This window comes from Hyaloscypha bicolor (assembly GCF_002865645.1).
Source record: "Hyaloscypha bicolor E unplaced genomic scaffold K444scaffold_113, whole genome shotgun sequence".
NCBI classification, from domain to species: Eukaryota; Fungi; Ascomycota; class Leotiomycetes; order Helotiales; family Hyaloscyphaceae; genus Hyaloscypha; species Hyaloscypha bicolor.
In genome coordinates, this window is record NW_020194615.1 from 842,313 (window position 1) to 914,401 (window position 72,089).

Consider the following 72,089-nt stretch of genomic DNA (forward strand, 5'->3'; position numbering starts at 1 on the left):
TTAGTAAGATTCTTATAAAGTCTATTTATATAGAAAATTAACCAAATCCTATATAATAGGAAAAGATCTAATTAATATAAATAACTAACTATTTTATTAATCTTAAATAGTCTAATAAGAAAGTAGTCTAATTTATTAGATAAATAGTCCGTTTTCTATATCTTTTTAATTATATAAACTATATTTCCTGGACTAAAGTCTAGTTCTTACTATTTCTTATTAGCTTATTTAGCTTAATATTCCTAAGCTACTACTATATATTCTCGGGTATAATTAATAATAGTATTAATTCTCTTAGCTTATTATTATATTTCTTCCTAATTAAGTTTCTTTCTCGGTATTTTAAATTCTATTATTAGTAATATCTAGTTAAAGTTTAGCCTGAGTTTATATCTATAGTTAATTATTAAGGGAAATAAGCTAATTAATTTATATGAGCAAGTAATGCCTATAATATTAAATACTAGAAGTAAATCTACCTAATTATTCTAGAAATAATTAATAAAGAAATAAAGTCAAATATTAATAATCTAGTTAATAATTTCTATTTATCTATTAGTTTAAATATATTCTATAGTTAAGAGCTTTAGTTTAGTTCTAGTTAATCTTAATAATTTATTTATAAAGTCTAAAATAAATTAGGGTCCTTAATTACTTATAATAGTAAGAAAAAATCCTCGGAATTACCAGATATAATAGTAAAATAGGCTAGTAGTAATTCTAGCTATAGTATTCTTAATTATTAATAGGCTTATATATTATTTAGATAATTAATTAACTATAATAAATATATTATTATATCCCTTATTTATAGAACCAGGAATATAAAAGTCTATAAATAAATTATCTCATATTTTTAGGGGAACTAGTAATAAATATAATAGACCTAGTATTTTATCTCTTAGCTTATAAAACCTTTAATATTTATAATAGTTTACTATAAAGTAGTTAATATTTATAAAAAGAATAAGTTACTAGTAAAGTCTCTAAACTAGGATTTTTGTCTTATTTTAACCGGGATATATAATAGTTATTATATTATGAATTTATTATAGGAGCCTAGTTTATAGATTATTATATTTATCTAATATAATAAGTCTTTTATTATAAAGTATATAGCTATTTAATATTTCCTATAAATTTATATTCTTCTGGGCTTTCTTATATTTATTTTCTAGAACTAGGTTCGTCTAATTAGCTTATAAGACTTTAATTATAACTAATAGCTTATTTATTTCTTTTATCTTAGTAAGAATATAAGCTATATCTTTTATTTTAGTAGAAATAAGAATTAGATCTAATAGAATAACTTATCTAGTTCTCTTAGCCTCCTTAGCCTATTTCTAGGTTAGTATAAGCTTATTTTTTCGGGATAAAATATTAGTAATAATATTATTTTTACCTAGCTAATAAGTAATCTAGTAATAGAATTATAATAAGAAACTTATCTATTAGATTTATTATTTATTTAAGGGCCTCTTAGTACCGAAATACTTAAAAGCTTTATAGTTAGTAATAATTAGAAAATTAGGCAAGCTAATTAGTTCTGCCTACTATTCCCGAAATTCTTAAATAATAATAAGGAGTTTCTTATTATGAATTTTATAGTAGCTCTTGGCTTTTTAAAAAGCTTTAAAGTAAAATAAAACTAGGTACTATTATTTATTCTCTGAACTTTTTTAAGAGAGTATATTTATAATAGCTAGGTCCAAATAATTAGTTTCTAGGCAGGTTTCCCTATTATATTTAAAATAAAGAAGTATAGGAATAAAGAAAAGCAGATTCTTAAGCTAATTAAAGGTATCTAGCTAGGTTTTATTAAGTATAAACTTTAGTAAAGTATTTCTTTTAGTTAGATAATTTAGAAAACAGGAAATATATCTATAAGCTTAGATAAACCTATAATAGAAGTTATAAAAGCCCAAAAATAACTATATCTTTCTTTTTATTATAAATTAATACTAGTTTTAGATAATAGAGGTTTTAGTAAAATCTACTTATATATCCTAATTCGAGATAATAAATTCTAAAAATATTATTTTAGAGACTTTAAATTCGAATTTACGAATATTAACTTATAATTCGGTATTCTAGAGCTTTTATAGAACTATTCTAATATACTATTAATACTTCTTCTTATTCTTAAAGAAAATTAGTATATTATTAATATAGGCCAAATAAAAGTTATCTAAATAATTTATTAAAATAGTATTAATATATTACTAGAAAGTTACTAGATTATTATAAAATTCAAATAATAAAACTACTAGTTTAAAAGATTTATATCTCGTCCTAAAAACTACCTATATTATAGAAGCTAGTTTTATATAAATTTGGTTAAAAGTATATTAAATATCTAATTTAGTAAATACTAATAATTTAGCTAATTAGTTAAGAGTCTTAATAATAAGTAATAGGAAATAATAGTTCTTTTTTATTATAGTATTTAGCTATTAATAATTAATATAAAATTATAGGCTATTATTTTTCTTTTTAATAAATAAGACTAGTAATAAAAAAAGGGATTTAAATAACTTAATAAAATTCTTTTTTAGGTTCTTAATAAAATATTTTCTTATTTTTTCGAGTTTACTAAAGCTTATTTTATAGAAATAGGCTATTCTTATTAAGGGATCTGGTTTATTAAAGTAAAGCTTATAGTTAAAGAATTAAGACTAGAGAAGCTTATTTACTACTTTCTTAGAGAATATTCTAGCCATATTATATAGCTATATAGAAAGGGATATCCGGAGCTCTTAAAGTTTTTTGGAATTAAAAAATAATATATTACTAAGGATATTAGGTTTATTTATATCTAGGGAATATATTAGGTTACTAGTTTAAGTATAATACCTAGCAAGCTATAATATTAGTTATCTAATTACTACGAGTAATAATAGATATTTCTTTGGTTTATAACCCTATTTCTTAAGTATATAGTTAATCTTATTAATAGTAACTAATCTAATTAAGTTACCGGAATCTTTAGTACTTAATTAGAAAATAGCTACTCTAATAAAATCACGGGAATAATCTAATAACTTAACTATTTCGAGAGTATTAAGGTCTAGCTCTTTTTTTCTTACCTAATATTTGGCTTTCCTTATAAGAAGGTCTTATAAAAAAATAAGAAGTATATTCTTTTACTTTTCGGGTCTAGTTTTACTAGTTCTTTTTAGGATTCTAGTTAGAATATTTTCGGAGTAATTATCTTTTTAATATTTCTTATTAAAATATTAGATTTTCTAAATAAGGTCTAGCTAATTTGTCTTATAATTCTCTAGCTAATAGAGTTAATTCTATTAATAGTCTAGTAGAATATTATATTTTACTAGCTATTTCCTTCCCAGAATTATATTATAAAAGCCGAGGTTAGTAATAAGTAAATATTATTGAGTTTGGAAATACTAATTAATAGCTAGATCTATAATAGCTAGATATTAAATAGTTTTACTAGATTATTTATTAAAATTTTGTAAGAAAACAGGAGTTTTGAATTTATATAAGGGCATTTATAATACTTTTATTAAGAAGCAAATATGCTTTTAGTTAATTAGAATATATATATTTATTCCGGTATTTACTAAATACTAGAAGATTATAGTTTTACTTTTCTAATATACTTAATAATTAATAAGGAACTAGTTTCTATTAATTAGCTAAATAAGATCTACGGGTTCTTAGTAAAGTTCTTACTCTAGAAAAGCTATCTTTATATCTAGAGCTAGACTTTTCTCGACTTATTAATATTATACTTTTTATTAGATAGTAAATAAGAGTTAGTATTCTTATTATCTATTTCTAAATTATTAGCTTTCTCTAAATAATCTTCTTTAATAAGTATAATTTTATTAAAGTTAGAACAAGTACTTTTTATATATTTAGGCTTTCTATAACTATAATAATAAAGGCCCTTTAGCCGGTCTAGTCTCTTCTTAAATTCTTAGTAAACTACTTTCTTTAGCTATAAGAATACCGGCTACTAAGATTAATCTATTAGATATAGGGTTACTATAGCTTCTTGAATTCCGGTAGGCTTTCTAGCTTAAGATAATATTTAGTAGCAAGTAGTTTCTACTAGTTATTCTTTCTAGAATTACTAATTTTTAATTAAGAGAAGTCTATTCTCTTATTCTATATATTACTTAGTAAGGTTCCTAGAAATATTAAACTTCTTATTACTCAAGTTCTTAAGTAGCTCGAGATTTATTTTATTTATTAAATTATTATATTAGTTATCTAGTAACTTCCCTAGTTTTATTATTAAGTAAGTAAACTTTATCTAGAATACCAGGAATAGCTTATTTCCTTATTTTAGGTACTAGTATATCTCTTTTATTTCCTAGTACTTTATCTCTTTGCTTTTATTATAAGCTTACTAGAGAATCTTAAAAATCTATTTAGTAATTAAGATCTATCTAACTAATTCAGGTTCTAGTTAATTATAAATAAAGTTATAGGCATTTCCGGTAACTAGTTATATTATATAAGTAATCTTTAGTAATTTACTATTAAATTTAGAAAAGTTCTATATTAGTTTATTTCTTATATTAAATATCTAGTTATTAATCTAGTAATTATTCTTACCCGTAAATAGGGTAGGATCCTTAATTCTAATGAGCTATAGTTAATTACTATAGATAGAAAGCGAGAGGAAGCCTTAGTATTAGCCCCTAAATAGTTCTCCTAACAGGAATCTATAGTATTTCTAAATATTTACTTATTTAAATCTCTATTTTATTACTTCTTCTTATACTAGTCTTTCCCTTATATAAAGTCGACTAGTAATTACTTCTAGCTTATTAACTTTCTTAGTAAGTTAATTAATATATAAGTGAAATTTCTAATAGTATTTTACTTATTTATTAGCTATAAGATAGTATTTATTAATAAGATTATCCCGTATAAGTAATCTTTACTAGGCCTTATTTATTTTCGGAGTATTTATACTAATTTTAAGTTCTAAATTAGCTAGTTACTTCTTAATATCTTTTTCCGAAATAGTATTATAATAGCTTTCCCGGTAATATAGGTTTATAATATTAAAGTCCGGCTTTTTCATTTTATTATACTAGGGCCTCTTATCTAATATACCTATAATAATAATACTTGGCCCCGGGCTATCTATAGTAGCTTTAGAAAGAATATTAGCTATAGAAATAAGTACTAAATAAGTTTTTCTTATTTAATATTAGTAAACTATAACTAATTATTATCTTATTTAGTTTTAAGTTAGTAAACTAAAACTAACTATTATCTTTTCTTATTTTAAATTAGTAAATTACTACTAATTCTTCCTATATTAGGAAAGGAGGCCAGTTCTTTTATTCTCATTAGTATTAAGGAAATATTATCTATTCTAGTTAAGAGTTAGGCTTTAAGGTTAATCGGGTTATAAAAAATAATATCTTTCTTCTTTTATATTAGTAAAGAACTAATTACTAGAAAGGAAATATTATCTGTTATAATTAAGAGTTAGGCTCTGAGATTAACTAGGTTATAAAGGATATTATATTTCTAGTTAAGCTCTCTAGTTCTTTATAGTTTGAGGAGGTTATTAAATATTAAAAGTAGTATTCTGTTTTTACTTTCCAAGAATAAATATGAGTTCTTTACTAGTAATATTATATTGCCTCTATAGGCCGAGTCAAGTAAGCTTAGTATTATATAATAGCGGGATTAATATAATAGTTAAAGGCTTAAAATTTAAAGAATCTTATATATTAGAAAATACTAAGCTATAAAATAAAATAGGGAGAATGCCTTAACCTTTAGTATTATTCCGTTTAAGTAATTCTGGCTTAGTTTCGTTTTATACCTGTTTCTAATATCTTATTCTTAGTAAATTATACCCTTATACTAGCCATTATAAATAAGGCAAAATAGAACTAATTTAATTATATAATATAAGTTAAATAACTATATTATCTAGCTAATTATTATACCTCTTCTAACTAGTACCTAATTAGGCTAGTATAGGTTATATAATGCTCCTAGCGGCCCTAATAGAGATAGATCTTAATTAGAGCCTAGTAATATTTCGAGAAATATATTATATTAATTATATTTTACTTATATATTAATTAAATTAATTATAATTAATCTAATTAATCTAATTAATATATATATAATCCTATATATAACTATACTAGCCTAATCTGGTAATACTTATACTCGCTCTAAATCTAGTATTATACTAATTAGAAGTAGTAATACTTAATAAATAACCTGAAGCTAAATTAAAAAAGAAAGAATATAAGAAAATAACTAGTTTATTATTATTAAAAGCTAGTATATAGCTACTATTATATAAGCCTAACTAGGGCTATCTAATAAGTGCTTTAATTATTTAATACTTATTAAATAAATAGTAATTTATTATAATTATATAATAAATTAATCTAATTAATTATTATTAATCTAATTAATTATTATTAATCTAATTAATTATTATTATTAATCTAATTAATTATTATTAATCTAATTAATTATTATTAATCTAATTAATTATTCTAATCTAATTAAAAAAAATCTAAATTATATTAATTATAATTAATTCTTTAATATACTAATAAAGCCTAATAAAATGCTTTTTAAGAAAGATTTGGCTTTATATATTTATATTATTTTTATTTTTATTACTAAAATAAAGCCAGAAAAGTAATAAGAAATTAAAGGAGATTTATTATTTAAATAATATTATGAATTGATTTAATATAAAGAAGATTTTAATATTTTTATTTTGAATTCTTTATTACTTTAATTAATAAATATGTTTTTATAATAAATAAAATTAAAAGAATATTAGATTTATATAAGCTTTTATTAATATTATTTAGCTTATTATTAATAATAATAATAATAACATATAAACTATTATATATAAAGCTCTAATATAGAACCTCTCGAAATATAAGCTATATAAAGTTTTAATATAGTAAAAAATAAAAGTAAATAAAGCCTTATAAGAACTTGAATTAAGTAACTTTAAAAACTAGCTTTAAAAAAACTGAAACTAAAAGCTCTAAAATAACTAGCAAATTTATAAAGCTATATAATTTTTCCCGAATTTATTAATTTCTTAGATAAGAATAATATTAATCCGGAGTGCTCTTCTTGGAGCAGGTGAGCTTGTCGACTTTTCTATGCGCCGAGCCCTCGCCTGGTTCACGGACAACATCCCGCCTTCCCATTTCTGCGACCTGGTGGACCAGACGCCCGAACATCGGGGGGTGTATTGAGCCCGCGCCTACCAGGACAAATACGGTTATACTAGCCGCAAGTGTGGTGCGGAAGCTCAATGTACGGTTATAATAACCGTACAAGGCTGAGATGCTGCTGAAGTGGCAAAGTCGACTCAATGCTTTGGAGAGGTGGCCGAGGGCTCCTCAGTGACCTCGCCGAGAGTCTCCTCGGCGATATCTTCACCAGAAGCCTCTTGCTCAACAGGCCGGCCGACCAGATTGGCTATGGGATCAGTCGTGCTAGGCGTGGCGGCAATGTCAATGATATTAGCAGCCGATTGCTGATGAAGCTGTTGGACGTGGAGGTCGAGCTTGTTACGATTGTTGATAAGTGCGACGAGGGCTCCCATCTTATCATTTATGGTTCTTATAGCCATACTTGTTCTTCCCTGGTTACTCTTGTGTGCTGATCGGTGTTCTGGGTATTAGAAGGAGGGTCTTCTCAGCTCCATAGCCATTGTAATAATAGCAATGTACAAGTAGCTGAATCACAACACCCTGTGCCAAATCGTGAATGTTGCGCCGAGCTTCGTGAAGTCGTGATCAAGAAGTCCCCATTCTCTAAGGCCAGTCATAAACGCTTTGAAGCAGGACTCTTCAAATTTACGAATTATACCATCAAATTTATTTTTTGCAAGAGAATCGCTTCAGGCAATTAGACATGTAGTCGCAGTTCACGCTTGCTGCTTTTAGATCTCATCATTGTCGGTTCTACATTATAGATAGGTGAACCTAATTAAAGTACGCGTTTTTCTCAAAGAGCCCAACAACTCGAAACCATTGAATATCATCTCGACTCAACGTGTACAAGGGAAACTTTTCAGCTTTTGATATCCACGTTCCTGGATCCAGGAAATCCTTACAAACTACCCTGTCTTCCAACGCGTTGTCGCCCTTTGGAGACACAGAATCGTATCGAGTCCATAGATCAGAATGAATACCTATGAGAGCATCTCCGACAACACTCTGCACCTTAACAAGGATCAAACCTCCTTCTATGAGGGTGGAAGTGTGTAGTGGGACATCAATAGCGAATCCTTCTGCTCCACGCTTGGAGAACACAGCATTAAAAGGCCCTCGCTTGATCAAACTCATCTTAGGCTCGAGCCTGAGCAAAATTGCTAGGATAATCTGCGTATCCATCCCAGTAACGGAGTGTACCTCACTCACTGATTTGCATACCACCTGACCGCGGAAGAAACGGCTCCAAGGCCAGTTTTCGACACGGAGAGATTTCGCAACAAGTAACACGAATCCAGCAAACAGCCAGCAGTAGCTAGCGAGCCCTAAAGGATCAACTCCGGTGATTCGATCGCCTACAGTCAGTCCCATGGCTAGGCCGCCGAAGACAACCACCGCAGATCCGCCCAAGAATCCCCAGGCGTACAGCTTATGGGGAATGATAATTGATGTCTCATCGATCATCCAGGTCTGGAACTCCTTCATAGCCTTAGCCATTCTCCTCCGCTCCGCATCCCGAGTAAGGCGTATACTCTCACTGGTTGCTGTCTGCTGATCATCAACATACATTATCGGTAGACCTGTCGTCGCTGACCTGGCCAGAGCCTTCCCACGGGCAAGCACTGAATGCGAGATATCGCAAACGTCATCATCGCTGAAGATATCAAACCGCTTGGCCATATATGCGCTTGTCCGAGATGTAAACACTGCCAAGAAAGGTTTTTGGTTGACAGGCTTTACTGGTGCTGTTGGATCTGTGATTAAGGAGACTTTGTTGGACAAGTCCTGGAGCAGGCTAGGAAAGCTGCCGCAAACCATGAAATATGGGACGAGACTAGTGATGGCTCTCTTCATCGTCGACAACTTCACAGACGAAGTGAAGTTGCCAGGTAGCCGTTCAAAAGTTTTAGGGTCGAGCTCTGTCCACTTCCACGACAGTAGAGTCCAGTCCTGGGATAGGATGTTCTTGTCGGCTGGCAGGTCTGCCAAAGGTTTCCAGGCGTCCAGGCACACTTGGAATGCCGCACCCGCAGACGCAATGACTCTCGAATCAGTAGCGCTACCAATGGTACCATCGCGTTGAGAGCAGAGGAACAACCGCCGGTTAATGATGTAGTCCTCGTACATCATAACACTGGTATTGAAGACATCCGTCGACATCTCTGTGTCTTCATTCGATCTGAGATTTGAAAGCGTCGATACAAGAAGACGGGAGATGCCAAGATGAAAGGTCTTCATAAGAATGAAATATCGCATCTCGGCATCGACCGAGCCTCGCTCCAATTGAGGCTGCTGGCTGTTCGGGATCTTCTCCGGCGGCACTAATCCATCGTTATCCAATGTTGAATTGCCGTATTCCATTCTGCTGTCCACTTTCGCTTGGTGAAAGGTACGAAACTGGACTTCCTCTGTCCTTGTGAGGCAAGTTGCCGCAAACATTGGCAAGTCGTTCACCAAGATCTTCAGCTTTGCGGCAAACTTTGCAACTGTGACGACGCACTGCTCCTCCCACAAAGCCCCACGCATCACGCGCAAAAGGACGCGCACCATCATGCCAGTAAGGTAGTTGACGATGGCATGGTAGTATCTGTCATTGCTGTTGTCGAGACGGAGATGACGCTGGAATCTTTCCTTTCCTTCATCGGGGTCGTAATACCGCAGTAATCTGTTATGTGCGGTGTTGTAGGTCTGTCGATCTGCCTGCTCAGACATGTGTTCGATCAACAGCAGCTCATTGTCATGGTTACAGATATCAAGCGCGTCTTGTAGCTGTATTGCAATCTTGTGTAATCTGGTATAACCATCTCGATCCGCTTTTCCAAACCAGTCTTCTTCTCCGTGGAGATGAAGTGCTGCTGGAGAGTTTGCAATTTTGACAAGACGTGCCACTTCCTTCTCCCAAAGCCCGGTCTCGTCCTCCGCAGTTGTGCCATAGGGTAAGAGGTCATCGAATTTTGGAAGATCACTCATGACATAACCGCTCTTAACCACAAAGTGTTCATGGCTCCTCAATGTTGATTTGGTGGTTTCCACGTCGAGGCTTGGTAAGGACCACTCTACATGAGCTTGCTGCTGGTCCGATTCTGGAGTTGATTTCTTAGACCTCTCGATGTCGCTTGAATCAGCAGGATTAATTTTCCCTCTGCTTAACGTGGCCATCGTGATTACTTGATTTGGTGCTTGACGTCAAAATGCCAAAGGTTTGCTTTCGAGTAAGGAGACTGCTTTCGTGATCGGTGGGGGAGCGTCAGCCGATTCATCCTTGAATATCAGCAGGTATGCATGTTAGGGGTGAAAAACCTGAAAGAAAGCCTGAAAGAAAGCCTCACGCAAATTTTTCAATGACTGCGCCCTGACACAGGTTACCTCACAGATGTTGGGCCGCAAATGACGAGCCACTAGTCGTTATAAGTAATTATCTAGCGGCACGCCATGCACAGCCCCGAGCTGCCACAGGGTTCACCGATCCCGGCCCCACATGAGCGCTGCATATCTACTCGGTCACAATAAACATTACCTTGACAAAAAAAAGCCCCCAAAGAGATGGGCAGGCAGTGGCTGTGTACTGATCGTCATTGAGGCCTTCTGCTTTGGTTCGACCTTTTCCTCCTGTTTCAGTGATTTCATTTCTGAATGGATCATCTCGGATTTCATGCTATCTATCGCTCGATCACGTCCGATTGTAAACCGGCAGGAACAACATCTTCAAGGCAATATGGAAGATGATTTCATGGAAGACAACTTCGAGGAATCATACGAAGACTACACGAAGTTCCGCAAGGCCCCAGAAAAATCCGATGAGAAGCCACCATACAATTCTGGCTTTGAAGATGTCACCCAGCTCTCCAACTCATACGGGAACACTGGTGATGTTTTCAAAACGTCTGAAAAGCAAAGTAGAAGTAGCGATGGAAGGAAGAGGTCATCGAAGGGTAAATTCAGTGATGTCTCTCTCCTCTTCAGACGCATCTATCACTATGATCCCAATAAGGGTGATACATGGACCTTGAGGTTGGAGATCCAGTCCACAATTCTTCGTCAAGCATTCAAAGAGATCGTTCAAGGGTTCACGTCGATCAGTCTGGAACAAGATCCTATCATGATTACCGAGCCTTTCTCTGACCTATACTTCAATCGAGACCGAATCCAGAAAGCAATCAAAGAGGCAACAGACGACGGACTCAAGAGAGAGCTTGAGCTGTTGGAAGTATTCCAAAAATCTTATATGGGGAAGACAATCACCGCAATCGAGGCTTCCCTGACGGAGGGCCGGATTAGTGCCGCAGATCTCTGGTCTCTCTTTCCGGTTGGATCCGAGATCATCTTGCAGAGTAGGGAAGCTCCAGAGAAGACAATGATCTGGTGCGTCGTCGTCAAGAGTTGCTTTCAACAGAGCAGAGATAATCAACAAGACAATCTGCTGCCTGTGTGGTTGATCACCGCCGAATTTACTAGCTTCGATGGTAAGCAGTTTTTAAAAGTTGAAAGGCCATTCGGGATTGGAGGATTCCAAGGCGCCAAAGCAATTCGCGCATTGCCCGCCTATCCTCTCGACCTACATCCATTGAAAGAAGAGTTGAGACAAAGTCTCATCGAGCGCGGAAAGAAATACGTTGAGCTCTGCACTGGCGATTCCTTACAAACAACCCGTGCAACACAAGGGTCCCACCGCACTTGCTCTGGTCCTTTCTGGGAGATCTCCGGGGGTGAGAGCCATCCCATGGTTACAAACACCACTACTGGCGTCGACTTCTTTAGCAAACCTACTCGTGAGGTAATAAATCCCATTCGCAGCAAGGTGCACAGCTGACATTTGTGCAGCATGAAGGAAGACTCATCGTTGATCCCGCGGGCAAGTATCTTGAGGACCCTCGATTTCGGGAAACTATTGTTGGTGGATATGCTGGCCCCCGGGAGGGGCCGGTCGTCTTGCAGGATAACCAGCGAAACATTAAGTCTGTTCTCGGTGCTGATGACATGGGTGGGCTAACTGGAACCAATCTTCAACCCGAAGACTTCCTCACAGCGCCAGCAACTATTGTAGCCTATTCCTTGAAGTTCAAGAGATGGGGTCTCGTTATGGTTGACTCTGTGAGGCCTATTGTCTGGAAGCAAGGAACATACGATATGCTGCAAATGGACAAGAAACAGAAAGAGGTTGTGAGCGGCCTCATTGAGAGCCATCATGCTTCTTCTCCTGACTTTGACGACTACATTCCGGGTAAGGGACGCGGACTTGTGTTCCTCCTCCACGGGCCCCCAGGATGCGGGAAAACCATGACAGCTGGTAAGCTCCTTTCAAAAGCTTTTGTTAGACTCTATATCTGAGATCAAGACAGAAAGTGCGGCTGAAACCCTTCGATGTCCCCTTTACTACATTAGTGGGGCCGAACTAGGCTTGTTAGATATGGCCTATAGTTACAATAACTCGATCTCGATCGAAGACAAATTGGAACGCATATTCAAAAGGATCGCTCGATGGGAAGCTATTCTTCTTTTTGACGAGGCTGACACTTTCGTTGCCTCCCGCGGAGGCCATTATTCAGATGGGAAGAAGAATGCATTGACTTCAAGTATGTATTTTTAGCCTTGTGTGCTCCTTTAAGTACGATTATCGTTGGAAGGGGCTACTAATTTGAATCTAGTTTTGCTGCGTATGATTGAGTATCAGTCTGGCATTATCTTTCTTACCACCAACAGAATTACCGATTTCGACAAAGCATTATTTTCAAGAGTACACATCACTCTCAGATACGAGCCACTCGTTCCGAAGCAGCGGAGTTTCATTTGGGAAACAATGGCTAAACAGACAGACTGCGACTTCGATGAGTCCGACTTCGAGAGACTAAGCCGAATTCCGCTAGATGGGCGAACCATTAAGAACATCCTGCGAGTTGCCTCGTTGCACGTCAAGATAAGAGAGCGTAATGCAAAGAGCTCGGGTTTGAAGATGGGGATTGCTGATGTAAAGGCAGTCTTGCCTTTTGCTATGGGTGATATCGAGAACAAAATCACTGCTCAGAAGGTTGAGGAGTTTTACAATGAGTCGAGCTTGGGCATAGAGGATATAACACTATGAGAAGCGTGGTTAGATCTTTTTGCTTAACTACAAGTGCTATTCTCTTACTCACTTCCGGTGAAAGGGATTTCTGCACTGCTAATTGTCTTCCGCTGAGCTTTCGCGCAAAATTCCTATTTTAGAGCGGATGCTTGTGGGTCATTAGAGCAAGTTGACATTGATGGACTTGTCTTCCCAATCCTGTACAGGTATATCTCACTGCTGTAGAAATCTATCAATGATTCTAAAATCAGAGATTGACTCCGTTATCTTCCTGCCGTTAACCACTCTTTCGACATTAACACCATGTTCGGCCAGATCGGTGTATTGACCTAGGCAATCAATGCTCAAGACGACTGCCTTGGAGTTATCAACAATCTCAACAGCCCTTTTTTCAATCCACATTCAGGCCACCTCATCGTCAACATCGACTTGGGTGAGGTGCTACGCCCCAGAACAGAAAATCATTGGTCCAGTTTATTCCACTCCAATTACCACTGGATTCCGGGGCAGTATCTCCTGAAAGTGGCTCATCTGTACCTGTAGCATGGAGTGTTGGAAGTTCAGAGTCGGAGCGGATTTGGTATACATCACGCCTTCTGTAGTAGGCAAAAGCATAGAAGTGTAGCCAAATTCAATCTCGTGAAAATGACCTATTTGCACTGGTCGGGATTCAAGGATATTAGAGTTAAACCGAACACATTCCCGGGAACTGAATATTCTTTTCAACTCGCCTGAGGTGCCATGATTTGAGCAAAATTAGGGACAAAGACTTCATTGTGGAACCTAGTTCAGAACTCATGGGTGGTAATCTCCGGTTTGCCATAGAATTATCTCTGTTACTTAGTCTCTCGGCAGGTGTTAGAAGAGTGCTTATGGTATCTGCACATGGGCCAGCTAATCCATTTGACGCTGAAAAAAGAAAGAAAGCGTGAAAACTTGTACTGATGCGGGGGCAGGTGATGAAAGAGATGCTGCTGGGCAGAAAGCTTTCCAATGCTTGCCTTCACGATTGCTATGCGGCTTTCGGCAATAGAGAATAAATACGGTCGATGGATCAAAAGAATATAGAGCCAAGTAACCGTGTGGAGCTATTCTCGCTGTACAGGAAGCCAATGACATTCGAGTCAACTGGCCTAGCCGGATTCTCGAACTAAAAAATTACCGAGAGGGACTCAACGTAATCAAGCGCCTCCTAATAAAGTTTCTTGACCTTTGGATAGTCTCTCGGGAAGGGCCCTTCAGCTCCTAATGCTATAATTTTAGGTCAGTTAACGTGAAGTTAATACTCTATCAACAGGGCCGCTTCGCTAAAATTCAAGCCTGGCGGCCCTGTGCAAGCTCCGGGGCCAGTCTTTAATTTTGCCCTAATCTCGATTCGAGAAGAGAGAGTAACTTTAGCTTTAATATAGAGCTCTTTCTCTTTTTTAATAAATTATTATATTTCTAATTATATTTATAGAGCTCTTTCTTTTATTTTATAGGCTATTTTAAGCTTTATTTTTAATTATTAAATTCTTTATTATTTATAAAATCTTTTATTTAAATATAATTATATTAATATAATATATAAATTAAAAAAAATTATATTATATTTATAAATTTTTATAAAACTTATTTCTATTTATATAACTTTTTTTTTATAAATTCTTTTAAGCTTTATTTACTCTTATAAGTTTTTTATTATTTATATTTTTATTTATAAAACTATTTTATTTTTATATTTTAAATTCTTTTTTAGGCTTTTTTTTTAAAAAAATTAGCTTTTATATATAATTATTTACTATTTTTTATTTTATTAATTATTATTATAAATATAGTATTTAGGATTTAGAAAATATAATAAAAGATTTCTTATAAAAATAATTTAAAGCTAAAAAAGAAAAAACTAAAATATAAGAAATTATAAAAAAAAATATATATTTTATAATATATTAGTTTTAAAAGAACTTTAGTTTTTTAAATATTTCTAATATATTTTAAATATATTTTTCTAATAAAATAATTATATTATATATATCTAAAAAATATTTTAAATATTAGATATCTAGAAATTATAATATTATTTTCTTTTTTAAAATAAGCTTGTTTTTAAACTTTATAAAAGCTATTAATTCTTCTAATTTTATATTATTTTTCTTTTTATAATAAACTAATATTTTAAATATAAATATTATATATAAAAAATAAATATTTTTAATATATAATTTAGGAAAATTAATTATTATTTTTATATAAATTTAAATAAATATAATTTTCTTATATAATTTAGCTAATATTATAAGTTTTATAAAATTTTTAGTATATTAATATTATTATTATAAAAGCTTTATAAAATTAGAGAATTATTATTTAATATTAAAACTAGATATTATACTAAATTCTTATTTTAACTAATTTACTAAATTTTATATTTTGGTTTAGTTTTTATTAGTTTAATTATAATAACTTATTTAATATTATATTTTTATTTATTATTTACTAATATTAATAAAAGTAATTTTAAATTTATTTAATTTAATAAAGAATTCTATAAGTTTTTTTATAAGTTTTTTATATAAAAAGCTAAATATATTTCTATAATTTTTAATAGCTTTAGAAAAAAATAAATAATTATATTATTCTAGAATCTTAAATAAATTCTTTATTTAGTTTTCTAATTTCTAGTTTAAATAATTAGATTTTTAATATTTTATAATAATTTATATTTTATTTCTAATTTTAAAATTAATTAAATAATAATATTTATTAATATATATTATATATTATTTTTATATTTATTTTATATAATTTTAAATAAATTACTATAATTTATATTATTAATTTATTAATATTTTAGCTTTATTTCTATTTAGTTTTTTTTAAATAAACTAGTTTTAATAAAAAAGTTCTAATTTAGAAAAATATAAAACTTATAATTCTTTTTAGTTATAAATAGAAATTAGCTAATAGTTTTATATTAATTTTTATATTAAATTTATTATAAAAATCGAATATAAATTAGAATTTCTAATCTAATATAATTATTTAATATATTATATAAAATAAAAACAAAATATTAGCTATTTAATTATAATTATATTTTATATAAGAATTTGTTATAATAAGAATTACTAATTTGAGGCTAGCATAATTGCTTTACTTAGTCAGAATCTATATATTTACTTCCTAAAGCTTTATACTTTACTTAAGCTCTTTTCTAGCTAGTTTAATTAACTTTTTTATTATTTAATATAACTCCCTACTCTATAATCTTTATATATATTAGTTATAAGCCCGGCCTTATACTAACAAGCTTCCTAATTAGTATACTATAGAAAGTATTCAAAAGCTTATTTAATTTATTTCTTCGAAAATTACACTTCGGTTTGCATTTCTGTTATTAACTACTTAATAAAACTCATTTCTATAGTTTCTACTATTTCTATAAGCTTAATTGCAATTATATTAGAAGCTATAATAAAGATTATTATTCTAAAGAACTACAGTTTCTAGCCGGACTAATTTAATACTCTCTATAAAGTAGCCGGTAATAAGGGCATCTGAAATAAGATTAATCTATTTAATAATAAAGTAATTAAAACGAATATAGTAGCTTCTTCCAGGCCTTCTCTTATAATTAACAAGCTTATACTAAAGGAAATCGAGGATTACTATACTAGATACTAAGTTAAAGTAGAGAATTAGAATAAGAATACTCGACCTATAATTAGTATATTAAAGAATTATTTAAGTTATTTAAGTTATTTATAAATAATTCATAAATAACTTAAATAAAATAAGAGTAATAAATATCTTAAATAATTTGAGTAAAATAGAATAATTATTTATAAATAATATAAATAACTATAAATAACTAAATAGAAGTTATATAAAAGTTAATTAATTATAGTAAATTAATATATATTTAAATTTAAAAAAAAGAACTAAGGTATTTATTAAATAGCCTTATATAAGCTAAGCTAATACTTATATAAGGCTATTTAAATACAGATTTTATATTATAAATAAACTAATTATTACTAAGGTTCAATTCGCTTACTAAGTACTATAACTACCTAATTGGGTAGTAAGGTAATATTAGGTAAAGCTAGGTGCGGGCCCTCCCCGAAGCCATACCAGATTAGGCTAGCTCAAGTATATATATAGATTATATATATTATTTAAATTATTTATTATTATTTATAAATAACTTAAATAATATATAAATAAAATAAAAGTAACGGGTTTTTAGCTTAAATAAAATAAAAGTAATAGCTATTATTCTATTCTATTCTATTTATTTAATATACTACCTATAGTTAAGAAAGAATTAAAACTAGTATTTCTATAGCCTATAATATTCGGAAATATTAGAAATTACTATTTAGTACTCTTATAGAACTATAAGATTAAGAAACTAGACTAGATAAATAAGCTAGTATACTACTATATAATTAGATAATAGCTTTATTAAATAGTTAATATAGAGATTCTTATAAACTCTATTTTAGAACTTAAAGAAAATAAGTAAAGTTCTATTTATAAGGTTTTTAAGGCTTTATTAATAAAATATAATTCTATAAATATAGTATAAATTATTATTATTCAAAGAGTATATAGCTCGGTTCTATTATAAATAAGTAAAGAAGAAGTAAACCCAAAATACTAGTTTACTAATTAGAAAAAGGCATTTAATTATACTAGAGTTTTTAAAATTACTAAAATTAAAAGTATTCTAGTAATAATCGAGTTCTTAATAGCCCTCTAGTAGAAACTTGTACTAATCTAGGTAATAGAATAGCTTAGTAATCTATATAGTAAGAATAAACTAGAGCTTCTGATTCTTATACTCAAATAGTATAGCCAGATATTTAATTAAATAATTTTAGAAAATTAGAATATTAAATACTTAGAAGCTTCTATAATTTTTACTATATTCGGGAATTAATCTAGTAAAGAATCGGATAATAAACCCGATTTGGATAAATATAAGTACTATAAGTTCTCTTATAAAAGTACTAAGAACTTTAAGTACTAGTAGAACTCACTTAGCTATATTACTATAGAAATTGCAATTACCGGATTAAGTAAAACTTAAATAAAATTCAAGTCTAATAAGAAATAGATTAGAAAGATTTAGGAAAAACTCTTAATTAAATATTAGAAGAATCTGAAATTTTAGCTAGAAGAGAAATATAGTATAAAAATTACTAGTAAATAAGCTATAGAGAAACCAATATCTAGTACTAGTTTTAAAAAAAAGCTTAAAGTAGCCGGAACCCAATTTTCTAGAAACTTTAATATTATTTTAGTAAATCTAATATTTATAATTTAGAGCTCAGGCTAAAAGATTTATATAATACTTAATTTCTTAAGATATTTATTCTTTTAAAACACTTTATTAAATAACTATAATACTATATATCTAGTTAATAATAAGGATCTAATTAATTCTAGTACTTTTATTAAAGCGAAAATTAATAATTATATAGAAGCAGAAATAATTAGTCTTCCGATTATTAGATATAGTACTTATATAATTAAAAATATAGTTAATAGACCTATAAAACTATATACTAAAGATCTAATTCTTTATAATATTATAGTTATTAAAGGGTTTTATATAAATATTATTTCTGAAACTTACCTAGTAAAAAAGAAAGCTTAATATTATAGATATAATCTTATAGTTAGACTAGAAAATTATAAAAAGAATATAGTATTAATATAATTAAAATATAGGTTTAATTTAGTTTTCCTTAAATATAAGCTACTTTTTACTTACTTTAATATTCTAATTAAAATTCCTACTAGTACTAGTAGTATACTTATATTTCTAATACTCGAATATTTAATTAGAGCTTAATATAAAAGATTAAGGAAGTATTTTAAGCTAAGAAGTAATTTAGAAAAAAAATAATATATAAAAGTAAGATATTTAGTTTATAAAGCTTTATAAAAGCTTATTAATTATATATATAATATAAAAATTAAGAAACTAATAAAAATTAGATACAAATTTTATATTTAAATATATATTAGATAAGTAATCTTATATAGGCTAACTGAGAGAAAGTCTATTTAACTATTTTAGAGGATCTTATATATAATGAGTATATGTAATAGTATATAAATAGGTATTAGATATTATAGATCTAGTTTCCTATTTTGGGTATAGCTTGCGATCGGAATTATATAGATTATATGGGATTTCCTAATTAAGTAAAAGGCTTTATATGCCTGGCTAAGTACTAGGGAATATATAGGGAGATACTCCTAGCTTTGGAAGGGGTATTAATTAGTCTCTTATTAGAATTAATTCTTGGAATTAGTTATATTTATAAGCATTACTCTATAGCTTACTTACCTTAACTACTTATATATTACCCTGCTATTATATACCTTATATTCTAATTAATCTAACTTTCGGGGAGCAGTTTATTACGAGGTAGTCAAGCCATTAATAGATAAAACCACTAATAGCTAGAGTATTAACCAGAAGAAGCGCCTCTACTATTACTAGGGTAACCTAGTCAGGTACCCAGAGAAGTACCTAGTTAGCTACTCTAGCTACTACCTAATTAGGAGAAGGAAGTAGAACTCAGATATCCCCAGAACTAGCTAGCAAGATAATAATAACGGAGAAGCTAGCGGCGGCTTATTATTATATTACTAAGTTAGAAGCAGAGATATAATAGAGGGAGAATCTAGAGGATTTAGAAGCTTAGATTTACTATCTTAAGGATATTTGGATATCTATTATAGAACCTATTATACTACTAGTAGTATATTTAGTTTATAGGGCTCTAAAAACCCGAGAATTACTAACTTATAAGGGGAAGAGTATTAAGGAAGCCCAGGACTTCTTTTACTAGGCAAAGCTAAAATAATATAAAGACGGCAGAATTACCTAGGCTATAGATATAGTAAAGGTTATATATTATACTTCCTGCTTTAAGGATATAGCTAGGGATATCTAGAAGTATAGGAAGTAATTAGTAGATATTAATATTACGGATTAAGAGACTTTTATTAAGTTTATAAAGAATTCTATCTTGGATCCAGAGAACTATAGTAATAATACCCTTACTAAGTTTAAAGATATAAAATAGTAGCTAGGTTAGAGTATCTAAAGCTTTATATCCTACTTGAATAGCCTATTAGATAACTTGGGATATACGGGTTTACTATAAGAGCGGAATAACTTATTTAGTAGCTTAAGGCAGGAAATTCGGGACGAGATTAATTACTAAGGAAATACTTTATAAGAAAGAAAGAAGCTTATTTCTATAGCCATAAGAATTAAGAATAACTTAAACTAGTTTACTTAATAGGAATATAATAATAAGCTAATAAATTAATAAAAGAAAGGAAATTAGAGAAAAGAGAGAGGAAATAATAAAGAGAAACGGAAGAGAAATATATCCCTATTACGAGATTCATATAACCGGGGTAGTAAAAGTATAGTAATAAGGTCTAATATAGTACCTATATTGGGATCTATAAAACCGGATATAACTTGCTTTATTTACTAGAAAAAGGGTTACTATACTACTACCTGCCCAAATCGGGGAAAACCGACTTGCTATAATTATAACAAGTCTGGCTATAAGGTATATAAGTACCCAGAACTAAAGAAGCCGGGAAACGGGTATACCCTATAATAGTTATACTCGTTTATACTATAGAGAATAAGGCTCCTAAAACGAGAATAGTAATTAAGGTTACTATTAAGATAAGAAAAGGTGAGTAAAGAATTAGAGTATTAGTTAATTCGGGTATAGAGGCTAATTATATAAAGAGGAGGTTAGCCTTAGATATAGGTATTCCATTAATATTAAGGGTAATTCCCTTATCCTTACTAGAGGAAAGGAGGATTTATTTATATAGAGATTATATTCTTGGGATTATTACTAAGGATATACTAGGGAACTAAAAAGAGGCTAATATATATTTTATATTATATAATTTTAATCTGAATTATATTAATATAATACTTGGATTCCTATAGCTCTACTAGATTAATTTCCTGATTTTCTTTAGGGAGGCAATATAGAAATACCAGATTTGACTATAGAAGATTAAAGTTCTAAATACCAGGAAGTTTATTAAAGTAATAAAGTATAAGATATATATTTTTCTATTAACTGCCTATCCTATAATAGATAGCTAAAGGGTTACTACTATTACTATAAACGGGATAGCTATACTTCCCAGAAAGTATTAGGACCTTTTCCGAATATTCTCTATAAAAGCTATAGGTATACTATCCAACTATTATATAATAGAGTATTATATAAATCTGGAACCAGGATTCTAACTACTATATGGTCCTATATATACTTTATTAGAAAGAGAGCTTGAAATCCTTCGGGAATATCTTAATACTAGCTTAGAGAAAAAATAGATTCATTATTCTACTAGCCTAGCTAGTACCCTAATTATATTTGTTCCAAAGAAAGAAGGCAGCCTATATCTATATATTAACTACCGGAGTCTAAATAGGATTATTATTAAGAACCGAATACTATTACTATTTATTAGTAAGATAATAGACAGGCTTTATAAAGTAAAGGTATATATAAAGCTAGACTTAAAGAATACTTACTATTAATTGCGAATATAAGAGAGTAATGAGTAAAAAACGATATTCCAAATATACTATAGATATTTTGAGTACTATATTATATTCTTTAGACTATCTAATACTCCGGTAATATTCCAGGTATATATTAACTATATACTAGTAGGCCTTATAAATATTATTTATATAATCTATCTGGATAATATTTTAATTTATTTAGAGAATCCAAAATAGTATATAATAGCGGTCTAATATATACTCGAGTAGTTATAGTAATACTAGCTCTTTATAAACTTGGCAAAATACGAGTTTAATATAAAGAGGGTAAAGTTTCTGGGATTTATAATTAGCCTAGATAGTATAGAAATAAAGGCTAGCCGGGTTATAGCTATTAGAGAATAGCCGGCCCCAAAAAATAATATCCGAAAAGTCTAAGTATTTCTGGGTTTTACTAACTTTTACTAGAGGTTTATCTATAGATATTCCAGGGTAGTAAAAGAGTTAACTAATTTACTAAAAACTAGCGGAAAACTATTATATTAGTTTAGCTAGACAAATAAGGTAAATAAGGCTTTTAGGGAGCTATAAATTATATTTATAATAGTACTAATCTTTTATTATTTTGACCTAGCCTTAAAGATTTATATAGAAACGGATACTTTAGGATTTATAGTTATAGATATAATTTCCTAGCTTTTTAGTAAGGAAATAGAAGCCAGATAGTACCTTATTACTTTCTATTTAAAAAAGATAACTATAATTAAGAGCAGGTATAAGATATATAATTCTAAACTCTTGGCCATTATTCTAGTATTTCGTACTTGGTAGTATTACCTAATATATATCCGGTATACTATTATTATTAAGACAGATTATAATAACTTGAAATATTTTATAACTAAAAGAAAACTAAATAGTTAATAGATAAGATAGGTAAAGAAACTAGCTATTTTTGACTTTATCTTAGAGTACTAGCCGGGATATAGTAATCCCACTAATAGGCTATTAAGGAGGCCAGACTTTATAGCAGGTATAAATAAAGATACTTTACTACCTATACTTTATAATAAGCTATAGAATATAGAATAGAGAACCCTATAAGTAATAGTAATAGGATACTATACTATTCCTATAATACCGTAATATAAGGCCTAGAAAAGAGGAGATAAGTATTCCTTAATTAGTAAGATACTAAGGAATTCTAAAGAGGAAGTCTATTTTAGTAATAGAATAGTACCGGAGATACTACTATTTGAGCCTATTACTAGTATAGCTAGTTATAAATAGTATATATTACGGATTCTAGCTATATAGGTAGCTGGGTCCGAAATAGTATATAAAGAAAGCAGAGAAATATTACTTAAACTACTATTATAGTACTAAAGGCTTAATCTATTAGTATAATACCGGTAATATAAATAGTTCTTAAAGGGAACCTTTACTAGAGCTATTAAAACTTGGGAACTTAATATATCTGGGTTATTAAGATATCGGGATATTATCTATATACTAAATAAGCCGGCTCTTAAAAAAGAATTATTATAAGCTAACTATAATAATCCTATAGGTGGGTATTTTGGTACTAGTAAGATACTAGAGATTCTCTAGAGAAAGTACTTCTAGTAAAGTATAAGAAAGAATATAAAAGACTATATTAGAACTTGTCCTATATATTAATAAACTAAGATAAAGAAATATCTACTATATAATATATTTAGTTTATTTCTCCTCTCCTCTAAGCTATAGCAAGAAATTACTATAGACTTTATTATAGGGCTGCCCCTTTCTAGGTTTTATAGTAAAGTATATAATTCTATACTTATTATTATTAATAGGTATACGAAAATAATATAATATATTCCGATTACTAAGAAGGTCTCGGCTCCTGAGCTAGCGGAGCTATTTATATATTATATTATTAAAGACTTTAGTATATCTATAGGTATAACCTCTAATAAAGGATCTGTCTTTATAAGTAAGTTCTGGTTAAGTCTATACTTCTACTTAAAGATTTAATAATGGCTAAATATAGTATTTTACCTATAAACTAATAGATAAATAGAGAATCTGAACCAAATTCTAGAATAATACTTGAGGTACTATACTAGCTACTAGTAAGATAACTGAATAATAAAGCTTATTTTTATAGAATTTATATATAATAACTCTATATATTTAATAATAGGAATATCCCTATTCTATACTTTATATAGATTCTATTCTAGTATTAAATTATATATTAAGGACAATATTCCAGAAAAAGAAGTACCGGTAGTATAGAAAAGAGTATAAAGGATTTAAGTAGAACGGGAGGTACTAGAGAAACGATAATAAGAAGTAGTAGATATATAGAAAAAGTACTATAATAAGAAATATATTAATAAGAAGTTTAAGATATATAATAAAGTTATGTTTTATATAAAGAATATTTAATAGCTATAACCTAGTATAAAGCTAGCAAATAGATATCTCGGCCTCTTTAAAGTTCTGGAAGTTATAGAAATATATAGACAGATATACTATTTGGAATTACTACTATTATATTAGATCTATAATATTTTCTATATTTCTCTTTTGGAATTATAATACCTGCGAGCTAGTATTATAGTAGAACTAGAGCCGGTCGGAATTGAGGGCAAAGAGGAATTCAAGGTGAAATCTATTATAGCCTATAGGAAGAACAGAAAAGAAAGAGAGTATCTCATTTATTAGAAGAGCTATTTACTAGCGGATAATATATAGGAACTACTAAGTAATCTAGAGAATATAGCTTAAGAATTATAAGAATACTTGGAAAAGAGTAATATTATAATACTATTAGCTAAACGGAGGTATAAAAGATAAATGCTTTTATTAGGAAACTATTAAAAAACCATATATTTATTCTTAGAAAAACCATATAAAAATTATTAAAAACTTTAATTTCTATATTCTATAAATACCTTACCCTTATAATTACTCTCTATTATCCTTATTATTATTCTTATTAGGATTCTCTTAAGAAACAGGTAGTAAATTAACCTATAAAGCTATTAGCTATTAATAAGAAACAAGAAAGAAGTAAGCTTACTTAATACTAAAGAATATTAATTATACTATTAAGAGTATTTTATACTTATACTAAGCTAGTAAGAATTACTTAATCTATTCCTTGGATTATTAGGGAAATCCATTAGCCTTGAATAATAGCTTTAATACGAGAAGTATATATAGTTTAGTATAGAAGAAGAGTAGTAATAGCCTTCTTTCTTTCGGGTAAAGAATAGGAAAGATACTTATATATATTAATAGCTTAAAAAAGGTAGTTTAACTATATTATATATACTTAAGGAACCTTGGATAGTATTAGAATAAGAAATAAAAGAAGGAATTTATAACTTATAAGATTATACTTCTTATTCTTAGAATAGTAGTAATTATATACCGAGCAATTATTACTCTTAATATAAGTGAGGTTAGGAAACTTAATAATATTTTTGAAATATTAAAGATAGTAAGGGCAAATTAAGAATATAGGAGCATTAGCCAAACGGGTAATAATAGGCTAATAAGTACTAAGAAAAGTATTTATCTTAATAGATAAAGAAATAGAAGAGGGAATTAGAAGAGGACTTAAATAAAGCTTAAATAAGGCTTAAAGAAGCTTAAAGGAGCTTAAAGAAGGCTTAAAGAAGGAAGGCAAGAGATAAGAAGAAGCTAGGTATAGTATTATGGTTAAGGAAAAGAAAGGTTAATTAGTGGGAAAAGGGAGGCCTTTTTATAATATTCTCTCCCTAAATAGTAATTACGAATTCGGAACCGGCTCTATACTAGAAATACCCAGAAAATTCCAAAAAAGGGATTTATAAACGAACCAGAAAATCGGATTAACTTTTTTAAGCTCTTGGGCCTATAGAGTAATAATTTATTTATAAATAGAGGCTAAGTTAGGATTTATAAACTAATTAGAAGATCGGATAAGCTTTATATCTAATAGTATATATTATATTCATACTACCTTTATAAGGGGAAATCGCCAGAGGCAATTTACGAACTAGCTAGAAAGGGTTAGTAAACTATATTCTTAACTCTATTACCTAATATAATAATAGGGTAATTATAGGAAGTCTTTAGAGAAAGCCAGTAGCTAGGAAAGTTTTAGGGAGATATTTATAAAGCTATTTGCAGTTTTCCCAGGCCTTTTAGGGATAAGAGCCTAGAGGAGAAGTTAATATAATAAGTATATATAATAGTATATAGATAGGTATTAGATATTATAGATCTAGTTTCCTATTTTAGATATAGCTTATAATCGGAATTATATAGATTATATGGGATTTCCTAATTAAATAAAGGACTTCGTATACCTGGCTAAGTACTAGGAAATATATAAAGAGATACTCCTAGCTTTAGAAGGGGTATTAATTAGTCTCTTATTGGAATTAATTCTTGGAATTAGTTATACTTATAAGTATTACTTTATAGCTTACTTACCTTAACTACTTATATATTACCCTATTATTATATATCTTATATTATAGAACTTATTTAATTACCTAAATAGCTATAATAGTTCGAGCTGAATTCTAATAATTAAAGATAAATTTAATAGTAAGCTCTTTAAATACCTTTTACTAAATAAGGAGGATTTATAAATATTTAATATAATTAGAAATTTTAAGCTATAGATATATAGATAATATAATCTTTTAATTATTTATATTAAATATAATTAGAAGAAAGTAGTTATTTTAATTTAAGAAATATCTGCCTATTAGATTTAGGTAAAGAAATAAGGTATTAAAATCGAGTTTTCTTTTTTATATATATATAAGCCAAATAGTAATATTAAGTAAATAGAGTAAAAGATTATAAATAAGGCTATTATAATATATTTAATAGCTAATTTATTACGAAACCGGGTTTCTGGGCTTGGAAAGTAAGGTAAAGTAGCTTTTAATCCGAGGATTCTAAACTAAGGAAAGAAGCTCTAAGTATAGGAGCTTTAGTATTCTAAATACTAGCTAGCCGTATGTGTTATTACGTGATTACGTGACGCTAAATTTACTAGTAAAGAGGCAGAGTATAATATAATTTATCTAAAAAACTATAGCCGGAAAGCTTTATAGCTGCAATTTATCTATTTAATTAGAGTCTTTTATATATAAATAACTGGAAAATACCGAATAAAGTACTTGATTTATAGTTCTATAATTATTTCTATTAATATAACCTAAAGCTTATAGTATAAATAATAGTTAATCTCAGATCTAATTAAAATAGAATCTATAGATATAGTTCTAGAATATATCTAATAATTAAGAACTATAAAGTAAAATAAAATAAAAAAGTATTTAAGGTTATATTATATAAATATATTAGATATTTAATTAAATATATTATATTTAATATTTATAAAATCTGGGTTCCTATACTTAATAAAGTAATTATTATATATAATATTATATTTAATAAGAATATTCTCTATAAAAAGAATTATAAATATACTAAAGGCTATAGTATAGAGATTATAAAAAATATAATAGAACTACTTTTAGAAAATAAGATTTAGAATACTAAATTAATCTTTAATAATAAGAAATTATAATATAATAGCTTATTAGAGTAAATAGAAAATAAGCCTAAACTAAAAAATAATAAGTAAATAAACTAATAATTAAAAGAGCTTATAAGTATACTAATGGATTATAACTCGGAAATAGAAAGCTTTATAGCCTTACTAGAAATAGAACTTATAACTTTATAAAGTATTTTAAAGCCAGAAAATATACTAGTATAATAGGAATATAAAATACGAAATAATATAAGAGTAAAGAATAGGCTTCTATAGTATGGAATTATAGTATACAAGTAAGGCGTGAAATTAGAGAATAAAGGTTAGTTTATTAGTTGGTTTTCTAAGAACTAAAAAAAAAAGCAGGAAATATATATATAAAACCAGATATATAAATATCTAGTAATTACCTAACTATATTATATAACTAATAGAAATAAAATCCCTACTATACTAGAGCCTAGAAGTAGTAGAAATAAAGGTACTAAGCTTTTAAGAAAGCTTAGTACTATAGAAAGAAATATAATAGAGTATACTAAAACTATTAGAAAAGTATATTAAACTAATAAAAGTAAGAAAAAATCTTTTTAGAACTAGTAATAAAGTCTACTAATAGCTTCTATAAGTAAAGCGGAAAGCTTACCTATAGAATAAGCAGATAGCTTAATAGAAATAGAAGAATTCTCTATAGAAAAAATAAATAGCTTAGCTAAAATAGAAAATTAAATAATAAAACTAAAGAGAAAATAGATAAAGAAACTAATTATTAAAACCAGAAATAGGCTAATCCAAATATACTTATATAAGAGAAATAATTAAAATAGAGATTTAGATAAAGCTAGTAGTAATATAATTACTATAGTAAGTATATTACTATAAATAATAGGTAAATTAAATTAGATTAACTATTTAGAGTCTTTTTTAGGGTCTCTCTAGTCTAATTAGCTAGAGAATTATAAGAAGGAATTCGATTATAAAACTATATATATTATAATTATAATAGTAATTCAATTAAAAATATATTTAGAATAAAGAGCTTTAAATAATATAATAATAAGAAAAATTTATATTAATAATTTTCCGAAAATTCTAAAAATATAAAATAATCTAGAGAAATATCTAGCTAGAAAATATTTTAAATTAGATACTAAACTAGAGATTAATAACTTTAAAGCTCGAAATTACTAGAGAATTATTTCTAGTAATAAAGTAAGTATATCTCTAATTTCTTTAAAATAGATATTTATATATAAAATTAATTCTAATAAATATATTACTTAATATTATTTAAAGCTAGTAGTTTATAAAGATCTCTAAAAGAAGGTATTACTTCTATTTATATATTATAGTATAATAGGCTATACTCTTAAAAAATTATATTATTTTAGTAGTTTTAAGATTTAGGTTATATAGTAAAGGCCATGGCCTTTTATATATAACTTATAGAAATTATATAAGAAAGCTAGTTTTTTTATAATTTTAGAGAATAATTCCTCCTTAGTATTTAATTAATTAAGCTTTTATATACTATATACTATTTATACTTTTAATTTATTATTTTATTATTAAGTCACGTTTTATACTCTAATATACTTTATATAGGTTTTTGTCTTATTATAGTTTCTCTCTTATAATATATTACTATACTTATAATAAAGTTCTTTTAAATAGCTAGTATAATTATAGCTTATTTTAATCTGGAAATAAAGTAATTTAATATTATAAATATATTTATTAATATAAAAAAAGATTTTAATAAGCTTATAATAATATATAAGCTATTAGATAGTTTTAAAATATTAGGCTATATAATAGAAGTAGATTAAACTCTATATAGGCTATAAAACTTTTCTATTCTATAATATAAATACTAGATAGATATTCTTAAAAGAATTAAACTTTCTAGACTTAATAAAAAGCCCTATATTTATATAAATATAAATTATAAGATCTTTATTATAAGAATAATAAAGTATATATTTAATTAATTATTGCTTAGATTAAAAGAATTTATAAGCTTTATAATATATAGAATATAAAATAGTTTCTAAGAATTTATATAATTTGAAATTAGAAAACTAAAAAGCTCTAGCTAGTTTATAATATCTATATTAAGAAAATTACTAAAAAGTTTAGAATAGTAAATAGGAAATATTCTAGTACTCTATTACCTGAAATTAATTTTCAGAAATATAGTAATTAAGCTTATTTATATTAAATTAAAATATATTAGAAAAAAGTTAAATTACTATTTTATATTATAATTATAATTAGATTAGATATAGCTTTTATTACTTTAGTACTTTCTTAGTTCTTAATAAAGCCTGCTTTAGAATACTTTATAATTATAAATTAAGCTTTTTAATATCTATTTAAAATCCGGTTTTTAATAATTTAGTATAATAGAAAATATAGAAAGATATAGCTATAAATTATAAATAATCTAAATATATAGTAATTAAGCTATAGATATATAATTTCCTTATTTAAAGACTTAATATTATAGAAAACTACTTAATAGAATATTATAACTATTTCTTTAACCAAATTAGAAATATATAAAGTTACTTATATAATAAAGGAAACTATAGCTCTTTAGAGGCTATTTAAAGAGCTCTGAACTATATTCTATAATAATAAGTAAACTATTTAACTAATTATTAGAGAAAATAAAAGAATTACTATAAAGCTTTATTATATTAATATCCAGAATATATAGCTATATTAAAAGTATAATAAAGGCATCTTTTAAGTTATATATCTTTAAATAAGTAATATATTTATAAATAAACTTATAAAAAATCTATTTAAATTTAAATTTAAGAACTTTAAAGCTTTATTAAATTTTTAGGATATTAGAATAAAAATAAAAATAATTAAATAATATAAAAAGAGGCTTTTATTTATATCTTTTATTTATAAAATCTATTAAAATAATAGAGCTTAAAAGCTAATAGTATAAGATCTAAAGGCACTTTATTATAATATTAATAAGTTTATATAGAAGGCCCTTTACTTAATTAGACTACTTCTTATTCTTTTTAATAGCCTCTTAAACTATAATAAAAGAGCTTTTATTACTATTTTCTTTATTAGATTTAGTAATCTCAAGTATAATATAAATAGAATATCTAAAAACAAATAAATACTTTAAAGAAATTAGAATTTATAAAAAAGAATTAAGAAAAGAAAGCTTATAATATTTTTAGTAATTAGAAGTTTAGTAAGAAAAAGCTATATAATAGAGATATAAGAGATTGAAATAATAAAATAAGAATAACTAGAAATATATTTCTAGTAATAAGAACCTCTATTAATAGTATTATAATAAGAATTATTACTTTTACTCTTTAGAGTAGAAAAGACTATATTAAGTTAAAATAAGCTTTGAAATAATATAGAGAACTTATAATAATTTATATAAGAAACCTTTCTAAAACTAGTATAAGTAAAATAAGAAATATAAGACTTTAATATAAACTTCTTTATTTTTAGTAAAGAAGTACTAGAAATATTAAAAGATATTATAGGAATCTAAACCTTAATATTCTATTAAATATAAGCTTTATATTAATAATTAAAAGCTATATTTATAGTAGACTTATAAGCTATTTAATACTATTTAAAATTAGTAAAAAGTAAAGCAAGAATATATTTTAGATTAAAAATACTTTAGATTTATAAGCCAAAATCGACTTAATAGTAATATAAAAAGAAATAGAACTAGTATAAGCTATATTTATAATAATTAGAAGCTTAAAAAGAGAGCTCTAGAAAAGTATTAAAGAAAAGCAGTTTAATTAAAGGCTCTAAAGTTAGTAGAAAAAGAGAGTTTATATAGGGCTTCCCTGGAATTCGGTAATCTAGAAAAATAATATATACTAAGCCTATTTAGTTTGAAATATTAATATAGCTCTATAAAACCTATATATTAAACGATTTTTACTATTTTAAAGCTCTCTAATTAGATAGAATAGATAGAATACAGTATTATGCCTTTCTAGAAAGTATATTATAGTAAGAATTACTAATTTAAAGCTAGTATAATTACTTTATTTAGTTAAGATCTATATATTTACTTCCTAAAGCTTTATACTTCATTCAAGCTCTTTTCTAGCTAGTTTAATTAATTCTTTTACTATTTAATATAACTCTCTTCTCTATAATCTTTATATATATTAGAATTATAATTAGATATTTAAATAAGTGATTTATAAATATAATAATTATATTATTATTAGTTTACTAGTAATATATAATACTATTATATAAATATAAAAATACTATTATATTAAAGTTAGTAAAATTATTATTATTTAGAAATAAGAATTATAATATTATAATATTAATATATAATTTCTAAATTTACTAAGTATAAAAAAAACTAGTTTACTAGTTAAGTTATATTTATAATACGAGATTATATAACTAGTTATATAACTAGAAAAATTTATAATATAGCTATTTTAATAATTATAATCTAATTAACTTTTTTAAATAATTTTTAAAGTTTATAATAATATATTATTAAAAGTAATTAAAAACTAGAATAAATTAAATTAAATTAAACTTTTTATTTTTAGATATATATAATAATTATTATAATATTAATTAATATTTTTATTTATAAATATCTAATAATAATTTTTTTAATAGCTAATAAAGCTTTATATATTTAAAATATTAAAAAAGAAATTTATTATATATTTTATAAATTAGAATAATTTATAAAAATAATTTAAGAATTATTTTATTTTTTATAATATAAAGTCTTTTATAATATTTAGATATTATTTTTAGTTTAAATTATTATATATAATTTTTTTAAATCTAGTAATATATAATTATTCTATAAAACTTTATTTATAAATTATAAACTATTATATTTAATAAATACTTCTAATAATATTTCTATAAAAATAATTATAATAGAATTTATTAATAAAGCTTTTAAAAAAATTATATTTCTTTAAAAGGCTTTTAGTATATATTTAATTTTTAGAACTAAATTCTAAATTAAATAAATTAATTTTATAAAATATTATTATAAGTTATAAGTTATAAATAATTTCTAGATTAATTTTATTTTTAGAAAAAAATACATGAATTTATAATTTTAAATATTTATTTTATTTATTTATTTAATTTTTTAAAAAAAGAATTTTTTAATTATTATAAAATATTTTAAAATATAATAATTAAAATAAATCTTAAAAGAAATATTCTAAAAATCTTTTAGCTTAATTCCTTAATTTTTTAATATTTATATTATAATTAATATTTCTTTATTATATATATTATAATTAAGCTTTATTAAAAATAAATTATAAAATATTAAAGGCCTATTTTTAAATTCTATTAAAAAAATAAACTAGTAATTATTTCTTTAAATATATTTATTTCTATTAGTATAGCTATTTCTTTAGGAGTTACGGGATACGAGATATAAAATATAAATAATAGAATATGGGAAACAGGATATAGTTATATAACCTTGCATCCCATTAGTAACTTAACTAGTAAACTAGACCTTTTTAGGCTTAGCAGATTTAGAGATCATATATTAATACTATAATACTATAATTCCTACTTCTAAATAATAACTTTACTAACCTTATATAAATAGTATTCTATAACTTATATAATAGTATTATATATTACTAGTAAACCAATACTAATCAGTTTATATATATAGATTAGAGAAAGACTTAGCTAGTCGGAAAAACATTTGGTAGCCTAAGACAAGTAGTTTACTTCTAGTTAAAGAGGGGAACTACTATTAACTTCGGAAAAGCATTTAATAGCCTAAGAAAAAAATACTAGCTCTTACTAATTAATAAGCAGTCAGCCATTTTGCTATTTATTTATTCATTTAACTTCTATTATCCTTTAAAACTAACTTCTTTTAGTCCCAAGACTACTTTCTTGGAAACTATCTTTTCTACTTATATAATATCCGTATTTACGGGACCCTCTCTCCGGAATATATACCCTATATATGCCCTTAAAGCTCTTTAACTACTACTTCGATTTTACTATTAAATCGAGTCCTTTGAGCTTTAGATCCTCCCGAAATTATAATATTTCACTTCCTAAATTTCTTATTATAGACAAAATATTTAAGAATAAAATATTTACTTTAATACCCTATTAGGTATCTAGTATCTTAACTACCAGGCATCTAGTATCTTAATCAGGCATCTAAACTAGGTATCTAGTATCTAAACCAGGTATCTAAACCAGGTATCTAAATACCTTTACTACCGAATCCTTTCTACGAACCTACTATAAACTACCTTACCTTTAAATACCTCTTACTATAAACTATATATATATACTAGGGAGAAACTAAACTTGGTTTAGTATAAATAATAAAAAGGGAAAGAAGTTAATTAAGAAATAAGAGAATAAGATTAATACTAATAATATTATAAAAATAGATCTTCGGGAATATCTAAATACCAAGCTATATTAGTATACCTTATATAGAACTTCTAATAAGAACCTATAGGATCTATTTAAGAATAACTTCAAGGACTTTAGTAATGCGACCTTTAGTTAATATAGCTATACTAAACTATAAACCCTTTAAAAATACCTTTAGTATAGTAATATCTATATTAAATAAAACCACATATACCTTACTATAATGCAGTCCCTACTCAATATTATTTAGGAGAAAATAATATACGTTTAGTATAAAGCTAATATTATTAAAGATAGCCTAATTAAAATAGATCTTCTAAAGAAACCTATTATATTAGTTTATCTTACTCTAGAGAGAACTAGATAAAAGGAAACCAAGTATTCTCAGTTAACTAGCTAGTTAAATTAAGGTATCTATCTACCTTCTCCAAATTAAGGCTATCTACTACTTTTACCTTTACTACTACTACTAGATCTACTATACCCGAAGAATACCCAGTTAATTCCTACTATTATTACTAGGAAGCTTATTAGGAAAATAGTAAAGATATATACCAAAATACAGAAGTATAATAGAACTAATAGTAGTTTTAACCAAAAACTCGCTATCTTCCTAGATATCTACTAATATATAGAGCTCCTAGAAAAGGCATTAATAAAAGCTTTTCCTATTATATTAAAGGAATTAGTATAAGACTACTTCTATAATAACTAGCTCTCCCAATATATATATAAAGAAGCCTATACGAATATTCGTAGTTTCTTTAAAGGCCCCGGTTACTATTATCGAAATTTAAATAAATAGAATACTATTACCTTAGTAACCATAATAGCAAAAGACCCTAAAAAGACAACGTTCGAGCTTATCTAACTACTAATTAATAACCTGCGCAAATTATAATATAGCCTTACTCCTGCCTTATAAACTACCGAATTCCTATATAATAAGATTATTACCTCCTATTAAAGCTTACTAGTATACTAATACGCAGTCTCGGACTTTCCTAATAATCTTGGCCAGCTTATTAATAAGCTCCAATCGTCTATTACTACCTATAAGAAAGAGTAATAAATCACTACTAAAACCTACTTTACTAATTAATAATACTATTCTCAAAACCATCCAAACCACTATCTATCCGGAAATCATTAATACGGACCTAGCCATAACTTCGGAACCCGTAATAACTACTCCAAACCCCGTAATTGCAATAATTATACCCCGAAATCATATTTTATATATAAGAGACCCGAATACCGCTTATAGAAGCATATACCAGAGAAACAAGAGGCTAAGAAAGCTCGATTCAAGAGTAGAAACGTTTACTGATTTAGATCCCAAAATACCTGTAACTTCAATAAACGCTTTAGTAATACTTATGTATAGTACGTTACCGAATTCAAAAAAGAAAAGAATAACGAGAATAGTAAGGATGAACTAGTAGGTAATGCTTTTGAAGCCTTACTAGCAGAAACGGATAAAGGAAAGAAATATTACTCTAATTCCTATTTCACTTCCGTTAAGAGCTTCCTAGCCACTCCTATAGCCCCCGCTCTTGCTATCCCTATAACTAATACCCTTATAGATAACCTCACTTCCCTTTCCCTTATATACCAGATAATAGGCGAAAACCATACCTTGGAGCCCACTAAATAGATAGAGGACGCCCAGACATTTATAATTAATAATATATTAAGATATAATACTTATTACTTTTACGAAATTATAATTAATACCGGAGCTTCTAGATTCTCAACTACTAGTTCTAACTAATTCCAAGCTTTATAGCAAACTAATAATAGTATTAAACTTAACGAAACCACTAAAGATTAAGTTAATATCCAGTTTAATATCGGATTTATATTCTCTATTAGATCTATAATAGTAAGAATACTAATTAGGTAAGTATAATTCCATATTATATCTATAAAAACTCTATTCCTACTTAGCTTAGCCAATATAGACAAGCTAGGAATCTACTTTAATAATCTTACTAATTATCTTATTACTTCTAATAAATGCTTTATACTTATAGTATAACGTTTTAAATACTCTTTCTTGCTTTAAAATACTACTCTATAAAGCTTTATTTCCGAATCCTTTATATATAACCCCTGCTTTCTTATAGAGGTCGAATTATAATATCTATATTACCGTTTTAGTTATCTATCTATTAGTAAGCTCCGAAACATACTAGAATAAGCAGGCTATAATATTAATATAAAAGCCCTTGAATACCTTATAAAGTACTATAAGTAATACCAGAAATTCGGACGATTACCGGGATAATTCAAGTTTAACTTAAGAGATAATATTAGCTTTAATTACTCTATTATTATTAATATTTTCTATATTTCTAGTAAGCCTATACTCTATGTTATTAATGAAGGCACTTAATATTAAGCTAGCTAATAGCTTCAAAATATTAGTATATTATATACTTGAAATGCCCTAAAGCAGTATTAAATTAATACCTATTTAGGCCCTCCTAATTAGATTATAGCAGATGCCAGAAAGCAGTTTACTAGCAAGAAGTTCGCTCAGCTTGCAAATACTATAGGAACCAAAGTCAAAATCATTCCCGTAAAAGCTTATAATTCCGTCGGAATTATAGAATACTACTATAGTCCGATTTAATATACTTATCTTATTATTATGGCCGAAATTAATAGAATTAATAAGAATACCATATTCCAAATAGCTTTTAAGGCTATTAATAATTCCGCTAGACCTAACGGCATTATCCTAACTCTCTTAGTTTACGGCGCTTTACCTTAAATAACCGAATATAATGCCCTATTACTAATTATATTATAGTAATTAGCGGTACTTAAGAAGGCAATAGCGGAAATTCAGAAGCTTTGAGCTAGATACCAGATTACGAATATCCTAAATACCCGAAATAGTCCTAGTACTACTAATATCTACGAACTTCCCTTAAATTCGGACATTTTCATATAGCGTAAGGGGAATACGGGTTAACCTGGTAATTAGGACGGATCATATAAGCTAGTAGCCATTAATGGAGAGAACTATATACTAGCTCTACCATACGGCAATACCACCTTCCGCTCAACCTCCGTAAAGCCCTTTTATATAGGAGATATTAAGGTTATTACTAATGACCCCGAACCTGAACCTAAACCTATTCCCGAACCTTATAGTAAGGCCAAAGATAATACAGGTATAATTTCTCCTACTATTCCCGCTATTTCACTAAAGCATGGCAGAGGACGCCCTCGCAAGAACCCGGATATTATAGTATTCCTATAGGATAATAACCTATACGAGAACTCCCGTTAAGTTAAAGTTACTAGCCTCCTAGAAAAAAATATATTTGAGATTATTCCTAGATCTCAGGTACTAAAGGAAATACGTATCTTTAATTCCCGGTTCATTAATAAGATTAAGAACAAGAGTATAAAGAGAGAGTTTAAGAAGTTAAGACTAGTTATCCAGGCATATAATAATAATAAGAAATATATAATATTAATATAATCGCCTACTATTTAATATATTAGCTAGAGAATTATCCTCAGTATTACTACTATAATAACAGATACTACGGAACTATATTTACGTAATATCTTATAAGCTTATGTCTAATTAACGACCTTACTTAACCGTAATTTTTACGTTAACCCACCTTATAAGCTTACTAGAGAGCTAAATCTAAATAATGATTCGGTTCTAAAGGTTATAAAACCACTATATAGTATACCGGAAACTAGGAACTATTAGTTTAAGACTTACTATTCCTACTATATTAACGAGCTTTCTATAGAACAGTTAACTTACGACCCTTGCCTCCTCTATAGCAAGTAACCCTTCGGAATCATTGGCCTTTAAACTAATAATACCCTATTTATTGGAACTAACGATTTTATAAAGGCAAAGTAATTAAAGCTTTATAAGGCTAAGTTCTTGGCTAAGGAGTATAAATGCCTCACTTCTAACTATAATCTCAAGTTTAATAAAGGTATTATTCATATAGATACTACCGGAATTACCCTTATATAGGAATGCTAGTACAAAAACCTCCGAACCATTTCTATAAAGAATACTACTATTATAAGTAATAGGGACACTATCCGTTAAGATCTCTCTATTAAGGACTAATATATTGCCCAATATACTAGAGGAGCGTATATTGCGTTAGTCTATTAACTAGAAGCTTTATATAACCTATTAATTACTACTCAAACTATTGAACCTTTAGAGACTAATATAAAGGCACTTAACAAGTGCGTTTAATAGCAAATTAAGAATACTGCCAGAGAACTAAGATTCATAAAGCTAGCAAAGGAGTCCTTATATTTAATCGTTTTTATAAATACTTTATTTATAAATAATAGAGATCTCTCCTCCCAAATTAGATATATTCTAGTTCTAGTAAACGGAACTAGACGCGCTAATATTATTTACTAGTTCTCTACCAAATACAAGAGAATTACCAGAAGCGTCCTAGCTTCGGAACTCTACGGTATGACTTATGGTTTTAATATAGGCGCTTCAGTCAAATCTATAATTAATAAAGCACTAGAAATAGAACTACTACTAGTAGTCTATACGGATTCGAAGTTGTTATACGAATACCTCGTCAAATTAGGAACCACTCGAGAAAAGCATCTAATAATTAACGTAATATGCCTCTACTAGGTATACGAATAATAAGAGATTACAGAAGTCAAATAAATTAAGGGAGAATCGAATCCTGCCGATTCCATAATAAAATTAAAGCCAATAAACGCCCTTAAGCGCCTAATTAATACGAATACCATATAATTAGACGTGGAGGAATAGGTCAAGTATAGATAGGGCGGAAAATAGACATATGGGATAGGAGAATATTATGGAAGGAGAAGTCACGTATAAAAGGCCACGGCCTTTAGTATATAACCAAAACCTCAGAAGTAATATAAACATATAGAACATTTGGGAATCTGGCACTAGGCCGGATTAGGGAATTTACATGCGATTAGGGGAAGACACTATTTTTCGCGTTTTTTAGAGAGTTTCTAGTATTAGTATAACTATTCCTTTGGAAGTTACGGGATACGGGATATAGGATATGAGCAATGGGATATAGGAAACGGGATATAGTCATATGACCTCGAGTCCCATTAGTGACTCGACTAGTAGACTAGACCCCTTTAGGCTTAGCAGATTTAGGGATCGCATATTAATACTATAATACTATAATCCCTACTTCTAAATAATAACTTTACTAACCTTACGTAAATAGCATTCCACGACTTATGTAACGGTGCCATGTATTACTAGTAAACCGACAATTTCTATTATTATAATACTAAAATAAATATTATAGCTTTTTTTAAATAATTAAAAGCCTTTTAATATTATTTAAATTACTTTAAAAAATATTCTTTTTTATTAATAAAATAAAAATTTTAGTAATTTATTTATATTTTTTAATAATATATTTATAAATATTATAAAAACTAAAGAAAAACTATATATTTTTAATTATTTTTAGAAATTATAAATTATATATTATTTTAATTTTATTAGAATATATTTTATATATTTTATAATAAATATAAAATATTATTAGTTTTTAAGAATTCAGATTTATAATTGTATTATAGAAAGCTTAATAAATATTTAATTTAATATAAATTTTAGCTTTATATAATTAACTTAAAGTTTTATTAATTTCTTCGAATAATATTATTTAAATAATAAAAATTAATATAAAAATATGAATCTCTATTTACTTTTTTAATAAAACGAACTAATAAAATAAAAAGAATTTAATTAGCTTTAATAAAACTTTTAACTAAATTATTATTTAAGAAATATTTAATTTCTAATAGCTTTTTAATAAATTATTATTAGAAAGATTAATATCTAATATTTTTAGTTCTTTTTAGAACTTTAATTTAAATCTTATAATTATATAGTTTATAAAAGAAATTTTTTTTTTTTTAAATTTCGGAAATAATATTTTTTAAAATTATTAAAGCTTTATTTCTTCTAATTATTAATTTCCTAAACTAGAAATAGCTTTTTTTCTTTAAGTTTTAAACTTTTTATTAATCTTATAAATAGAGATTTAATTATATAATTAAATATTATAAAAATAAAAATAACTAAATTTAATATATAATTTTTAGTAAAAACTTCTTTTTCTTTTTGGCTTTTATTTAGATATTATATTTTAATTAAGTTATAAAAGCTTCTTTTTTATAGTTTTATATAATTTCTTTTAATTAATTTAAAAAAAGGAAAACTATTTAAAAATAGAAAATTTCGAGAAATAGCTTATAATAAAATTTTATTAATTAATATCTTTTTAATATTTCTTATTGAATTATTTCTTTAACTATTATTAAAAAATACTAATAATATAATTAAATTATATACATTTAGACTTATTTTTTAGTTATATAAATCTATATTTTTTATAATTAATTAGAATATTAATATATATAGTTTATTTTTTATTAAAAATAATATTATAATTTCTAAGATTTAAAATAATTATAAATATATTAATATCTTATTTATTAATTAGAAATAAGACTTTTATATATTTTTTAATAAATTTAGCTAGCTTTTTATTAAAACTATATATAATATAAAATAAAATAAAGAATTATAATTCTATTTCTGGAAATTATTTTATAAATTCAATAAACTTTATATTAATAAAAGTATAATTATTAGTTCTAGTATTAATAAAAGAAAAAAACTTAATTTCTAATTTATTTATATTAATAATATAGAATATTATAAAAGTATTTTTTTTATTAAATAAATTAAATTAATTTTTATTAAATTTTTATTATAAATTTCTAAAATTTTTTTTTTTAAAGAATATTTATTTTCTAGTTTTATATTAAGATTAGAAATTAATTTTTTTTAAATATATTATTAAAATAAAAACTAAATATTTTAATAAAATAGAAATTAAATCTAATTTAACTTTTAAAAGAAACTGTTTTATTTTCTTTATTATATTTAATTAAATAATAATAAATATAATAATTAAATTTATTATAATTAAAATATTTAATAATTAAAAGATTTTTAATTTTTATAAAATATTACTTATATTTATAAAGAAATATATATTTAATAAAAACATTTAATATAAGTCTTTTAGATTTTCTTTTAGAAATATAAAAAAAATATAATATTAGAAATAAATTTAATTAAAACAATTTATATTCTTTTATATTTTTTAGTTTTTATATATATAATTTTAATTTATTAATTATTTATAATATAATACTAAATAATATAAATAGTATTAATAAAAGAATTATTATAATATATATACATTAATTTTTAAAGCTTTAATAAAACTTTCTTATTTAATTTATATTTAATATATAAGGTATTTATTAGTAAATAATAAGATAATAGAATAAATTAGTAAATTATAAAACTATAATATTAAATTTAATATAGAACTAATCTTTATTTCTTTTATAAGATTCAGGAAAGCCTCCTCTAAATAAAAGGCCCTAATAATATATATATTATTAGTAATATATAAGCCTAATACTTATAATATAAATAGTAATTAGTTATAATATTAAAGGGCTATTAATTTCTCTAATTAATACCTATAATATCTGAAGTTTATTATATATTCTTAAGTTATATACAATACTATATATATTATATAATATTTTAAAAATTAAAATTATTTTTTATAAATAATTATAAAAAGAAAATATAAAGCTTCTAAAATATTTAATTAGAATATATTTAAGGTTTATTAAAATTATAATAAATATTTTATTAAAAGTAATCTCAGGTGCGGTATTTACCCCCCTAGGTTTAGCACCCGCTGCGTCGGGCAAGGTGCGTGCACAGGCTAGCCGCCGCTTTCAACATCTATCCCTTCGTCTGGCAGCCAAAACCTCAGCTAGCAAGGGGGTATTCCAGGGTATATAATAGGTGGGACATGAGAGATATGTATTATATAATGCTGTAAACAAAGCGGGAGCCAATAGGATTAGGGAAGTAAGGGGGGCCCTGCTAGTTGAGGTTTTGGCTGCCAGACGAAGGGATAAAAGTCGCGCTGGACTGCTGCGCGTAGTTCTTCTCCCCCTCTGTTCTCTAAGTGGCAGAAAGCCTAGGTTGGGGCCCTAGGTTAAAGGAGACCTAGAAAGGCATTCGTCCCGCTATTATTTAGTGGCGAGGAAAGTGGAAGAGCATATTACAAGTAGGGGGAAGGTAGAGATGTATTTATAAGGCAGAACATGAAGGAGCTAGGCGTAGAGGCAGGATAAGAAAGGAGGCATGTATTGCACAGTCGTACGGTTTAAAGGCGAAATGGGGCGATATGTTAACTACACCTAGGAGCTCCTAGGTAGCCGCGTAGTACCTAAAAGGTGTTTTTCCTCCTACGATGTAGCATGTATACTATCTAGATTGTCGCCTCTCACATCTCTCCCCAGAGTCGGAGGTTTTTTTTCACCTAGAGAAAGGAACTGGCCTGCATAGGCCCATTAGGGGGACCGACATTGGGAGTTAAAACAAGAATCAATAATAATAATATCTGATCTATTGGGAACACTGCCGATCAGCCCTGCTGCAACTGAGCCAGCACCTCGTACTGTCCTGTTGATTTGCCATCATGCATCTGCTCGACATAGTTTTTTCTGTAGTCATCATGTGACATTCGCGTCGAGGACTTCTTGTCCTTTTCCGCATATATCTGCAGACCGCTCACCATAGTCCCGGTACGTCCATGTCTGTAGCCACACCAGACAAGAGTGCCCGCCCGGTGCTTTTTGTACTCCTCTTTCCCCTTCTTGAGGTCATCGCTAGTCGGAGCTGTGAAGTCCTTAACTGGCAGCGGCGTGTAAGCAATGTTGTTATCTTTGAGCTTCTTTTTAATAGCCTCATTATTAGCCTGGCTATTGAGACTGATCACATGCTCGATCTTGTTGTCCTTAAGGAACTTGATCGATTCATTAGTTAGATTCTGGTCCGAATCTTTGTCCACGTAGTGGGGAGCCGAGGAACGAGCGAGCCTGTCCGTGTCCGGGATGTGACCTTTTACCCACTTGAAGCGGTAAAAGCCCGCGTCGTCCGCCGGGGTGCTATACGAGTCGACGGTGAGATCGGAGAGCGCTGGGTCCGTGGCGGACCTCAGTAGGTCGCCGATCGCGCTGGTCAACTTGTCCCGAGCGACCTAAGCCTTGCTCTTGGCGACAGAGACGGTGACCAGTCCGGAAATACGACTGTCGGACGTGCTCTGACCGGACTGGTTGCACGCCACGGATATCTCCATAGCGTCATGGCCGAATGTTGCAGCAATGCCGCCACGAATCCAGGCGTCCAGTGCTTGGCATTGGTTTCTGGCTCGGCCAATGGGAGTCCGTACCTCAAACACCTCAGACACGTCGAGCTGTTCGCTCTGGGGCTTTGGTAGACCAACTGGCCCTGGGGCCCTATCGCGCATCTTGTTGATAGTTCGTTGAAAATTCAGCTGCACATGGGAGTTAGAGGGCTGCTGCTCGTCATCTCTGGCTGCCTTGATCTGTTTGAAGATCTTCTCTTGCTCTTCCGCGGTCGAAGCGCTGTAGGTTTGCTGAATAATGTCCTGAGCGTGTTGTCGCTCAGGCCCTTGAGCTCGGCGGAGGATATGACGACGCTCACGGCAAGAACCTCCTTGGTGACAGCTTTCAGCTGGTCGCTTCTGAAGCGGTAGGCGAAGAAATGAATATCGACGCGAAAGACACCGCCAATCTTGCCGGTCGAGATGAGGCTAGTTGCAACCGCAAGTCAGATGCTTACGTTCTCTGCCAGACGAGAAGGGAACAGTGTCTAAGGCTTACTAGGTGTCTCTCGTAGAGACATTTCCAGAATAGCTTCCGAGGAGTATCTTCAAGCCACTGTTGATAAGGGTTGTGATTCCTTTCACAACCTCGCCGTTTGCGAATGCAGAGAACGTCTCGTTAATGACAGATCCGATGTTGGTAGGCGTGTTTTCGATGCTGGCCTGAATGATCGAGTCGGAGCTGAGAATCTTCTCGATTGGGATGAGCTTGGCTTCGAAATTGGGATTGCTAATGAATGTTAATATATCAACCAACTGCCTCTAACATCTTATGATGTTATGGATTAACAAAAACTAAGACTAGTACCTTATGGCAAGTTTGAAGGCCGCGACCTGAAGCTTAGCCATCTCGAGTAGGGAGTTCAACGCATCGTCGGCAAGTTTCTGCTTGGCCGAATCGTCGTCAAACTTCTCAACTACTGCCGAGATTTGCTGGCCCATGTTTAACGTTGCGTCGGAAGTTGAAGTCTAGGAATGTATGTTTGGAATTGAAACCCCTACAATGGTAAATGGGCAAGAGATGGTTGATTGCTGTGATGGATAGTCTCAGGTCCTCAAGTTGAACGGGACCTAGTTTTATACATCGGTTTGGGTGGTGGAAATGGCCTTCCACTTTTCTCTCTCTGCGAGTTGTGAAACTGGAGGAATCTGCCGTTTGTTACTAGAGCGACCAAGTCAAGCGTACTAAGGTTGAGGAAGCCGGGAATGTGTTTTGGTTGAGAGGGAGGATGCCTTAACGATTGGGAGATTGAGGAAGTGGAGAAGGCGTTTTGGGTCACGCCATTATCCTACTTCGAGCATGAGAGTTACGCCATTATCCTACGTATTGTCCTGTATAAGCTTTAGTAAGCGTGATGATATGTTGCACAGATATAATGTTAGACGAACCCCTACATCAATCGTCCAATCACTTTTAGTAGAGGCTTCTATTACAGAAAAGACATATATCGCTACTACGAAACGATATCTAGACCTCTGTTAATTAGGCTATTGCCTAATATTAAAAATCAAGAAAACGTAAAGGGCTTTACTTTTTAAAGCTTATTTTAATATTATCTTATATATAAATAATAAATTTTAAAGAACTTCTCTTAATAAAAAGATAAGTATTATTAAAGAAGATTATTTAGTAATATAATATTATTAATTATAAAAGCTTTAAGAGAAATAAAAAGATAAGATTATTAATTTATAAATTAATTAAAAAAACCTCTTATAAAGTAATTAATAAGAATAAAAGGTTTATTAATAATATAATTATATAAGTACTTAAATAAGTACTTAAATAAGTATATAATTTTATATTCTTTAACTTATTTTAACTTTTCTTTTCTTTTTAAAACTAAACTTTAATTTTATAAGTACTTCTCTTTAAATATTATCTCTTTACTTTACTTATTATAAGAGTTATAAGCTTAGTTTATATATAAAGCCTTTAATTTATAAATATATAAAAATAATATTTAAGTTATTTATTCCCTTTTATTAATTAATTTAATATAATTTATTTCTTATTATTATATTCTTTAAGCTTAAAATAATTAATTATTATAATTTTAATTTAATTATATAGAGAGGAGTATTTTAAATATATATTTAAAGTATTTTAAAAATAGAATTTGCTTCTTAAAGGGCCAGACTTCTCGCTTAAATACCTCGGTAAGGGAATTCTTGCTTGACGATGCTGTGGAGGGACATTCGTGGTCACGGGCTTGTCTAACCCTTTTGGGCTTAGTCACTTAGCTAGATACTGTATTTTCTCTGCACGCGCATTACTAGAATAGAAATCAACTTGCCACTCTACAATCAACTCTACCTCCCCTCAATGCCTCACCAAAGTGCGGCCATTTTAATCGTACCCGAATAAGCGTACCCAGATATTCTAGCCGTCGCATCTCATTCGACCTCCACACATCAGATCCGGTTTGCGCTGTTCACAGCCTCAGCCTGGCGGACGTATAACGAACAAATACAACCTCTGGCTTCAAATCTCAGTTTATCAGAAAAGTTACTATGGATGGTTTATTAGCTGCTTCCAGCGCTTTTGCTGTAGTGTCTTTAGCTATTCAAATTAGAGGGGGCATCCAAAAACTCTGCGATTTTTGGACCTCGATTCAAGATAGACCAAAAGATATTAATTCCATTATCCAAGACTTACAGGTCGTATTAGATATCGTATGTAATATTCGCCTGGAAGCTAGCAATGAGAGGCCTCATTCCAGTGCGCTAAGTGCAAGTATCGCGGCTCTAAATGGGTGCTCGAGCAGTATAGAAGCCCTCCAGAGTATTATTAATCAGTTGTAACTAGGCATCTCTTCCCCGAAGCCGATGCTTAGAAAATGGGCGACATTTAGAGCTGTGTGGAAGGGCGATAGGCTTCGAAAATTTCAGGAAACTTTGCGTGATACAAAGATTATACTAATCTTAGCCAGGCAAAATTTGATTAGGTATGGGATCTTGAATATCTATCTTTTATGTGACTTAACCGTTCTAATATTTGCAGTCATTTGGTTATGGCCCGAGACGAAGAATAATAGTATGACTTAAGGGTCATTGCTCAGGGAATGAGGCTTCTATTGTAATAATAGTCCATGAGAATTATTATGACCGTATTAAGAGACTGCCTTAATATCAAGGATTATATAAATGCCCTGCAAGAAGAAGCTCAGAGGAGATTAACTACTATAGGAAATCCAGGAGCTCAATTCGGTTCCGAGAACTTAATTTACTCAGTGCCATTGCAAGTCTCTAATAGCCCGGGCAAAGGATTTAGAGTCGGCGACGATCCATTATTAGAAAGTACTATTGGGCAATCTAATACCCAAGTGCGAAAGAAAACTCCAGGATTTCGAAGGCGCCATACCATGAGAAGATATATTAGGAGCTGTAGCCTTTTTGGAATACTATATCTCGTATCTATAAGGTCAGGGACTTCTGAAGCAGAAAATGAAGATAATGAGCAAGAATTCGGCAGACGCGAGGCTCAATGTATGATTCAAATAGTCGTTACTGTTTATTCTTCTCAATGGCTTATGATATGTGGGATAAACTTCGGTATACAGGCGGAATTTTCAGAATTGATTTGGGGATTTGAATATAGGCTGAAGTCGTACCGTACGGTACCTGATAATGCGTTGATTTTTGAACTCTGCGAAAAAGGAGATACTACTGCGATTCAGAGGCTTTTTGACGAAAGACGAGCCTTGTCGTGGGATACTAATTCCCGAGGGCTTACTTCCTTGTTTGTGAGTTTCTTATTAGAAAGTACTTTCGTAGCAGAATTCGGACTCGGCTTGATATTCCATGGAATTTCTAATTATACCTAGCTAACTTGTTAATCTAGTTTGCTGTGCGATCTGGAAAGCCAGAAACCTGTCGCCTTCTGATTGCTCAAGGAGCGGATCTTGATGCTCGCTCTCTCGCCGATAAGTTAATGCTCCCTGATTCTCTTTTCGTTCGGCGGCATGAGTCTGACATCTTGCAAAGTATAGTAGTATTATATGCTTGCTTGAAATCATCTGAAGGAATAGATCCGAAGCAGTACAAGGCGTCTATTGAGACTCTGAGGCTGTTTCTAGAATAACTCGAGTTTCTGGATGATATTAACTATACCGGCCTACTAGGACTCTGTCGCCTACTTCTCAATAGCAGATATAGTCATAAATCATGCTCTTATCCTTCTTCTTACCTAGCGGCATTTCTTTGGGTACTCCCATTTCTTCAAGACCAAATCTCCCTTGCTATACCTTTAATGGGACGCGGCATTGCTTAGCTTTTCAGATAAATAATTAATGCGGACGATATTGAGCTACTAATACGACTTATACTGCTTACGGGAGATATTAACTCCAAAAGAATTATTAAATGGTTCTCCCCCGTATATGAATTAGCGATAAATATAAGGAGGGATGGTTTGTGCGAGTCTGGACGGTATTTAGTTACCTATAGGTTGGACCTCCACGTGGTATTAGATAATGATTTCACGGACGGCCTTTAATATAAAGATTGTACTAATAATATACCTACCTCTATAGCTATGCGATATTCTTTTTTATTCTTCCTTTTCAGGAAGCTTCTTCGAGATCTAAATATTGACTTTACGAATTTTGTTAAGGACGAATTAAAGCAGTGGCCCCTAGTTTAAGCTGGCTGGATATAAAAGACGCTTCTGTGCCTTTTCGAGATCGATTATACTCCCCTCGAGATGCCGATAATGAAATGTCGGATTTGCCATTACGATGGAGTTGGCATAGAAATATCCTGGCTATCCATACTTGAGAGCTTGAAATTAATGCCCGACAAAACCTGTAATACCACAGAGATTATCGAAGCGCGAGACAGAGAAATTATTCGCAGTCATGATATGGAGGTAAATGTTTGCTATTTTTGTGAATTGAGGGAGCCCAAATCCATACAGGAGTTAGAGGAGGAGAATTCAGTATTTCTAATTCCTTTATAACTTCAAGAACATGATTTGTAGACACCTTACTTTTATATATTGAATACCTATTCTGTAGTGTTCTTGTCGAATCCTAATAACGCCGCTAGTCAGATAACTAAACAGAACGTGCATTTAGCATGGCAATAATCTGGACAAGAGTCCCCATATATTGAGAAATTGATTTCCCTGCCGTCTTAATACTAATAAGGATTATTACTTAGAAGAGAAGATAAAATGCTAGAAAATACTAATACATATCTACTAGCCTTGCATATCGGGTCTCGCAGAGGGTAAACCACTACTGTGATCTGGATTTTCAATATGACCGTAATCCCTTTTCTGCGATTTATCAAGCCTTAGTAGAACGTAGGTTATTGGACGTAGGAAAGCGCGGGCTTACCTCGGAAGACATAATGCTATTGGATTTCATGGTTTCCTTGAAGTGCAGGAGGATATAAAAAGGCATTATTCCTTCTTTATGACTCTTGATAGAGACTCTTCCTAGATCGAATCCGTTTCACAGCTAATACCGATACCGTATAAAGCTGTAAGCCGACGATGAAAGTAGCGCAAGCAAAGCAAATCATTAAACAAAGAAACTCAAATTGTAAGGCTTCTAACTAGAGATCAAAGTGAAGTAAAGTAAGGCAAGACCTAGAGTTTATATAAGTGAGGCGAGGCATTCTTCAAGGTAGACTTATCTCAAGGCTATGAAATCACGTGACATGACGTGTGGTGACGTGTCTTACGCCCTACCAAACAGCTTTCACACTACCCTTCCGCGTCCCGCTATCCAAGCCAACCAATACCCCTTGCAACTGATCAAGTATTCTTCGTAGCCCTCAACCTCTTCAATCCTCCTTCTACCCCGACACCCCTCCTGCCAGCGATGCCGGGTCTCTTTCGGCAGACTCGAACAAGGAAGAAAAGAGTAGAAAGCCAATAAAGGGGATCTAGAATCGAGAGGAAAGCTCGGGAAATCTATGGCGAATGGCAGAGACGCTCTAATCTGGCTCGTCAATAATCATTGGGAACGGCTTGCGATTGGTCTTAAGGTACAAGAACTCCAAGGCGACCCTTTTAGTAGCGAGGAAGACCCGCCGCCCATCCGCCGACGAATTGGCCATTGGCAGAAACTAGAGAACTTTTAAAGCACACCACATGTACCTGTAATCTATACGCTTCAGGTAGGTATGTATAATTAGCCTGCAGAGGAATAAGCCAGGTGCGAAGTGGGGAACGAGGCGAACAAGCTGTCTCCGGGCTGGATGATTCAGGCCCCTGCCACCGGCCGACCGGTCCCAATTTTGGTGATAACCTCAAGGCTGTGAGGCGCATTAACAACCCCGCCCCGCACTACTTTACTATTTTACTACCTTACTTTACTTATAATATAATATTTAATAAAAATATTCTCTATTAATAGAATTAGGAAAAGCTAGAAAACTAATTAATAATAAATATATAGGCTATAATTATTTTAATTAAAAAAGATAAGATCTAAAATATTAGATTTATATTTAAGAACTTAGAATTATAAGAAAATTTATTAGAATAGAATACTAGAGGAACTATAAATTTAAGGAATATAATATATTAAATTTATAAAAAGTAATAAACTCTTAATTCTAGAGAATATATTAGAATCTAAGAATATACTAGGGACTAGGAATAATCTAGAATATATTAAACTTTTTAGAAGACTTAGTATAATTAATAAGATAGGAATAAAAGAACTTATAGACTTTATTAGGAATTTATAATTACTTAAATAAAGTAGGAAAAGACTAATATTAATAATTAATTAAATCTAAGATTAATAAACTAAGACTCTAGGAAGCTCTAATATTAATATTAGAGAAAAAGAATTAATAAATAATTCTAAAAGCTCTAAATAAGTAATAGAAAAGTAATTTATAATAAAGTCTAAGAGAAAATAAATAAGGAAAATATATAAGAAAATATAAGAATATAAAATATATTTAAAAAGTTATAATTCTAAAAATAATCTAAATACTAGGAATAAAATAGAAATAAGTATTTATATAATAATAAATATATTATTAAAGTAAATAAGTAGTTTAATTAATATTAATTACTTAAAAGCTCTTTTAAATATTTTTTAGTCTAATTAGCTTAAGAATAGAAAGAAGGAAATATAATATTAAATAGTATATATAATTATTACTATATTACTAGAATATAATAAATACTAAAAGCTAGTTCTTAAAAGTATTATAGCTAGGAGAATATATATTAGTAATATTTCTAAGAAACTAAGGACTTAGAAAAATCTAAAGAACTACTTTTTTAATATAAAATTTAGAAAAGATATATTATTTAAATTATTAAATCTTAAAGTCTAAGAATATTAGAGAATAGTTCCTAAGAATTAAATTTTACTATAAGTATTTCTAATAAAGTAAATATTTAAGTATAAGCTAGATTCTAAGAAATATATAATTAAATATTACTTATAAGTAATTATATAAAATAATTTATAAATAAAGAATATACTCTTATTAATATATATTACTATATTTATAATAAGGTCTTTTAGAATAATTATTATAATTATAATATACTTTAACTTAGAAATAAAGTAATTTAATATTATAAATATATTTATAAATATTAGGAGAAAAAGAAAAAAGCTATAAATAATATATAAGCTCCTAAATAGTTTTAAGAAACTAGGATATATAATACTTATTAATAGAGTATTTTATAGACTTAGAGACTTACTAGTTCTATAATATAAATACTAGACTAATATATTAGAAGAATTTAAACTAGAATAATTTAAGGAAAAGCCTTATATATATATTAATCTAATATAAAAAGTCTTTATTATTTTCTATATAAATAATACTTAAATACTTTATTATAAGTAAGACAAAATACTAGTAAAAAAGATTATTATAAGATTATATATAATATATAATTTCTATAATAAAGGAAATATAAAGTAATTTCTTAGAATTTAAATAATATAAAATAAAGTAATAAAGAAGTTATAATTAGCCTATAATATATATATTAAGAAGGTTATAAAGAAATTTAGACTTATTAATAGAAAGTATTTAAGTATATTATTATTATATATAAAGCTTAGGAAATTTAAGAATATTATTCTACTAAGATAAATTAAGCTTTATTAAAAGAAGATTAGATTAATATTCTATATTATAATTATAATATAACTAAATATAACTTTTATAGTCTTAGTATTCTTTTAATTCCTAATAAACCTAAGTAAAAAGTACTTTATAATTATAGACTAAATAATATAATACTTTTTTAAAATATATTTCTTAATCTTAATATATAATAGAATATATTAAAAAGTATAACTTATATACTTATTAAATATATTTTTTATAAATAATCCCGAGACTAAAAAATCCTTTTAAAAATATATAATATTTCTATTTAATAGACTATAATAACTATATCTTTTATTAAAATAAAGCTTTATACTATAGCCTTAACTATTTAAGAGCTTATAATAATATAATAATTCTTTAGGGATTTAATTTTAAATCTAGACTAGTTTTAGAATATCTTCTATAATAACTAATAGATTATTTAATTAATTATTAATAAGAATAAAAGAATCTCTATAAAACTTTAATATATAAATATCTAAAATATATAGCTTTAATAAGAGTATATAAATAATATATTCTAGGCTTTATATCTCTTAATTAATAAAATACTAGTAAATAGTTTTATAAAAAAACTTATTATAATATAAGTTTAAGTATTTTAGAGTTTTATTAAACCTCTAGAATATATATAACTAATTAAGGACTTTAAATAAGAAGTATATTATATTTTATTTATAAAAAATAATTTCATTTATTTAAGAATAAGAAAGAAAAAAGCTCTATTCCTTTATTATTAATTTATAATTTATAAGTTATATAATTATATAAAAATATAAGAATAATATTCCTAAGCTAGAAACTTTAAGATTTAAAGCTCTTATATTTTTAAACTATAATTAAATTAACTAATTCTATAAGTAAAAGCTTAATCTAAGATCTTCTTTTCTCTAATAAGAATACTAGAATAATTAATTCTTTTTCTTCTTTCTTATTCTCCTTTATTATTTCCTTATTCTCCTTAATTAAATTACTATTCTCTAATAATTTAAAAAAAACCTTAAAGTTTTATATAATAGTTCTTAAGCTTCTATTAAGAGTAAATAAATTAGTATTATAAAACTTAGAAAAAAAGAAATCTATATCTTATTTCTTATAAGAGCTTTATTACTAAGTAGAATAATTTACTTTAAAGTAAAGGAATATATAATTATTAGAATTTCCTTATATTTATATCTAAATAAATATAAAAAGCAATAAATACCTATATTAATAAAGTTCTTAGAATATATATTATTTAATTTTTCTATTAAAATAGACTTAATATAAATAAAATAAAAGTATTTATATTATTTATTATAAATAGAAATAAAAGTCTAAAATTAGAAGAAAGTATTAGGAATAAAAGAAGATATTTATAGACTATACTAAGACTTAATTACTATATAATTATATATAAGAGTAACTAGTAAATAAAATATAATAAAAGGATTTAATTTCTTTATAATCTTCTCTTAAAAGAATATAAGTATAGAAATACTAAAGGAAAATATATTAAGGAAATATAAATACTTATAATAAGTCCTTAAAAAACTAGAGAAATAAGATAAGTAAAAATATACTTAGTAATTAAACTATAACTAGAATATACTATTATTATAAGAAATATTAAAGTTAGAAAATAAAGTAATAATATAAGATAAAACTAATATTATAAGAAAAATAAAACTTATAGATTTTAGAATTAAGAACTAGTTTTTATATAAAAGAAGAGAAGTAATTAGTAATCTAAAAATAAATATATATTAAACTTCTTTAAGACTATAATTATAGAATTAGCTACTTACTTATAATATAAAATATTAAATAATATAGTAATTTATATATTCTATATTATAATTAAATAATTAAATAGATTACTTAAGAAGTAATTATAGTTTAAGGGAGTATATTATATATATTTATATATTTTAGATATCTTAGATAAGAGCTTATAAACTTCTCTACTTTAAATAATAAGTATAATATATATATATATATAATATACTTATTTATACTTCTTTTTCTTTTTAGATTAGGTAAATAAATACTATAATTATACTAATTTATATACTTTATACTTTATAATATACTATAATAACTTATATTATTAATAAGTTATTTAAATTCTTTTTTTAAGTAAACTTTTTATAAAGTAATTAAAATTAATTTAATTCTTTAATCTTTAGTTATTTTAATAATAGTTTTTATATATTTTATAAAAATATTTATAATTCTTTTTTTTAAAGTAATTATTATTATAAGTAATTATAATTTCTTTATTAATCTTAATATCTCTTATAATAATAATCTTTATTTTAATTAGTTTAATTATAATAAGTTAAGTATTTATTTTATAATTATAATTTATAAAATATATAAGTTTAAATAAAAAAAAGTAGTTTTATTTCGAGTTATTTTTATAATATTAAAGTTAAGCTTTTTTAATTAAAGTTATTCTTTTTCTTAATTATTAAAATAATTTGGATTTTATAAAAATACTTAATTTCTTTATTTTTTTAATTAGTTTTTATAAAACTATTATTACTTTATATATAATAATTATATATTAATTTATATTTAAAATCTCGAAGATATAATTTAGTAAATAAAAACTAAAATATCTTTTTATATATTATTAAAAGTTATCTTTTTTTATAATTAACTTAAAATTAAAAAATATAAATATTTATTACTTTATATTTAAAAGATTCTTTTTTTTAATAATATCTAATAATATTAAACAGAAAAAAATATTAAATTAATAAAGTATAATTAAAGTAAAAATATATATTATTTCTTTTTATTTTTAAAAAAGAAAAAAGAATTAAATATTAAGAAAAAAATGCCTTAAAGTTAAAAAAAGTATATTTTTAAAGATTTCTTAGTTTCTTTATTATAATATTTATATAATAAAAGACAAATTAATAATATATTAAAAAAAACTTAATTTTTTAATTTTTTTATTTTAAATTAAATATTTAAATTATTAAAAGTTTAATACTTTTAGATTTTTTACTTTAACTTTAATAATTTAAAAATATTTAAGAATTTTAGTTTTCTTTATTATTAATAAAAGATTTTTTTTCTTTAAATATTTTTATTAATATTAAATTATATAATAAACTTAATAAAAGTATTTTTAAAAAAAAAAATTTAATTTATAATTATAAAAAATTAGTTTAATATATTTTATTAAATAATTAATAAAAAAAGCTCGAATTATTCTTAATACTTTAGTTATATAATTAATTAATTATAATTATTATTTTAATTTTATTAAGACTTAATAAAAAACTTATTTATTATATTTTAATTAATTTAATTAACGCAATTAATTCTTTAACATATTAATAATAAATAAAGAAAATATAATATTTTAATACTTTTATAATTATTATATTTATTAATTATTATAAGATTTATATAATTATAATATTCTATTAAAAAAACTAAAAGATTTATATAAACTTTAATAAAATAAAATAATATTAATATTAATCTTTAAATTATATTAATAAAAGATTAATTAATAATAATAATAATATATTAAATAACTTTAAAGATTTATATAAATTCTAATAAAATAAAATTATATTAATATTAATAAGAAATTAATTAACTAAAGAAAAAGAAACTTATAATAATAATATTATATTAAACAACTTTAGTAAATTTATATAAATCTTATTAAAATAAATATAAATATTAATATATAAATAATATTAATAAAAGAATAAAGGATTAATTAAAGGTTTATTTAAAAGTATTATAAAGTTTTTTATATTTATAATATAATACTTAAAGAAATTAAATAATAGGTTTAATATATAAAAATATAATATTTATTTAATTTAAAAAAAAGCCGAATTATATATTATATATATTATAAAGTAACTAGTATATAATAAAGTTTATTTAGTAAATAAAACGAAATAAAGCCTTATTAATCTTATATAAATACTATTATAAAATCGCTTTATTATTATAATAATAACTTTTATAAAATCTTTTATATTTATTATATTTTATAATATATTAAAGGAATTCTTTTAATAAAAGTATTTTCTTAATATAGTTTATTAATAAGTTATATATATTACTAGGTTATATACTTTTTTATTACTTTATTACTTTAAAATATAATAATTTAGTTATAATATATTAAATTAATTAAAACTACTTAGAATTTAATAAATTAAATATATTTATATTCTCTTAATAAGTTTATATATTATAATTAGTTTTTTTTATAATTCCTATAATATTATATATTTAATTATTTCTTATTTTAATAAACTTCTTTAAAGTACTTATTATATTAAATTTATTTATTTATTTTTTCTTAGATTAGAATATTATATATATCTTTTATAATAAGTATATTCTTTTAATAAATATAATTCTTTTTAGTTTTATAATACTTAGAAAGTACTTTATTTATTACTTAAAGTATATATATCTTAGTTATTAAAAGAGTTATTTTATAAGCTAATTACTTTATACTTTTTATTAATATAATAATTATAATAAAAATAAATATTAGTAAGCTTTTTTAATAATAGGTAATATAATTTTAAACTAGAGTTATTTATAAAAGAATATTAATTAGATTATATAATATTTAAGAGATTTAAGAATTAATATTAATAAAGAGAAAACTAGTTAATATTAAAGTCTATAACTTAATATTAAGCTTTAAGATTATTACTTAAGAATTAAAAGAAATTAGACTAATTTTATAAAATCTAGCTTAAGTATTTTAAATTATAATTAATTATAAATATATTATTTTAAAGACTATAAGAAACTCGACCTTAATAATATAATAAATATAGGCTTTTATAAAGCCTTTAATTTACTAGTTATATATTTACTTTAATATATTAAAATATTTAATATTAAGTAGCTAAGTTAAATAAAAGAAATAAATAAGTAATTTAAAAGTTATAATATTATAAGCTTTATAATAGTCTTAAAATTTAATTAATTTATAATTTTTATACTTATTTAAAACTAGTATTTAATATAAGCTCTTTATATAAAAAGTAGTATATTTATTAAAGTATTTTAGTTATTTTAAACTTATCTTATTATTTATTTACTTATTATTTATAGGTTTAATAACTAAATTATATAAAAGATTAGTTTTAAAGTATTAGTTTATAAAGTAATTAATACTTTAAATAACTAAAAATAAAGAAATATCTTAATTTTTATTATTAATATAAATAATAGCTATTATTTATTTCTAATTACCTAGTTATATTCCCTTAACTTTATTATATTAGTAAAAAATATAAAGATTTTAGCTTATAAAATAATTCTTATATTTACTAAGCTATATATATTTTAAGTAGTAAATTAAGTACTTTCTAAGTATTAAAAGACTAAAAAGAATTATATTTATTAAGAAAGTATACTTATTATAAAAAATATATATAATATTTTAGCCTAAAAAAAGTAAATAAATAAATTTAATATAATAAATACTTTAAAGAAGATTATTAAAATAAGAAGTAATTAAGTATATAATATTATAAAAACTATAAAAAGACTAGTTATAATATATAAATCTATTAAAAGAATATAAATATATTTAGTTTATTAGATTTTAAGTAGTTTTAATTAATTTAATATATTATAATTAAATAATTATAGTTTAAAGTAATAGAATAATAAAAAAGTATATAATTTAATAATATACGTAATTTATTAATAAACTATATTAGTTATTTAAAGTAAATATTAGTTTAATTAAAGTATACTTTAAAAATTAAAAGTTATTATTTATAATTAATTAAGTATTTAAAAGATAGTTTATATAAAAGTTATATTTATAAAAAAAAAGTATTAAAAGAATATATAATATTAAAAATATAAATATTTACTAATAAACTATTCTTTTTATTTATTTTATTTATTAATTAATATTTATTTTATTTTATAAGTATATATTAATCTTTTCTTTTATTAGTTTAAATTAAGTATAAGACTTTAAAAACTTAATAAAAGAATTTTTTAAACTCGAATTAGCTTTAAAGCTTTATATTATATAATTAAAAGACTTATCTTTAGTTAAGTAACTTTTTTTATTATTAAAATATATTTATTTATATATATTTATTTTTCTTTAATTATAAAATATATTAATTTATTTTAATCCTATATAATACTTTATTAAATAAAAATATTAAGGTATTATATTTTATTTATTTATTATAATTTCCTTTTTAAGAAAAAAAAAAACTTAAAGTATTATATATAAATTCTTAATAAGATTAATATAATAGCGCGGCCGATTATATACTAGTAAAAGATATATAAGAGTATATAACTAGACTAAAAGAATTAAATCTATAGGCCTAATACTAAGAAAATAAAGAATATAAAAAAGAAAAAGAAAAAGAAATATAAATAAGAGCTAAAATACTTATATAATAATCCTTAAAACTAAATCCTTTTAAAAGAGTCCTCTTAAGTATTATATATATAATCTTATTATTATAATTAAAACCTTTAAAAGTATATATAAATTAGGTTATTTAAAAGAATTAAAAAGAATTCGAAAGTAGTTTAAATAAAGTATTTTTAAATTATGAATTTTTAATTAAAAAAAAGAACTTAACTTAATTTTAATAAAAACCTTTAATAAATATAATAAAGAAATAAAAATAACTACTATTATATTATAAGTAATAGAATTTATAAAATTTTATATATAAATATTATAAAAACTATAAATAATTCTTAAGGGAATTAAAAAAGAATCTTTTTAAGTAAAATTTAATTAATTTATTAATATATTTAAAGCTTAAGGCTCGGTTTAGGTTAAAGTAATAACTACTTAGGTCTTAAAATAAAAGCGAAGTTTAATAGGTTTAATTATTATTTAAGACTTTAAAAAAAGTCTTAAATAATAATTTTTCTACTTTACTTTTAATATAATTAGTTAACGTCGCCGCTTTACTTAGGCTTTACTTACCCTTGCTTTACCTCGACTTAAGTTACTTAGTTAAGTTCCTGTTCTTCCTTTTAGTGACTAATTATAATTTATTTACTATTCGGCTCTATTATATAAGAGTTATTAACTCTATACGACCATGTTTAGGGGGACCAAGTCGGCTCCCAGGTAACCTAAACAGGAACCCCCGACCCCTCAAAAAATATGCCGTTTACCCTCAAGGCAGATTCTTCTCACAGCATAGCTTTGGCTCTAGCTCTTCCTAAGGAGTATGTGTCCTCGCGCCTCCTCCCAAATTTGTGCTCTTTCGTTCTTTCTTCTACCAAGCTATACTTCTCGATCAGCTACTCAGAATTTGCTTGCACTGGGAGAGCTTTATGACTGAATAATCCCTCGTATAAGGAAATACCGTGGCCCCTTTCAAACTTACTCCTATTTCGGCGTCTCCGAAATAAGATCACGTGACAATGCATAAGCCTCGGTTGTTTTTGAAAACCCTTTCTTGGAAGAGGGATATAAAAGTCCAGATTCCCAGGGTTCTAGAATTTCGGTGTCTCGATTCACATTAAACTGAAACTTAGAGCACAACCCAAAAGTCTTCAAAACTACTTCTTATTGGTCAGCCTCACCACCACTATCACCCCCACCGGTACCGCCGCCAACATCATCACCACCACGATGGCACTCCTCCCCTCCCTCGCAGTAACCTTAGTAGGCCTCCTCCACGTCTACATCCTCGTCCTGGAGATGTTCCTCTGGACCACTCCGCGCGGCCGCAAAGCCTTCGGCCTCACCGCCGACTTCGCCAGCAAGACCAAAGCCCTTGCTGCCAACCAGGGTCTGTATAATGGCTTCCTGTCCGCGGGGCTCATGTGGGGGCTCTTGCACCCTGTTCCGGAATTCGGGAAGCAGATTGAGTTGTTCTTCTTGACGTTGGTTGTTGTGGCGGGGGTTTTCGGCGGGGCGACGGCGAAGCCGAAGATTTTTTTTATTCAGAGCGTGCCGGCTGGTATTGCTATTTCAGCGGTGTATTTTGGGTAGATGGATTTATGGGAGCAAGACTTGGTGGTATGGATGAGTAGAGATTGAAGAGGTGGTTGTAAGACTAAATCTTTAGATTAAGAATAAGTATGTAGGAGGGCAATAACGGGTTGTATCCATTGGCATGTTTCGAGCCAGGTCTTGAACTTGAAGATAAAGAATATAGATATTGGCGTACGAAAATTGCAATGAGTTCGAGGGCATTCGTGAGTTACTAGAAGAACCAGCGATATTCAGAAGTTGGTTACTCCACTCCAATCCCTTCCTCCATGACAGCATCTTTTTCTCTCATTTCAGATTCACGAGGCGAGTGCACGGTAAGGTATCAATCAAAAGCACGAACTCAGTCCTCAGCATAATTATAGTTGAATTCCCTCTCTGCAAGTCTATGAAATCCAAATCAACAACGAGCATGCCTTCCGCCCTAATCCCAACCCGTCTATATGAAGAGAAAATACACGTACGCCCTACTTAAAACTCCTGGAAACTCTTAAGCCAATTAGGGCTCTTGCTTAAATTTTTTAATATGCGGACTAAATTTTTCCCTCGAAATACGGGTCTGATATACTAAGATAATACTCCTGGCTAAATAGCCCACTAGGGCACGTGGACTATAGAGATAACCTAAATCGGCTTGGTGAGGACTCTTGATAAAATATGACAGGGGAGCAAGAACGGACATGGTTTTAACAGACTTCGAGAGGTGGCTATGTTATAAATAACTAGGGTCTATATGACTCCAGATATAAATAACATGGAAACTATAGCCGATTTACGGGGACCGGAAAAGGACCCCCGGAGCAAAATCCAGCTGACTTATTGACGTGCTCAGGACTCAGGGCTCGGCTCAGGTTAGAGCGGCAACTGCTCAGGTCCAAAGATGGAAATGGGCTTTGGTGAGGTCACTTGCCGTTTGAGACTTTAGAGGAAGTTGAGGGCATGCCGCTTGCCCATTCTTCCTAGGCCTGCGCAGGCCACGAGAAGTTTGGGAGGTGCCATTTTGGTTAAGATTTGAAGTCAAAAGAGTGATGAGGTGGGTAAGGGAAGGGTTGGGACACTCTAATGGGAGTATATGTGCTTCAAGCGTATAAAAAAGGCTGTTGCTTAGCTTGCCTCTCACTTGAGGGCTGCACGAGACACTTGTATGGTGGTAACAGCCAGGAAGAGCTCAAGCTTTCCCTATTCTCAGCTCCATTCTCCGTATTTCATCCCGAATGTCCCAAGACGAGTGTATGCCACTTACTGAGCTGCACCTCGTGTTCAGCGGGGTTATGAAGCTGTGCGGGAGCTTTAACTCGGTTATACCAATATGGAAGGTTTGCCAGCGGATTGTCGATCACCAATGGATACCAACGAACGGACCAAGCACATGTGAAGTGCTCGCAGTTGGACGTTGAACGAGGGCGGCTAACAATAAAGGGGTTGTTAATAACCGTGATGGGATCATGCGAGGCTAGGTGGACATATAACCGACCGCAACCCTAGATACGAGGACAGCGTACTCTTGAGTAAGCGAGTCGGAGTGTATTGCCTTTCCTATAAAATCTGTCAACCCTTTCCGGCTCGCGTCTAAGAGATCTGCATTTTTCCACGTTATTGCCCCGTTTTCATCCTATTACATTCAAATTCCTAGGTATGCTGGTGAATGTAGGCACCACATTTAGCTTGATAGCTGCATTGCATATGTGACCTCATTAAGTTACGTTTCCGCGTCCTAGCCCCACGCCTTCCTAAGATGTATCTGCGCCGCCCCGGTTGGCCATTTATGCTCCTGTTCCGTTGTTATCAAAACATTGCCTCTTGCTCCACATGATCCGTGAAGCGATCCCCGCACATGGTGACACCCATGCACGCTGTAAATATTGCTGGGATCATCCTCCGGTTTGAAATTGCTATACCGCACAGTTCTCTTATTTGGCTTTTGATTACTTCCTGCATTCGGTTAGTTTCAAAGATACTTTTCGGGGAACAGGCAAGGGGTTCTTACTTCCATCTGCTGAATAGCAGTTTTGTGACTGGGACCTATGCGGGGAAGTGTGGGGTTATAGCACATCAATAGCACACGTCCGATTATTGCATGCGCGACTCCAATTACTGTTTCTCTATTAGAAGCTTGTTTTGAAAGTCCTGAATTAAAGAGAGAAGAAAACCCACCAACAGCATAATTAAAGTACTAAATCTCTGGAAACACATCTCTAGTACCCCTCTTCTATTTATATAATATAAATTATTATATATATATAATTAAGTAAGAAAAATATTATATAATTAATATAATATCTTTAACTAGAAATATAATATTAAATACTAAAACTTATAGAAATTAGATATATTATTCTTTCTTAGTTATAATAAGTATTAGAATAATAATTATAAACTTTAATAATAATTTTAGACTAGTTATATTTTATATATATTTTATTAAAGATAATAAGACTTTATTTTTAGTTAAATTCCTCTCTTAAAAATTAGTATTATTAAAGGTCTTAGAATTATTAGAATAATTAGAATTAAACTCTTCTAAAATAAATATATTATTCTTATAAATAAACTTCTTAAAGTAATTACTAGTATAAATATTCTTAAGAAATATATTATTTATTTCTTATAATATATATATATATTTAACTAAATCTATAGTAATTATATAATATAATCTAAGCTATTTAAATATTAGCTTAATATTAAAGGATTTATTAATAATATACTTTAAGTAATAAATCAGAACTATATTTTCTTTTCTAATTATAGTCTAGTAGAAATAATATATATTATTAAATATTACTTTATCTTTCTCTTAAATATACTTCTTATATAATATTATTTCTTTTATATTATTATTTTATATTTATAATTATTTTACTTAGAGTATAAAAAGCTATTCTCTAGTATATATATTATTCTAGTTTAAAAGCCTCTAAATAAAATAATAAGTTTTAAAAAATAAAATAGCTTCTTTTTTATATATTAAGAAAAAGAATATAATACTAATTAGTTAATAAATTAATATATATTTTACTAGAAGTATAATATAAAGATTTCTTCTCTATTTCTTTTAGTTTTTTCCTATTTATAAAAGAGTTTCTATTATTAATTAATATCTTTTCTTAATAGCTCTAGTAATCTTTAAGTTATATATTAAGATTTAAATATATTTAATATTATACTTCTTTATAAATATAATAATAATACTATAGTTTTTAGATCTTCTATTAATAATAAGCTTCCTAAAAATACTATATTTATATATTACTTCTTTTTAAAGAAAATCTATAATCTTTTCTATAATTATATATATAAGAACTCTTACTTTAAACTAATTAGAAAAGTCTTCTTAAATAATAACTAAGACTTTCTTACTTTTATTTATTAATATATAGGTAATATCTAGTCTAATCTTCTCCTAAAGACTAGATTATTATATTAGATAAAAGATTTTCTTATAATAAGTATTATTTTATTTTTAATAAATAATATAATTCTATATATACTTTTAATAATTAATATAATAATCTTCTTAATAGAATTAGATTATAATATAATAATAAGTATTCTTTCTTCTTTTATAGCCTAGGTCTTTAAAATATTTATAAATAACTTTATACTTAGTTTTAAGAGAATTAATTACTAGATATATTAATATATCTCTTTTACTTTTTCTATATAGTTTACTATTATTATATATATATAGAAAAGCCTTATTTTTAAATTAATAAAACTACTTAATACTTATATTTATAGACTATTATAATATTTATAAGAAATAAGTAATTTTCTAGGATTCTACTAAATATTTATTTCTAAGAAAGTCTTCTTAAGCCTAGCTTAAGAAGAATTTTTTCTTTATAAAGTATTTCTTCTTAAGTCTTAGTATTATTTAAATTAGTAATATTAAAAGTATATTTAATTAAGTTATAATCTATTTATTAATATTTTTAGTATAAGTATTATTAATATTATTTAACTTAGTTTATTAATATCTTAATAAACTATTTATAATAGAATTCTTCTTTCTCGGAATATATTTAACTTTAAAATTAAATATTCTTATTTATATAATCTATTATATTAAAAGAAATCCGGGTAAATTAAAAGTAATTCTATTAAGCTAAGTAATTAGTACTATAGTATTAGTCTTAAGAATAAAGTAAATACTAATAAAATATAAATATATTTTTTTTATTTCTATAAGAATTCCTTAATACTCTTACTTTCCTATATTATAGTTTTATTTAGTATTATTTTATATCCTATTCTTAAATTAAATTAGATACTTCTTTTTCTTTTCTTTATTTTATTAAAGTATTATATCCTAGTTAATTAGACTTATATTTATTATTAAAATAATTATTCCTATATTTTTATTATATTAAATCTAAGCTAAGATAAGAACTATAATTAATACTTCCTTAAGATTATTTATTACTACTTTCTATTTATTTTCCTAATTAAAGAAAATATTCTTTCTAAAGAATTAAGAGATTAATTTAGTATATCTATTATAATCCTAGATTTAGATATAATAAAATCTAATAATTCTAAGAAAACTATAAACTTTAGTCTTATTCTTATAATTAAATTATTTAAGGATCTTAATAACTTTAGTAATATTAGATTATCTTTTATTTATATTTATTATAAATTTAATTATATTCAATCCTAATATATATTACTTAAATCTAGGTCTAATTATTACTTTAATATACTTTATTCTTTTTAAAATAATATTTAGGTTTCTAATATACTTAAGTATAAACTAATATATTCTAGATATAATTTCCTTAAAATTATAATATAATAAAGATTCTTTAATACTAATATTATCTATATATAATTTATATTTATTAGAAATAATATATATAAACTAAGTTATAGAATTAGTTATATTTTAGGAAAGTCTAGTTATTTAAAGGAGACTTATTAGAGTCTAAATAATTATTATATTCTAAGACTTTAAAGCTAAAAGAATTTAATTATATCTAGAGAAAAAGTTAAGAAATAAAGTAATAATATATTCTATAAATTTCTTTAAGAATTCCTTTATATTTAGAGGTATATTATTATTATATATTATAATCTTATTTATATTTTATATAATAATAATTAGTTTATATATATCTTTCTTTTTCTTTATTACTAGAAATTATAAGTTATAATAAGAATCTTAGGAATATTCTATTATTCTATATTTAAGTTTATTCTTAAGTATTTTAATAACTTTAGATATAAGTAATCTTAGAATAAAAAAGCTTAGAATCTATTATATATTATACTTAATTATATAGATTTCTTAAAGAAATATAATTTTAGATTAAATTATTTTATAATAGGTCTAGTTAAAAGCTAGGGCTTCTTTTTTATTAATAAGAACTTTAAATAAGAGTTCTTTCTTTTCTAGTATTACTTTATTACTAATAATTAGCTTATTAAATTTCTCTTATATTAATTAAGAATCTAGTAGTAATATTAAGAAATATTTAGTAAATCCTAGATTTCTAAATTTCCTAATATATTTTAGAATAGGCCTTTTTACTTATATAGTTTTTAGCTAATTATTTCTATTCTCTAGGATTTTATTAATTAAGACTCCTAGATTTACTAAATAAATTTTATTTACTTTTCTCTTATATAGTATATTAATTTAGAAAGATCTTTATAAAATAAAGCCTTTAAGTTTTAAAGTAAAGGAATTAGATTTTAATAGCCTTTAATTCTTTAGAATCTAATTAAAAAGAAAAATATAAGAATTATCTTTAAAAGAATAAGTAATTTAAATTATATAAATATTTATATTAAATTTTAGATTTAATTTATTCTAGTTTCTTAAGCTTAGTTTAAGAAGCTTTTTAGTTTTTCTTAATTTATTCTTTATTATTATATCTTCTAATAAAATATATTAATTTAGAACTTTTTTCTTCTTATTTTATTTACTAGTATATTACTTAATTCTTATACTAGTCTCTAGTTTTTTAAATTAAATAGGAGATTAATAAAGTCTCTAGCTATTATTATTTTTATAATCTATTAATAGTCCCTATTCTAGAATATTACTTAAATTAGTTTTTCTAGATTATATTTAAAGTAATATCTAGTTTCTATAAAAAAAAATATACTAAGAATAATATCTTAGATTTTATTATTAATAATTAGGAAATTAGTATAATTAATAGAATTATTAATATTAACTTTAACTTATTTATAATAACTAATAAATAGAATATTTCCTAGAATAAGCTCTTAAAAGTAGAAATTATTTATAGTTTTAATTATAAGCTTTATTTTCTTAATAAGTCTTTTTATTAAAGTATTAATTTTAGTTCTTATATTTATAAGACTTATTACTTTTATAATATTATTAATAATAACTTTAACTTTTAGAATATATATATTTATATTATTAATATTTTAAGTTCTAGGCTTAAATATAAAAATAAATAAAATATTAAGAGGTATAATTTACTTAGAAACTAAGAGTCTAAAGGCCTTTATAGTATTTATAAAATTCTTTATAAGCTAAATTCCCTTAATACTATTAATATTTAGACTATTAGAAATATTATAATTAACTTTATTATTATTAGGAATAATAGACTTTCTCTAGTTAAGTATTTAAGATAAAGGTTTTTTAAGAGTAATAAAATCCTTTATATAAAGCATAATTTTATTCTTTATTAGATTTATAAAGATTTACTTTTATTTTTCTAAGATCTTATAATTATTAATAAACTAAGAGTACTTTTATTCTTTAAAAAGCTTTTTAAGAACTAGTAATATATTAGCTATTTCTTTATTATTATTCTTAGTAAGATCTTTATTATTAATAACTCCTTTATTATTATTAGGCTAGTCTAGAGTTATATTTAATTAAATTAAGATTTTAATAATTTTATTCTTATTATTATTAGCTAGTTCTTTAATATCTATAACTAAATCTTATTCTTAGTAGATTTAAGTTTTATATTACTTTTCTTATTCTTATTTATTCTTAGTAATCTTAAATAAATTAATAAAACTAAATACTTTTAATTTACTTATATTCTTAGAAATAATTATATTAATAAGATTAATATTAATTACTAGTATATTAGACTTAGAAATAAAAATATTATTTCTTTTTTTAATAATATCTTCTTTACTAATCTTAAATACTTATATAGAAACTAGGTACTTCTAAATAATAATAATTTTTATAGATTATAATTCTATAAATAATATCTTTTTTTTAGTAATATACTTTTCTTAAGCCTAACTTAAAAAGACTTATATTTAAGTAAGAGACTAAGTTAAAGGCCCTTAATAATTAGCTCTTATAATATTACTAATTAGTTAATTTAGGGAATAAATTTTTAAAAAAGAATAATTCTAAGAGTTAATATTATACTTAATTCCTATTATTAGAATATATATTTATTAAGATTAGGATTTAATTTTATTAAATTCTAGGAATCTAATATTTATATTTTAAGAACTAAAATAAAGTTTTCTATTATAATTAATATAATAAATATTATATTTAAAATTATATAAGTATTCTAGATAATCTTTTCTAAATTTATAAAAAGAAAATATATAATCTAGATTCTAGTAATAAAAGTATTTAGAATTCTAGATATTTACTAGGGGAATTATATTAAATAAGTAAATATTTCTTTTATATAAGTTTATATTTAATCTAGAGGAATTAATATAAGATTATATAAGAAAAAAATTATTATCTTATATAATTTTATTTATATTACTAAGATAAATCTTTAGTATTTCTATTTTATAAATTAATTTATTTATTTAGATCTTTTTAGTAGATTTAATTAGGACTATAAAAGTAAGCTTTTTTAATAATTCTAGAATCTTAAATATCTAAGTCTTTTTTTAAGCTAAGTTAGAAATCTTTTTCTTAAATACTTTTATAGAATTCTTTTAAAGTTCTAGTATTTAGTTTATTTAATTAATATAAGTAAAGATAATAATATTATTTTTAAATTCTTAGAATTTCTAAAAAATTAAGGGATTAGTATTATTAACTTAGTACTTTACTAGAATATATTTATAATATTTTTAAGGAAAACTAAGGAGAAAAAGATATTTCTAATTAATTTTAGATAAAATCTTCTAAGTTACTAAGTACTTAGATATAAATATATACTATTAGTAATAATCTTTTAATTAAGAATTATTCTATTTTGTTTATATAAACTTATTAAGGAAAATAATTAAATAAATTATCTAATAATAATTATCTTTATAAAACTTTACTTTTATAGCTTTTATTAACTTATTCTAAGTACTATTATTATACTTAGTTAAAGACTTAATAATTTCTTATTAGAGAGTATTATAGTACTTTAGAAGCTTTTTTTTATAGTCTTTCTCTTTAATATTATACTTCTTATAGAGATCTTTAAATTACTTAAGGAACTTAGTAATATTAGATTCTTTAAAATAAGAAATATTTACTAAATCTAGTATAAGTATTAGGAACTAAAGTATAATAATAGTTATAGTATTTAATTAAATAGCTTTTAGATAAATATTATTAATTAGTAATTCTTCTAAAAGAGTATTTTAGATAAGAGTATTTATTATAAATATACTTTTTTTAGACTAGTTTCTTAGAAAGAGAATCTTTCTCTTAATAAGGGAAAGAGAATTAACTAGCTTATATTTATATTAATTAGTAATATTTATAGAATACTCTTATTTTTAAGATATTTAGTTAAAGAATCTAGTTTTAATAAATAAAAGATTATTATCTTATATAGTACTTTAGATTTCTAATTCTTTTTTACTATTTATAAAAGAATTATTTATAAGTATTATCTTAAGTTTTTTCTTAGCTTTCTTTTTATTATATATTTCTTAAACTAGGCTTAAGAAGCTACTTTATTCTTAATTAATTAATTAACTTAGTTCTTTTATAAAAGTCTAAAAAATAATTATTAGAATTAAAAGTAATACTAGGATTACTAGTACTAATTTAAGTAAAATAGCTTTTATTAGTTTTTAAACTAATCCCTAATTTTAAAAATACTCCTATAATCTTTTCTTAGTATATACTATAATTTTTTTTCCTTTTAAAAAACTAAAAGTTATAATTAGTATATTTTATTATTATAGTATTAGTTCTATTATTAATATTACTTTAATTACTAGAATATCTTACTAAAATATTATTTCTTTAAAGATATATTAATTTTCTTACTTTCTTTATATTTATTATATAAGCTCTAATACTTAGCTAAATACTTTCTCTAATACCTTCTTTATAATTTCTATATTCTTTAGGATTTTAAATATTACTTATTTCTAGTTATTAAAATTTATCTTATTATCTTTAATTATTTATTTTATTATTATTCTTAATATAAATAAAGGAATTAGAGGATTAAATTTATTAAGAGATATTAATTATTACTAAATCTCCCTATATTACTTATTAATAAAATAAAGAAATAATTAAATCCTAAAACTAAGTATATAAGAGTATTATATAAATAATATATATCTAAAGTAAAATATATATTATATTACTTTCTTACTTCTTAAGGGAGAAGAATTAGATTAAATATAAGAAAAAGAAGGCCTAGAGCTAGAAAAATAATTCTTCTATAAAATTCTTGCTTTCTTTACTATAATATACTTAACTAAAAGAGCCTAAGAACCTAAATTAAGCTTTCTTTAACTTCTTATTTACTAGCTCTTTATTTATATTTTAAAGATTATAAGACTTTAGCTTTTTTATATTTATTATATTAATAAATAAAAAAACTTATATAACTAAGTTAATAATATAATTAATATATTATATTTATTAAGTATTTATAAGCTATTCTTTATTTATTTCTTTTATTATATAAGCCTTAATTATATAATAAAGAATATTATTTAAAGTAATATTATTAATTATAATAGCTTTAAGTTTATTAATAATATTATAGTCTTATAAAATAAAAAAAAGAATAAAGAACTAATCTTTATTATTATAATTAGGTATTATAGTAAGGAAAATAAAGATTTTATAGAAGAATTATTTTTCTAGCTTTAGACTCTCTTTCTCTTATATTTAGCTTAATTCTTTTCTCTTAAAGAATAAAAAAGTAATATAATATATACTTTACTTTAGATATATATTACTTATATAATATTCTTATATACTCGGTTTTAGGATTTAGTTATTTCCTTACTTTAGTATTTTTTTTAAAGTAAAAAAGGCCTTTTTCTTCTTTTAGTTATATAAGATAAAGTAAGTATAAATACTAAGAAAAAGATATTAATTTAGAAAAGTCTAAATATTAAGAGAAATATAAATATATAAAAGTATAGACTAAAGTATCTTTTATATAGTATTTTATAATTCTTTTAAGTTTTTTTAATATTTATATAAATTATTAAATATAACTTTAAAATAAGGTTTATATTAAAGATATTAAATACTTAGTAAAAGATATAAAATTCTAGTTATTTTATTATATTAAATATAAGGTTTTATATAATAATAAAAGTAATAAGAGCTTTTAAAATAATATTTTTATTTAAATAAGACTTAAGAATCTTCTTATTAAATTCTTAAATACTTTTATTACTCTTAGCTTAATTATAAAGATATTAGAGTTATTTTATTATAATTTAATCCTTTTTACTTATAGGCTTCTTAATATTAATAGTTAAATATTATTAACTAATATACTTTATTATAACTAATAAGTTATTAAAATTATATAGTTTTATATTTATATTTATTTTATAATAAGAATAGTATAATAAGTATATATCTTTATTATTTAAAGGCTCTTAAGTATAAGCCTAAATATAAGATAATTTTATATTCTTTTTTTTAGAATAAGAAGTAAAAGTAAAAGCTTTTATAAAGGAAGTAATTAAAAATTTAGTATTAAGTAAAAAAGATATTTTAATTATTATATAATATAAAAGAATAATATTAAGAGAAAGGAAGAAGAAGTAGTTAAAGAAGAGGAAGCTAACTAAGAATTTAGGCTTAGATTAATACCTAGATTAATCCTAGATTAATTCGGATTATAAGCCTTATAATTCAGGCTTAAATGGATTAATCTACTATAATCCTGGATTTTCGCTAAGCCTGGATTATATAGTAAAATTATTTGTCTGTAATATTAAATAGAATTATCTGACTGAATTTAGAGGACAAGAACGAGTTCCAGACGGAAGCAATCCAGCTAGAAAGGGCGAATTACATATTGAGGAAGGAAAATGAACGACTTGGCATTGAGCGGGAAGGCGGGATAGATGAATTTGCTGGAAGTTTGTCAGAATTAGATGAGGGCCCAAGCCGAAAGAGGACCAGAGGCGACGAATGAGCGGGATTCTTTATTAAATTTAGTCACTTTGCTTCGAGGTTTCAATTATAATATCTGCTCTTCATAATTGCTGAGTTTGACTGCCAGTTCCAATTGCCTCATGTTTGGATAACTTTAATAATGTGCTTGGGGATGCTCAGCTGCATGCTCTTTTCAAGTGTTCCTGGGAAGCCTGCCGTTAGTAGCCATTCATCGGCTTCGAGCTTCCTTCGTCATTGCCACATTTCTGGATGAAATGCCGACAGTTCTCGTGTCGCTTCCAATCGTCCTTATTGCCAATATTGCCGAGGAGGAGCTTTCCACCTTAACGAGAAAAGCAGAAAACTCGTTGGGTTTAAACTCAGAGTAATGAGAACTTAGAGGCATTGGTGCGTTCTACAGTAGCGACAGGTAAGAAATTGGTGTTTGGGAACGAAGAATCGCTGGGATCTGGCTTAGGCTAAATATTTGTTGCGAAGCGCCGTATTTTAACTTCGGCCTCTAATTGGGCACAGGCATGTTAGCGCCCCTGTTAGGTGACCACTCAACCGCTTATGCACGGGTACGATCACTACGTATGTCACTCTAGTGCTCTTTTTCGCTAGGCCGGAAAATTCCCTTTTAGAGGCATTTCATCGAGAAGTCTTGCCTTTTTAAAAAGCGAATTATAATAGCAGAAGTAGAAAGACTAGTTAAAATCCTTAATACTAGTAAACTGTTTATAACTTCTTAAGAAAAGAGGCCCTTAGCTCTTTTCTTTTAGGTAATTTTTTATATAAATTATTGTGAAGGGCTGAATGGCAGGGTGCTACGCAAGTAAGAAGCAGGGTGAACGACGAATTCTTGAGGATATACTCTATTCCCAAAGACAGATCAATCAATACCGTGCTCTCTCTCCCTTTTTGACACGTTTTATACTACCTAGCGCAGCGCATAGGCCACGAAAGGGACTATTCCCGAAGAATAAGCACGCTCTGGCCACGTCTGTACGTGATCCTGGCAGGTGCTCGTCATATTCAACTACTCTCTTCTCTTCTCCACCTAGGCCACTTTTAATGCTTATCGAGTTCCACATCCAGACTGCTATTCCTATTGAACCCGCCAACAAGGCGGCAAGTTGTACGCTCATTAACACCGCACACCAGGCCGCATATTTGGTGGGGTACCAGGATACCACTGCAATTAAAAACTCAACTATTACAAAATCCACTAGAATTAGAGGTATCCACGCTATCGCCACGTCCATTCTTCTTAGCTTTTCATAGCCCTCAAACTTGAATAATAGCATGGTTGCAATTATCACTACGACCACAGCCTTGATAGCTGAGCTAGTGAGAAGACCTGCCGAAGCGTTTATCAGCTAACCTTTAGAACGAGACTTCACCGTCCACGACCCGCCCCTTACAGAACTCGGGCTCACCGTACAATGTGACAACCTTTCCACCGCGTTACAAAAGCTCCCAATAGCCCATGATATCAGCCTTATAGTCAAATGCCTGAAAAGCGGGCACGTAAGCGAGGCGGTTTTGAAAAACATACGTTAGTAAGAAGC

The 72,089-nt window shown here is 26.5% G+C and overlaps 8 protein-coding genes across 8 annotated transcripts; 4 read left to right on the top strand and 4 right to left on the bottom strand.

The window, feature by feature from the left end:
• Positions 1-7,893: 7,893 nt before the first annotated feature.
• Positions 7,894-10,292, bottom strand: K444DRAFT_564818 (uncharacterized protein). The gene is made up of 2 exons (XM_024877080.1): positions 8,786-10,292; positions 7,894-8,749 (listed from the first exon to the last, which is right to left on the bottom strand). The coding sequence occupies exons 1-2, from the start codon at positions 10,173-10,175 to the stop codon at positions 7,977-7,979; spliced, it is 2,163 nt and encodes a 720-aa protein (XP_024734825.1). The 5' UTR covers positions 10,176-10,292; the 3' UTR covers positions 7,894-7,976.
• Positions 10,293-10,683: 391 nt separating this feature from the next.
• On the top strand, positions 10,684-13,285 carry K444DRAFT_691480 (P-loop containing nucleoside triphosphate hydrolase protein; the record flags this gene model as incomplete). The annotated part of the gene is made up of 4 exons (XM_024887794.1): positions 10,684-11,979; positions 12,027-12,492; positions 12,545-12,778; positions 12,851-13,285. The coding sequence occupies 4 exons, from the start codon at positions 10,684-10,686 to the stop codon at positions 13,282-13,284; spliced, it is 2,430 nt and encodes an 809-aa protein (XP_024734826.1).
• A 29,085-nt stretch (positions 13,286-42,370) lies between these two features.
• K444DRAFT_533259 (uncharacterized protein) lies at positions 42,371-42,877 on the bottom strand (the record flags this gene model as incomplete). Its single annotated transcript, XM_024875135.1, has 1 exon — positions 42,371-42,877. A coding segment is annotated over one exon (507 nt), but the record flags the coding sequence as incomplete, so codon positions are not given.
• Positions 42,878-43,530: 653 nt separating this feature from the next.
• On the bottom strand, positions 43,531-44,032 carry K444DRAFT_511083 (uncharacterized protein; the record flags this gene model as incomplete). Its single annotated transcript, XM_024873454.1, has 3 exons — positions 43,531-43,561; positions 43,632-43,862; positions 43,941-44,032. Coding segments are annotated over 3 exons (354 nt in total), but the record flags the coding sequence as incomplete, so codon positions are not given.
• A 1,401-nt stretch (positions 44,033-45,433) lies between these two features.
• On the top strand, positions 45,434-46,069 carry K444DRAFT_691490 (uncharacterized protein). The gene has a single exon (XM_024887795.1). It carries the CDS (start codon positions 45,647-45,649, stop codon positions 45,935-45,937), a length of 291 nt encoding a protein of 96 aa, XP_024734829.1. The 5' UTR covers positions 45,434-45,646; the 3' UTR covers positions 45,938-46,069.
• K444DRAFT_691494 (uncharacterized protein) lies at positions 45,653-46,167 on the top strand (the record flags this gene model as incomplete). The annotated part of the gene is made up of 1 exon (XM_024887796.1): positions 45,653-46,167. A coding segment is annotated over exon 1 (206 nt), but the record flags the coding sequence as incomplete, so codon positions are not given.
• A 12,549-nt stretch (positions 46,168-58,716) lies between these two features.
• On the top strand, positions 58,717-59,448 carry K444DRAFT_614850 (DUF1304-domain-containing protein). Its single transcript, XM_024880603.1, has 2 exons — positions 58,717-59,135; positions 59,183-59,448. The coding sequence occupies exons 1-2, from the start codon at positions 58,863-58,865 to the stop codon at positions 59,264-59,266; spliced, it is 357 nt and encodes a 118-aa protein (XP_024734831.1). The 5' UTR covers positions 58,717-58,862; the 3' UTR covers positions 59,267-59,448.
• A 12,113-nt stretch (positions 59,449-71,561) lies between these two features.
• On the bottom strand, positions 71,562-71,897 carry K444DRAFT_499340 (uncharacterized protein; the record flags this gene model as incomplete). The annotated part of the gene is made up of 1 exon (XM_024873322.1): positions 71,562-71,897. A coding segment is annotated over one exon (336 nt), but the record flags the coding sequence as incomplete, so codon positions are not given.
• Positions 71,898-72,089: the final 192 nt, after the last annotated feature.

Coding starts and splice junctions, on each gene's coding strand:
- K444DRAFT_564818 (XM_024877080.1), bottom strand. CDS start 10,175: ATGAGTGATCTTCCAAAATTCGATGACCTCTTACCCTATGGCACAACT. Junction 8,750..8,785: donor GGCCAGGTCAGCGACGACAG/GTCTACCGATAA, acceptor ATCAGCAGACAG/CAACCAGTGAGAGTATACGC.
- K444DRAFT_691490 (XM_024887795.1), top strand. CDS start 45,647: ATGGATGGTTTATTAGCTGCTTCCAGCGCTTTTGCTGTAGTGTCTTTA.
- K444DRAFT_614850 (XM_024880603.1), top strand. CDS start 58,863: ATGGCACTCCTCCCCTCCCTCGCAGTAACCTTAGTAGGCCTCCTCCAC. Junction 59,136..59,182: donor CGTTGGTTGTTGTGGCGGGG/GTTTTCGGCGGG, acceptor TTTTATTCAGAG/CGTGCCGGCTGGTATTGCTA.